The following is a 72,089-nucleotide window of genomic DNA, read 5'->3' as shown; positions in this document are numbered from 1 at the left end:
AAAACATTTTGATTCTAAAAGAGTCATGTAAAAAAGTCTCAATAAAATGCCTCTTAGTGTCACGGTTTGAATTAACAAAAGGCAAAAATGCAAAAACAAAATCTAGAATCCGACAAAAGACAAAACAGAAAACCAAATGGTAGAACAAAAAGTCTCATAGTCAAGGTAAAAGAAAAATCCAAAGGAAAAACATGAAACACACACAACAACGGGGAGCCACGAGGGAACACGGAAAATCCACAAGGATGACAAAAGTCCACAGGTAACACGACAAAGACAATGAACCAGCACAGAGTCTAAATAAACTTAGGAGGTGAGGCTAATCAGACACAGGTGAGACAATCAAGGGGCAGGTGAAAACAATCAGGGCAGGGCACATAATCAAACAAGCGGGAAACACACAAAGACAGGAAGTGAACCAACACGAGAGACAAGGTGACAAAGTAAAACAGGAAATGATCGAACCAAAGAGACACAAGTGAAATACTAAACAAGACTAAATACTGACGAGAACACAGAATAAACTAAATACAAAACTAATCGATGAGAACTCATGACAAGAGACAAAGTGACAAGGTAAAACAATAATAACTGAACACCGAAATACAAGACAAAACCAGAACTAAACTAGAAACTCATGACGCTTAGTAACGACTCCAACCTTCCTTTGTACTGCCTATTTGTTCCTATATGCATTACACATACTGTATCTCTGCCAGCCGCACCTATTCCATATAAATGTACATGCTGTAATGGTTCAGTGGTTATGATCCTCTGCATATCTCAATAAAAAAACGGTGCTCTTTAACTGCTGATGAACCTTAAATGCCCCCACAGGAAACACACTCCGAGAGCCAGACAACTTAATTGGTTTGGCTGCATGTAATTTTAATAGCTGCTGTAATTAGGTTGCTTATTATAAAGAATGTAGTCATAAATCATGTAAAACAGAGTTACATATACATTTCCTGTCATTAAAGAATGTTGTTCTAGTGCTGCGAGTGTGCCACTCTGAGTCACATGCAGGGAGCCCGAGCGTCCTGTTGTTCCAGGTCTGATCGACAAGCAGAGAAAAAAGAGAGAAGTGACGGCGCTGACGTTAACGAGCGCTGACATTTTTATTATCATTATTTATTTGTTCTTTTTAAGCAACAGATTTAAATCAATATGAAGGAGTGAAACAAATTCAAGAGACCGTTTCGATGAATGTGGGGGAGTTTTTAAAAAATGTAATGTTAGTAAATTCAGCCTGTTAACTCGGGACTGACACGCTGGAAGATTGGTGAGATTTCTAATTGCAAGGATATAAACCGACCAACCATTCGTCGTCTCTCATCTGCGGTCCCAGCACATAATGCTTCCCCTTCTTTTTCTCGCTGTCTCTTGTTCTTCACTGATGAGACTTTCTCTGCACATTTTAGACAAGCCTCTTACATGTGCTGCTACAAGAATTAGGTTATGAAACCCCAACGTAGTTTAACCACAAGAACAACCACAAGACAGTTATATGTGCTTATACAAACACTGCTACTATACACGCACACACCGTCCCGCTGCGTTTGCCCTTTTCTCCACAGGTGTTACCCCAGGTGTAGCATCACTATCTCCCCACAACCATCAGAGCCAGTTTGGAAGCCCTGTGCAACCCTCGTCTCTGTCCCCTTAAATTAACTGCTGTGACAAGTGTTCCACTCTGCACGCCATAGGAGCAGAAAGTAAAGTGTGTGTGTGTGTGTGTGTGTGTAGGTGGATGACATCTAGCCAGCAGCAAAGAGCGCCTGCTTTGTCCTTTAAAATAATGGGCCAGGCCCATATTTTTTAAAACACAGCGTGGCCCTCATTAATTTTAATATCTGAAAATGAGTTCCTTCATCAAAGACTATGTCTATTCAGCGGGGCATTTGGAGCGAGTGTGCAGAATCTCCTGTTTGGACACTTTTCACCTCAGCTGGGCAGAGGAGCGGCCGGTTAAATGTGCAGATAATTCCACAGGAACCGTCTCCGGCGCGTTCCGTGTGCGCCGCGAGCCTCCGGAGTCGATCGCGCCCATTCAAGTCAGTGATCGTGATTCCACAGCACGCTCCGCGGTCCGTCTCCGGCACATCCCAGAAGCGTCTCTCCACTCTGCTCCGCTAAAGATACGCGCCAGGTGTATTTTTGACGGAGGCCGCTTCAAACACGCGTCACGCTGAACAGAGCAGACTGTTCCAAACAGGAAGTCACACACGAAAGCAGCATACAGCATCCGGTCATTTCAAAATAAAACACCATGTTCAGACCGGTACAGATGTTTCCCGTTTATTTTAAGATCAACACACTCTATGCGGCTGTGAACATTTATACTTATGCAGGTGTGACTGTGCCATGCAGGGTGGTAGTGTGGTCTCTCTAGCCGCTTTCCCACTGGTCAAAAACCCACTAACACCTGGCCTTTCTGCTTAGTGGGAAAGGTTATAATCGGCATTCAGACCCGGGTCAAATGACTCTGCAGTAGACCCGGGTAATTATCGCCTCGGCTCCGATCGCCATTGATGGGAACCCAAAACCCGGGTGGACACGCTAATCTCCGCCCCCTTTCCGGCGCTATGCTCCATCGGTAACTTCTGCGCTTCTGAGTTTGATAAATAGACTGAATGAGTAATAGATACAATAAAGACCTAACCACGTCATCTGACGTAAGACGGTGACACAGCAGGAAAGAGACTGAAAGGAGTACACTCCACTGGCAATGGAAACGGAGACAATCGGCATTTACAAGTGGGTCAACGCGCTAAATTTAGGTGGGAAAGAGGTATATGACTGTGCAGAGCTTCTCCTGCTTCACTTCAAACAATCATTCCGTGTACTGAACTTACTGCAATGCAGAAAATATGCACATAAAATACACCTATAGCCATTGAGATTGGGCAACCTTTTAAGTTTTATCTTTATGGTTCAGATTCTGATTCACGATGTTCGCAGCAGCTAGCTATAAAAAAACTAGCGCCAATCACAGTTTCCTCCATCGTTTTGGTGCAACACAACCAAGCAGAGCAGTTATAGTCATGTAGTTACATTTCTGGGTGCAGGTCTGGCTCAGGCATAAGCTATGGTTCGTACTGTACATCATACCGACTTTTCGCTTCACACTGAATAAAGTCATTTATTCATTAGGAGTTAATTTCTTCTCTGCAAGGACGGATACTTCAACCGCCTCTCTCCTTCCAAAGTGGCAGCAAAAGTGACGATTTAGTATTAATTGTGTTTTATCTGTTTTCCACTGTAGTTGGTTTTTCTTTCTTGCAATATTCTATTTTCCTTTGGAAACCACACCATCACCCAGCTTATATACCGTCAGGTATTTGACCTTGTATTTGACCTTGACCTCTATTAGAAGCATTAAACTCTGGCCTAGTCAGGGAGCAGAGTAGTGTGAATCTGTGAGATGGAGCGTGAATGCTGATGTTTCTGTCCTGTGCACACTGTGACTGCATGTGGATAAACTCGTGTAGAGCAGTTGTGAGTCTCTTGCCGTCCATGGCGAGGTTTATTTTGCTAACTGTACAGGTTTTTTATGTTATCTGAGGGTGCAGTACAATTTTATGGGAGAGACAGACACGGCGACCTGTGTTTGAAAAGCATTGTGTCTCTGTTCCTGTCTGTGTCTCTGAACAGGCGGAGAATGAGAATGAGAGCAAACAGCAGTGTGCAGCCAAGAGTAGCATAGCCACTCCATCACTGTGATAGGCCTTGTCATCTCTCTCTCTCTCTCTCTCTCCCACTCCTGCACTCTCAGGCTCCCTCCCTTCCACTCCCAGTGCTAAGGGCGGGGTGTAAAGTTCACTCCTGCCTAATTCATCAAGCACCCTCCCTCCACAGCCCCGTACAGTCATTAGCTGCATACACTGACACAGCACCCCGGCCCACACCCTGCTCTCATTTATTGTCTTTTTACAGCGAGGAACCAGCATCAATTAATTAAAGGCTAAATTGCTCCATGTCCCCAGGAAATGCAGAGAGGGCAAGGGTGTGTTAGGTGGGGTTGGACTGGATGCCAGGGGGGCTTAACGATTCTGATTTCTGCAACTCCAAGATCCTAAAGTTGTGAGCTCTCCTTGGGGCGTAAAAAAACGATGTTTGATAGTCCTTTGCGATTAATATAACTATATATAATATATAATCGAATATTTTTTGGGGGCTGAAGATAGACAGGAAATGTTGGGAGGAGAGAGCGGGGGGATGACATGCACCAAATGATCGGCAGACCGGGAGTCGAACCTGCATCAGTGTGACGAGGACTGTAGCCTCTGCATATGGGGCTCCCGCTCTACCAGCTGAGCTAAACCAGCGCCCCAGACCTCAATGGATTTAACATCATCTCGCTGCAGATGTTGAGGTGCACTCTGGGATATGTCTGTATACTGTGACATCACTGTTGGATTGATTATTGGTGTAAGAAAGCATTCTTCCAAACAGGCATGATCAGTACGGCCGAGGTTAAATAGGCTTGAAACATTCCTCAGATAGTCCAGAAAGGATTCACTGAACTTATTTATACTTTTTTTATCAATAGACAATGATTTAAGGTGGGGTTTTTTTTATCATGACATGTTTCGACTGCTCCTGCAGTCTTCCAGAAGAGTCACGTGATCTCGATGTCACAGCACGTCATAGCAGCATCACGTGTCTCTGAGGCAGTCGAAACATGTCACGGTAAAAAACACCTTAAAGATTTAATCTCGAAGTCTTGTCCGAATTTAACCAGACGTCCACGGTTGGCTCCGGTTGTAACTCTTGATTTTGATCGCTGACGGTCGCTTTCCTTTTTAAACTGTTTGCTTCATCTGAGCGTCGAGTTTGTTTCTTTTTCTTTGGATTTTCACTTCTTGTTGAAGTTGTATCTGTAGTCATCCATCTTTTCTTTGTTTGTTCAGCCATAGTAGATTACTGTTTACTCGCAACACTTGCAGAGAGCGGAAAAGCAGCCGCTTAGCTCCGCCTACCCTCTCTGGCAGACCAACCACTGCTGGCTGATGGAAAACGCGACACTAACTGGGCGCCAGACAGCCAGTCTGTAATACTGCAAATGCAAAGGCTTTCATCAGTGGGCCATATGCGGTCATGCGGTGATAGATCGTGACTTAACAGACATTTATTTAAATGAAAATGTTTGAGATTATCACTTTAAATCATTTGTCTACTGATAAGAAAAGTAATAACTAATCAGAGAAAAGTACAGCTGGTGTCATATTACTCTGAAATGTTTCAGCTGTATACTAAATGAATGAATGTCAGTGTGACTTATATTATTTCTTTTTCTGTTTGTACAACCACCAAAAAATCTGTATCCAATATCTAATCTAAAAACATGCACGTACGATATCTTCATAATTAAACTGGTTTCGTAGTTCTATCTGTCCATGCTCGCTCTACAGAGTGCAGCCATCCTGCAGTGGGTGACACAACCTTAATGGAACACATACTCACATATAGTAAGGCTAAATGGATTGCACTTTTATACACTACATGTCACATTCACCCTTTAACTCACATACTACTCATATATAGTATATAACTCATATACTAACTCATACAATGATTGCAGAAGTGCCAATCGGCCCATTCACACAGTCGCACATGATGGCCATGCCTTCAGGAGCGACTTGGGCTTCAGTGTCTTTGACATCAACACTCCAGGAGCCAGGGATCGGACCGCCAACCGTCCACTTAAAATTTGACCTTCTTAATTTTCACTTAAACTGATGAAAGCCTTTAAACTGGTGATATGAAAAGAAGTCTTTAAGTTGCATCCCAATAAAATAAGAATATTATAAAAGAGAGACTGTTTTTAGTCTGGACCAAATAGGTCAGAGTTTGTGTTATTGTAGCCTTGCAGGCCAGGTGACCAATGTCCCCTTAGTGTGTCCTAACAGGTGCTTCAGGCTCAGTGACCTTGTAAGGGCACACGCTGCAGTACGCTGCTGGACTGTTTACTCTCTCAGTCAACCAGCTGCACTGCACGTTTATAATACTCTCATAAGTACGCTACAGATGGATATGGGTCCCCTCGCTGCCGCTCCCTGCCTTATGATTAATGAGCAGCACTTGGAGCCGCATGTGTTGCCGCCTCGCAGCTCCGACATGTCTTTCCGGACCCGACATTTTGTATCCTCCGTGAAAAATGAGCTCCTTGGTGTCGTTCATTACACTGTTCCACTGCCAGAACTCTCCCATGCATATTCCTGTATACTAAGCCTCATGCCATGCTCGCACTGCGTGTGGGTGTCCGTGTCACTTTGCATCTAACTCACTTATCGAGACAGCTATCCAATGAAATGCATGCCGAGGGAAAGACGTAATTTGGGACCGTTTCAAAGGGAGACAAGTCAATAGAGGAGGACCTGACAGCTAAAGAACGAGGGATTTCAGTGTTCCCGTAGAAGACACGCTGCATAAGAAGCCCTGGCACTGCAGGAAAGTAGCCACTTTTCTGCTGTGCAGGCACACTGATATGACAATGGCCAAGTAATCATTGTTCCCCTTCTGAAGTTATAGCTGTAATTTGGTCTGTCGGTGAATGGAATCCATTCGTCTGAATGCTAGTCGACAGACTTGTGCAGGAGCACACACACCAGGAGCGCCACAGCCCACACGGACACACAAGAACTCTCACATGCCTTCATGCAAGCACACGCTGCATTGTCACACACAGTCGCACACACAGATAAACACACTCCCTGCTACTCAGCACTCTCTCAAGGGCACGTTCCAATAAAGCAGCATTGGAAAACAGCCATCTGATGGATTGGACCTGGAGACGGCGGCACAGGCAAATCCCCTAATGTGGCATAAATAAGGCTGCCGTGCTCCAATCGCTCTCTACAGACAATGTAAATTATATTGTCAGGCGCAGTCACTTCCCTGCTCGCTGTGCGGCTAACAAGAGTCACCTGCCAAGGCTCGACAAGGAGAGGAGGAGCTAGCAGTGGGAGGGGATGGGGGAATTAATTAAAGTCGCAACTCACCTACAACACACACACACACAAGCAGATACATACATGCACACACGTTTAAGCAGATGCATTCACTCACAGCGCCACACATACAGGTATATGCATTTGATTTATTTCCCCTGCTCCTGTGTGCTCCCCTCCCTCTCCTGTGGCTATCAGTGAAGGTCGATGCGACAGCTCTGCTGAGGAACAGAGGTGATGCTGCTCAGCCATTTTAGCTCCATCCACGTGTGCCTGCGGCCTGCCGATTCTCAGGGGCTGACAAAGTGATGCATTGACTTCCATCTATTCAGAACTTCCCATAGTCGGCCTCATCGAAAGCCAAGTCTTGGTCAAGGATTTAAAGTCAGCTGGACCCTTCATGGGTTGCTCCTCTTCTTCACACACTGTCTTTTACCAAGAATGTCCTTCCTGTCTTTTGCTTTCCATGCAGCTGTTTTTTGTCAGGTTTGTTAAAAGACTTTGTCAGAGCACAGCTGTTTTATCTTCGCCAATTATGTGTCCTAGGCTTTGTTGTTCTGGTAGACATCAGCAGACATCAATAAGACCTGTCACCGTATTCTGCTCGGGTATTTCTCTACTCCTTGTAAAATGTTGCGACTCCTTGTAAAATGTATTGAATATGCACTGATACGCCGATGATACGCCGCTCTAGCTTCCAATAAATAGCCTGTCCATGGTGACAGCAATAAACAGACTTTACAAGCTTTATTGACAAATAAACAGAACATGTAGTACACCTTTGTTATCATGCTGCCATACGTGGACACATTCATTAGATGCTTAAAAACTAAAACAGCATCCTTCACAAACACTGAAGCCCGTAAGTGTTTCTTCCTTGCAAGCTACCATGCATAGAAACAGCATTGCCCTCTCTCTGTCAAACATTTCCTCCCATAGCCGGCTAAAAAAGTGTTTCCCAACGCTGACAGGGAGAATGGATGGCCTCCATTACGCCTGGCTACAAACACATTCCACCAGGATGAAGGGGCCGTAAATTATCCTGCGAGCGAGCAGCCCGGGCCACAGCCGTGCCAACAGCCCCCCTTCGCCTCTAATGGGGTCGGCTCATCCGCAGCCTGCACCCCACTGAATCACACACCCCGTACCTAAACATACACTGTCACCTGTGTGTGTAGACGGCATGTGTGTGTGTGCTGCTTAAATGGAAGGGGGCCTGTTTGAATCCAACACCCGAGTAAAAAGTCCTCGAACCAATCATCTTAATAAGTCAGATAAACAAGGACATGAACTGTAATCAAGAGCAGCACGGTTACTCTTGGGATTTCTGCAGAATGGGCACAACAGACTTATGTTACCTTACAGCACAATAACTGTGACGGCCTGCACGCTGACACGTCTAATGCTGCGGAGCTGGAGGGCAAACTGTGGAAACATCAGCAGTATGTCTGGTCAAATTCAGTTCACATGACACAAGTGTTGTTTGCAACTGGAAAGCCATCAAATAGGCGGAGACATTGGCCCGTGGCATGGGTTAAATGCTAAGAGTGTGTGCGTAAATCATTACATGCAAATAGTAAAATGTCAGGAAACACTGTGTTCCCACAAGGTAAAGCTTGTTCTTCTTGTGTGACAGCAGAACTGATAGGAATCTATGTCCTCCCTCATGACAGGTAACAACAAACCCCCAAAGGAGAAATGTTCACACTGTAGCTGTCTTCTTTATTGACTTTCCATCCGCATGTCTGTCTCTGTTTCTTTTCTGTTGGGAGACTCGTACGAAGCCTGCTGTTTAATAAACTGGGTCGCATGTTTGGTACATTATTTTTCTAACTCAAAAAGATTCAGAGCTCTGAGTTTGTGTTTGTGTACTCAAAGTTTGTGTAGTACGGATCCAAGGAAAAGCACGGATAATAATAGCACTTTAGTGCATTAGTAACACCTGGACAAATATCTTTACTTTAAATTGGGTGAACCCTTTAAAAGTTCCTGGACTTATCAGACGCTGAGCTCCTACCTGTACCACATACCTTACAGAATGCACCCCCCCTGCTTAAACCACGGGGCAGCCAGCTGCAGGGTCCCGCCTGAGGTGGAATGGGCCTTGGTGACAGGTCACATTATACCTGGGTGCTGACAGGGGGAAAGGGGTCAGCCATGCTGTCAAGGCTGAGGGGGGAACACATCAGGTGATGGGAGTGGGAGGAGTGAGGAGGAATGGAGCTCCTTTCATCAGGCCCTTTCTTGAGTGACAGGCGGCACAGCTGTGACACTGATGGTGCATACCAGCACACGTGGGCTGGAGTCCACACGGACAGGGGTGGAAAGAGAACCACAGGAATGTGGTGGAGGAGAGACCCAGCGGCCAGCGCTCTGTTTGCACATCGTTAGAATTGCAGAGAAGGTTTCACCGCGTGTAATAAATCATTAATCTTAATCAAGAGGTCTGTCACATGGAAAAGTAAAACTTAATAACATATTCTAATAATCTTACATGCATATATTTTCTGATTGGTTATAACTTTAACATCACGTACGTAGAAATGCGTGTTGTGGCTTATAAAAGGTACTCCAACTTAGTTACTGTTAACTAAAGCTAAAAGTCACTGAGAAAGTTGCATAAGGTAACCAACTGCATCACCAAAGTAACATGTTGTTACTTTCTTTATGATTGTATACAAATCACAACAAAAACCCCTTTCCCACCAAAATTAGCAAGTTGACCCGGGTGTTTCAGACCCAGAAAGACCGCTTGGTTACATGGTAACCTTGGTTCTCTGAGTGAAGAGACTATCTCTCCACGCCAAGGCCCCATACATATGAAATATGTCTTCACTCAGAGAACCAAGGTTACGATGTAACCAAGCGTTCTCTATCGTATCGAGACTATCTCTCCACGCCAAGGCCCCATACATATGCAATATGTAAGGTGGAGAGATAGTATCGATACGATAGAGACCTGAGGTGACAAGGAGGCGCAGAAGTTACAGACCGAGCATAGCATCGCGCCGGAGATTAGCGTGTCGTCACAGGTTTTGTGTTCCCATCATTGCCGATCGGAGCTGAGGCGAGAAATACTGCAGAGTCATTTGACCCGGGTCTGAATGCCGATTGCAACCTTTCCCAATGTTAGCGGGTGTTAGCAGGTTTTTTGACCAGTGGGAAAAGGGCTATATTTTAATGGGAAGTGAAGGAAATGAAAAATGCCTCACTATGTCATTATAATATTATAACTACAAATAAATGTCACTCTTTCTCACAAAAGCTTCACTAAAACCAAATGTGTCATTTTCTCGGCTACAAGCTTCTCAACTCTCTAGCAATGCTAGCAAATATAACAAAACGACTATGCTAACGCAAACACTGTAAGTGGATAGCCTTTCAAATCATGTTTTATAAGTAAGGACTGTAAATTTATGGATTTTTAAGACGGAGGAAGTTGGTAAAGACAGATCACCCTCCCCACAAATCTACTAGACAGCATACGCTGACGGGGTTATGCAGATAGGAAGCGAAGAGAGGGAAAATTGTCTCTAAGGGTTTTAAAGAGTCAGAGGCAGGAAACTCTGTGATGGTTCACTACCAGTCAATACATGCAGCACTGTGCTTCTGGTGGCCATCCTTACATCCGTTTCCTATTCCACTGCGACCTTTGGGAAAAACAGCTTGGCTTGGGGAACAGGGTCAGGTCATGCTGGCAGTTTGTTTCAGTCACTGGTCACATGCAGCGCACATACAAAGTGTGGCCTTTTTCCACATTGCAGTAAAACCCCTAAAATTCAAACTTAATGTCTCGTGAGAAAAAGGAGAGGATGTGATTTTCAAAACGCTCTTGTTTATCGTCCTAGCTGGATTTGGCTGCTTTCAGGCTGCTTGGAAGTGAAGCAAAAAGATTTAGCAGATGGTTTAGGATGGGTTCTGACACGACACTGACGTATCCCACAGGGTTGACATCTGGTGAATACAAAGCCTTCAACTAATATTCACATATTTTAACATTAAATCAACGAGTACCTTTTATTCTGTATGAAAGCCTCTGCATTCATTATGGTCTCGGCTTATTTTACAGCTTTTTAAATGGTTTGTCTTGCTGTAGTTGCTGTAACTAATCCAGTACCTGTGTAAAACATGCCTGATTGAACACTAACTGTGTGATGGAATATGACCCAATGCAACAGCCATAACTTCAGCAAGATATAATTCAATTACATCATTAGGTTTTTTTATTCATATATTTAGATTGGAGTGTTGTAAAGGAGGCTTGTGCACAGCTGGTCAAACAACATGACACATTATCACAGTTGTAGTTTTTGTTGAGAGGTGTTCCTAATATTTCTTCCATCCCATCAACAAACATCCGCAGGTAAACTAATGTAGCAGCGGTATTTTCAGGTGCCATATTGGAAAGGTCAACATCAATGAAAATGTTTTGTTATGATGAAATCTTTCACAATCATCATCTTAACAACTTCGTGCTCCACTCTGCACTTCTTTGGTCATCAGCAATAAATCCGGCACGTGATCGGTATCTGCAGATAATGGCTTGAAAATATTGGCATTGGCAGATATGTCATTTTTCTGCAGATATTTTCTGCCGATAAAATGACGCTTTAATTTTGCCTAAATGCTCGATGATTCCCTGACAAAGCTTGGGGTAATGCTACGACATTAACTCGGTGTGAGCGTGCACTCCCACTGCCTGCACCACGCCTCTTCCGTCAAGCGTGAAGAAAGGTGCAAGATGTCTGCGGTACGGCAGTTTATCAAAGTTTCCGAAACAGACGGCAAGGTGGATTTAATGTATTTGTTCTGTGCAATAGGTACAATTTGTCCTAGTTGTGGCTATTGTCTGGACTGTCTCAGGGAGAGCATCATCCAAGCCTGTCTAAGTTGTATTAATATTGCAGTTTTATTTGAAAGAAAATGTTACATACAAAAAAAATATGGCATTTTGTATGTAACCTAAGTTTAAGTAGTTTTCTTATATCGCCCAGTGAATGTGTACGTTTTAAAAAGCACTGTTATTTCTGCATCTGCCAGTGGGCCACTACAATAAGAGTAGGCATGATATCAATTCCACTACAGGGGAGACTTGATGTTCTCTGCAGTTAGGTGGAAAAAAACATGCCTAATATATCGGTATTGAAATTGGCAATCGGCAAAAAGGGTTGGAAAATATCAACATATCGGATATCGGCAAAAACTCCAATACCGTGCATCCCTACAGACAGACATCCCATACTTTACAGTTAGATTAGTCTAAAATAATCAGTTGTTTTAAATCATTTGCCAACATTTTTATTTCATATGCTCGGCAGGATAGATGTAAAATACAATCAAGAACTCTAACCACAGAGTGAAAGAGAGATGAGTGTGTCTGACTCAACACGCTGTAACTCATCATCTCTGGCAGAGGAAAAAGGAACATTTGAAAAATTGTTCTTGCTTTTCCACTCCTAACTTTAACATGTATTTGTGTGTATGTGCGCGTCGGGCTGTCTGGTGTTTGGACTCTGTGTCCTCTCCTTCCCCTGCCCTGGCCGTGGCGTGGACACTGGCCACCACAGTCATCCCTTTCCTGTCAGCAGCGTTGCCCCGTTTACCCTGCACCCATTCATCAGCCTGTTAATGAAGTAGCAGGTTTATTAGGCTGCGGTAAAACAATCCAACCCTCGCACCGTCCGAAGCCAGCGTGTTGAGACAGCCTGCTGGACTCTGCTGACGAAGCTTGTGTGCCTGCATGAGTGTACAGCAGGTGAGTAAACCGTTATGGCCACTTGGCAATCAACCTAGAAAAACAAAGCCCAAGAGTGGTTTATTCTTGAGTCTTGTTTGGAAACTAAAATGGTAAATGCCCTCTAGGTTGCCCTTCAAGTGGAGAAAGCATGATCAAGAGCCCTCCAGGGTCCTGTATGGTGCCCAGAGAGCTGAGGAAACACAATAGGTCCATCTGGGGCTCCCTCCAAGCTAGAAAACATTGTTCGTGCTGGTGCCCCATCGCATGCAGAAGGTGCTCTTCTAATTTTTCTTACTTTCTACAAGCGTCCAAACAACTCTGACATTTTAAAGCCCTAAAAAAGAGACTTTGAAAAATGCTGCTGACCTTGTTTCAGTTTGAAAAGTTTTCATTTTAGTATTTCTGGAGGCAAACTTTTGAAAGACATCCACATTCACTTCCTGAAACCATTTCAACATTTCACCTCAGTCACCAAGTCCACAGCCCAAATAAAGAAATCTTTGTTCTGTCTTTCCCTATTGCTGCTCCTCTTTCAGAGCAATTTATGCAACTTAGCAAGTGATGGATCTCCATAAGACATGCAACTGATGAGCAATGTCAAAGCAATTAAATGCTAAGTTTTAATTAACGCAAGTGATTTTTAGAAGACAATTTACTCACAGATCAAACTCAAAGAACTGTTTGGCAGAAAATATCATTAATTGTTGAAGAAAACATCGTCTGTTTTTTTAAAGACCAGCTGCAGTCGTGTTTTAAGACATAAAATGCTTGAAATCATAAATTGTGTCTGACATGTTTTTTCTGCAAAATACGTTTCATTACCTTGTAAAAATCCTCCCAAGGCATCTCCTCCTTCTCCCTCAGTAAACATTCCTGAATCTACATAGGCCCCGCCCACTATGTGCTACGTTTCTCCTTTAGTAAAATTACAGCCGAAAACAAAACTTGTTTCTGCCATCGTTTAGTGGCAACTTGTTGAAACTTAGCTAGCTTAAAATGTAGTAATTAGTAGCAGTAACGTTAACGTTAGTAGTCAGTAGTGAGTTTGCAAAAATTACGATGACGGTTACAGCTGGCTCGCGCTTTGCCGAAGTGGTTGCCATAGGTTGCACATAATGATATGCATAGCGTCACCCCGTCCATTAACGGGATTGGCTCCTTAGGTTTGTGACGTCTTAAACCTGCCAAACTGAAAACGTGTTGTTCAGCCTGTCCTCGGCACACTGCAGTTTAAAAGCAGACGGGCCCAGCCATGGAGATGACTGCTCATGCTTTCCCATGAACAACACCACGTGGAGAAAACTTGATTTTAACTGGACGGGGTCTTTAAACAAGTTTGCTTTGTGAAAGCTACTCATTAACAGTGTTAATAATGCTAAAGGCAACAAGCAAGAGGTAGGTGAAAGAAATAGCTCTATTAAGCTGCTTTCCCACTGGTCAAAAAACACTCAGCTTTTTTGCTTAATAGGAAAGGTTACAATCAGCATTCGTACCGAAGTCACATGACTCTGCAGTAGACTGCAGTAGTAATTATCGCCTCGGCTCCGATCGGCATTGACGGGAACACAAAACCCATGTCGACACGCTAATCTCCGCCCCCTTTCCGCCGCGATGCTATGCTCCAACAGTAACTTCTGCGACTCCTTGTCATCTCAGCTACAAATTGCACCCGTCTCTGTCCGAGCCAACGCTCGAACATCATTACAAATTTGTCGCTGCCTAGTTTGATACACAGACTGAAACTGTTTACTAACCCTGTCTCCAGCCCGTTTGTGATGTCAGACGGTGACGCAGCAGAAAAGAGACCGACAGGAGGATACTTCACTGGCAATGGGAACAGAGACAATCAGCATCTATAAATGGGTCTTCCCGGGTCTGAATAACCTGCGTCAACGCGTAAAATTAAGGTGAGAAAGGGTTTTTTGTTAGCTTCCAGCAACTCTTTACCACTATGTAACTGTGACTAAGCTACATAGTTAATTTACATTAATAATGGAGGATGGTTGGGGATGTGTGACAAAAATATTCACATATTAAATCAAAATTGTGTCGTATTTTATCGTATCTGCTTTGTTTTGCACTGTATTGTATCTTTTATAACATATTGTATGTATATTGGATCGCACACTGTGTGTTATATGATCGAAAAGGAACCCACACCCTTGGATTAGCTGTCTCTTGTGTTTGTGTGTGTCACCATGTGTGAGTGTCCTGTGGCAGGGTGACATGCAGAGTGGTGCTGATGCTGATGCTCAGTGACTGGCCCGTGTCCACTGGAGCCGCTCTGCTGTCTCTGTACGAGCCTCTCACTGTCAATCAGACCTGAGCCACGCCCGCAGGAGGCACGCTCACGATAAACAACTGAAATCATAGCCAGGATGCAGGTCTCTGCTGGCTCTTCACCCTTTGAATCATCGTACAGAGTCTGACCTCCAACTGTGTTTGAATCTTTGTTGACTGGAGTGTTAATAATCGTTTTTTCTTTCTTTCCTTTAGACTGCAAGCATCACACACACACACACACCTTCCTTGTGCTCATGTTCACTATGATGACAGGCTAGTCAACATCACCCTGCTCACATGACATTTGCACGGCCTCATCTTGCCGGTCTTGTTGGCCCTTCACTAATGACCACACACACGCGCACGCACACACACACACAGTGCAGGGGATAGAAATCGCTGAGCTATTTGGGTATGTCACTCCGATGTGCAGAGCAGTTTGTTGGCTCACCGGGCAGGATTACATCAAACAGACAGGCCTCTTCTATGGAGGTCTGGCCTCTCTCTCTCTCTCTCTCTCTCAGTACCACACAAACACACACACACACAACACATACACACTTTGTCCTGCAGGTAATTAGAAGCTGGAGGCCTTCCATCAAACACAAACTCACCCTTTTGACTCCACAAATATTGATAAAGAGTCCGTCCACAGCGATTCAAGAGCAGCCACGCGGAAAAAATGCCCCCCATTAAGTTTTTTGCGCTATTTGAAATTATATACACACGCAGCCGTGCATCCATGCCCCCCACTGTGTGCGCTCATATGCAGATAAGGGCCTGCAGGTACACTATACCTGTGCATAAGGACATATTCACACACAAACATGCATGTGTGTCTCACAAACAGAGTTCAAAGCAAAGGCAGCCAAGTATTAGGGTGAAGCCAAGCATGAGGCATGAGTGTCAGTCAGGGCAGATCATCCTGTCTTCTTTGTCTGCCTGTCTATCTATCTGTCTGTTCACCTGTGTGTGTGTGTGTGTGTGTGTGTGTGTGTGTGTGTGTGATTGAATCTGGCTGGCTGTTTGCAGCTCAGCCTGGAGTCTATCCAGGCCATCACTCACACTTTACCCAAGGAGAGGGCGTCGGACAGGTTTTATTAAAACTCTGTCAGAGGGTGTGTGTGTGTGTGTGTGTGTGTGTCTGCCTCGGGCTCAGAAGAGATATCATCTCTCCCTTGACATGTTCTTTCATCTTGCCTTTTTTCATCTTGACAGACACCATTTTGGTTGCCAGTCATTTTTTTTACTCAGGCCTTTCCGCAAGGCTGACTTAATCCATTGTATTGTGTGCGGCAGCGCCTGAGATACTCTCTGTGTAATACCTCCTCAGTCATATCATCAGCAAAATGAATATTCAGTGCTATTGAATCAGAAAACTGGGCTCTTAAAAGATAGGCTCAGGTTTCTTCTAGTTGAAGCCTATACGATACTAACATACAGCATGTAGACTACTGAACATTAAGACAATTATAAAGCACTGACACAGTTCCTACAGGCCCAGCTTGCTGCGAAACACGTGGGACTATATCGTCTTACTATGTACAAAACTACATTTTTAGAATGTCTCACATTTTTTGAGCAGCCCGTTAGCTAGCTAGTGCTAACGTCTGTCCTGCTAGCTTCGTTTAGGAGGAAGAAAAGTCTTCAAAACCCTCCAGCAGTCACATTTGGATGCGGCAAGGCTTTAATTCGCTTCTCATTCTGTCAGCGGTGAGCCTGTCACATCAACAGACTCTCAGCACATGCAACTACCAGGAAATATCTGTCAATGTGTCCGGGTATTGCGTAAAAAGACCTACCTAACCAGAAAGCTAGCTTAGTTCTTGTTAGCACTTTGATAGTAAGAAATAATGAATAAACTGTAGCTTTGTAAAACACACACCTCATATGACTGCATGTATGAAGTCATAATAGATCTGGTTAACCTTTAGAATGCCTGTTGTTGTTGTGCTAGCAACCATGACAGGGAAACATTGCAGAAACCATTAACTTTCAACATATGGGTCTTGTATTTTCAGTCAGTAAAGCAAATGGCACTGGAGGGTGAAGAGGTGAGTTTAACTTTTACTTTTCTACCTGGATGGGGGCACAATCATCCATGCAGCGCAGCACATTATAAAAGTAACACATCACCTGCTGTAGGATGTTCTTTCTCCGCAAATGAATAAGTTCTCGTAGCTACACCAAGAAGAGGAGTAAGAGCCACACACGCAGCAGACGCAGTAATTAAAACACTGAGACAAGGCTTTCCCTGTACGGCGGCTCTCTCCCCCCGCCGCTCCCCCTCGAGCTGCTCGCTCCCATCAACAGGCTGTTAGTTTTTAATCATGTTGAAATGATTTATTTAAACGTCAAGCAATGTGTCACCTCACTTCCTTTCATTTTTCAAAATGTTTGTGTTCTTTGCTGCATGATAAATTTATCTTCAGACAACCCCAATATGACTAATTAACTTTGAAATATCAGAACCAGATGTTGAGCTGAAGGAAGTTTTTAACAGGCGGCCAAGAGGGCCGACTCTCCTCCTACCTCTCTCCTCAAGCGACAGCCCTCCTCCTCTTTCTCACCCCTCCTCCTCCTCCCTTCAAACAACACTAGCCTCCTCTAACCTGATCCTGCCCTCCACCACACTCTTGGCTTGACTTTTTTACACACACCTTCCTCAGAAGTTTGAGCCGTCCTGTTGAGAACCAACACGTTGCACCAGGTCATAAATCTGGCAGTGTGAAGTTAACCTGCACATGCCCTGTGTTTACCTCCTCCTCCTTTTCCCCTCTGTGTCACTCAGCACCTCCACCTAATTTATTCTCCTCCCTCGACTCCTGACCAACTGGCTCTCTTTCCTCCATCAGGCTCCAAACATTCAGGTTTTACTGATTTATTGAGCTCATGCCCAGAAAGTGTAACCAGACCCAGAGTTGGTAAATTTATGCTTGCAGACCCTTAAAAGAGTCCAGATACTTTCAAACTTATTCGGCTGGGGGTTTTTTTGCAGCTAATCTCAGACAAATGTACTTTTTCATGATTTATGTCACTCTTTATTTCCGCCTAATGTCAAAAATGTTTGGATCAGGAGACTTAAGTGGGATATGAATTCTGTCCCTCCGTATTCTGGCTCACACAGCGATAATTCTCGAGTTGGAGCGGTGGTGAAAAATCTTCTGTCCCTGTAGAAATGTCTAGAAAAAGCAAAAGGGCCCCTGCAGGAACATTGCAGCGCTGACACTTTGACAGTTTGCCATGAGTGACGTCTGATCTGTACAAATTTCAGGACTAATAAATCTACCTGTCAGAGCTTGGGACTTGAAAGGGCCGCAGCCCTGCGGCACAGCTTTAACACAACTTGTGTTGATGAAATTCTGTAGGCTGGAGAATTATAGCTGTCAGAAAAACGCCCACATCAAACCTGAAGCCTTGGCGTTCCTTCTTTTTTCCCCTCCACTCTCTCAACACTCATATATTGCTCATTCACCTCCTCCCTCCCTCGCTCCCTCCCTCCTCGCTGCCTCTCCCTTCCAGACGTCTCTCTTTTCCTTCCTCCTGTTCTTTCTCACTGCTTGGAAAATGAAACATAGGCCTCCTTTCATGCCTTGGCGACCATCATTACATCATTTTGACACCCTGTAGACAGCCTTCCCCACAACACACACACACACACTCTCTCTCTCTCACACACACACACACACACATTGTGTCCTATTTTTTTAATCATTTGCTCTGCTAATACAAAAAAAGTTTGCTAACAGACAATAAGTTGTCAGGGGTTACGGGTTTGACACGTCGGCCTTCGTGCTCTCAGCTCTCTCCTGGCATTCGGCCACGATTGAGGACAAGAAGGCGAAGCAACCCCATTGGCCGGCCCGGGTTAAAAATGTGGCCCTGTCACCAGAGTATCAGAGTCACCAGCTGGGGGTTAAACGGGCTGAAAGGTGGGAACGCGGCACATGATTTCACAAGAAGGGGTGTTGTATGCGGGTGATTTAAATACCAAAAGGCCCATAAATCAACTACCCACCACTCCCCTCCTGCCACCTCCTCCCATTTCCACATCCTTCCAGGCCCACTGCCCTCTCCTCTCCCTCCCTTTTTCTCTGGATTTATTCCTGTTTATCTTTGATCCCGGACCGGTTTGGCCCTCGCCTCCTTTCAACCCGAGCCGGTGCATCCTGTGAGCGATAAATTATCTATGAGTGTTTAGATACTTTGCTGCAGCCGCTGATTTTTCCTGTAAATGTTTCGTGAGAGGTGGATAATATCTGCATTCTTCAAAGCACCGTCGTCGCCGGCGCTAAAAGTTCGCTGGAGTCCCAGAAGAAGAATGGCAGGCCGAGCATATTGATTAATTTAAATGTCAAAAGGTGTAGCTTTTGCATAAGGTTGCGACCCTCCTGGTGCGGTGTGATCATTCATTGACATTAGAGTCTGTGACGGTGCTCGGCTTTATCATTGAAATCACTCAGTCGACCGTGTGAGCTATAGGTAGCATTACACCTATTGGAAGGCAGTTTGAAGAAGGTGGAATTAAAACGTCTGAGTGGCGAGAAATGCTGTCACATATCCAAAAGTTCAGACGTTGAGTCCTCATAACAGCCACTTTGTGCCTGTCATGCATGAGTCACTCCTTTCACAGTGTCATTTTAAATGCCTAAATTGCAAATCAGATCGCATTCCTCGACTTTAAAGCACTTTGATCCCACCTAAGCTATTTTTCATCAGTCATATCACATAAAAGAGTGACAATAGAAATATCTTAGTTCATTAGCCCCATGCTGAAACAGCAGCAGTCATTTACACTACACACACAGCCACCGCAGCAATCTGTCAATCCACGAGCTTGTCAATCACTCCGTGTCTCTGTGGGATGCCGCCTCTGACTGACAGCCCGTGTGATCTCTCCCAGGGGCTGGCAGGAAGGCAACAAAAGGCCCAGCTACAGTAATTGGCAAGATAAAGACGTCCCGCCAAAGCAGCACTGTCACTCATTGGGCTCCAAAGCGATGAATCAACATGAAACACGCCACACCAGTTAACCGAGGGGAAAGTATGCTTGTCGGCTAACCAGTAACCAATCAGGAGGCCAGCTCGGGGTCACTTCCCCTGGTGACTGGCTGAGAGGTGACCTGTTTAAACAAACACATCAGAGCCCCCCCTCCTCTGGATTCACCTCCCTAACCTTCTCACCTCCACTCTCCCCCTCTCCGTGTACACCCTGACCTCTGACTGACCTGCTGGCCCTTTGCTTAGGTCGGCTTAAAACACGACACACCCAACCCCTCCCCTCCTCTGTCTGCTCGATCTTACCCCCATACTTCACACACCTGGTTTTCATTTCTCACATTTCACTTTCCATCAGTGCTGCAGGAGGGACACGCCATCTGTCTGTCTGTCTGTCTGTGTGGAGGTAGAAGGTGGAGAACCTTCAGCTGGCAACATGAAATCAACCAAAACTGTCTGAGAACGTTTACAGCGAGACGAGTGAGTAGGGTTTAAAAAGAAGATAAGGAATTCTTTGACGGGGAATGCTCTTTGTATCAGAGATAGGAGCTCCTAGATAACGATTCAAATGTCGGGCCTGAGGTCAAACATGACCGATCACCTTACTGAGTGATTTAAGTGCAACTGTGTTTCAGACCCACAACTTAACCCCCATGTGAGCACAACGGTCCTTTGCTGGTGTCCACTCCGAGAGGTCACATAGAGTGTCCATGTCTTCTGAAGAGCCCCTGTCACAGTGTGTGGGTTACTGAGTTTGTCTCCTCCTGCCCCGTGTCTGACCTCCCTCTCTGTCCTCTCTCAATCACCCCTGTCTCCTCAGACACCTCTCCTCCTCCTCCTCCTCTTCTTCTTCTGCTGCAACAGGAGAGCAAACTGAGCAGGGGGGCTCCCTCGCAAAGAAAGCCTCCAAAGAGGGACCCCCTGCGCAGCATGTAAAAGCCCTCTCTCATACATACACACACACATACACGGGGATCCCGTGTCTGCCTGCCCGGCTCTTCACAGGGTAGTCATTAGTCATCAGGCAGATCAAAGGACGACCGCAGGAAGTGAAAGGACCCTGACAAGGAGGAGTCCATCTGGCTGGCAGGCCATCGCTCATCCTCAGCTGACAGGGAGGCACACTCCCCATCTGACTGCTGTTTCCGCTCCAGGCTGGAGCCTGAAATGAGGCTAATTTCAATGTGACAATTTTGTCTTTGAAAAAGGATAAAGTGAATGATTTGACATTTATTATTCTCCACCTCTTTGTACAACATCCTCTACAGAAGCCTCACCTTACTGTGAATCATTCATGTTTCACCCTCTGCCTTTGTTCTAACAGATACTGTGTATGCAACACCACATATGTATTACAAGGAAATACTTTTATAAAACAACATTTGTGGTTTTCAGACAGTCACATGTTATGTGTAATTATTTTCCCAGCACTTCCTGCATCCTCAGAAGCTGTGCTGAACTGCTGTTTGTGAAGAAGTAGCTTTAATGCAATTAATTAGTTAAGTGTATTCTGAAATTTTAAAAGACTGCAGCTGTTTCTCCTGCTTCTTTCTTCCTGCTAAGCTAAGCTAAGCTACGCTAAACTTGGTTCTACCTCCACACATAATGTACAGACAGAACTTGTATTAATCTTCTGATCCAATTCTTGGCAATGAAGTAAACAGACATATTTCCCTACCTGTGTTACACCACTGAAGAGGTCAGTAAAACACAAGTATAACCTGTGTGCCTGAACATCAGTCACCTGTACAAGAAAGAGCAACAGTAGAAAGGTAAATTGACTCGCCTACAGCGACACATCAGCAATCACCCAGACTCAGAGCTGCGATGGCCTTTTGTACTTAATCAAATGAAGTCGGCTCTGCTCTTTGACTAACACATAAATCTGTCCATATACATTTACTGGATGCTGCTGCATCAATCCAGTCTTGTTTATTTACCCTGTCACAAACAACAAACACAGCAACACTGTAAATGTGAGGTTATAACATGTAATGATGCAGCTTCTCTGACTGGAACAAGCAACCTCTAATTAACCATGCCAGCAAAAATAACACATAAAACATCACTTAAACTGATTTTATTCTATCTATGAATCTATTTTGAGACAGAAAATGAAGCTTCTTATCCGTCATCTCTGGAGATTAAGTCACTGAACATCGTTAGGCATCAGCCGACCTTTAAAGACGCACAGAGTTCACATGTTGCTCCTCAGGCAGGCTCCTTTGCCTGTTTTGTAAGACACAAATAACTCATGTCTGTTCTATCACAGCCTCAGACGCTGGCATTTCTCATGTAAGAGAGTAGATATATGTGCTCATTGTTGGAGGGTAAGTTGGAGGTTGTTGTAATTATGATAAACATGAGTATTATTATTGCGTGACACACTCAAACATTAATGCAGCATGTTTAAGCAACAACAACATAAATTAACCGTTGATGGCCACGAGAGCTGATGCCCCCTTACCTCCAGCATCATCCCTCCCACCACCACCCACACTCGCCTGTCTGCAGGGTGACCCTTTCCTTTCGCTGCGTGACTGAGCGCCTCTCCTGCCACACAGGAGGCATCAATTACAGGCCCCGGCTGTCCCGGTGTCACTGCTCTGTAATTAATGGGCTCTCCCGGCGCTGCGCCATGGGGCCTGGCCTCACCGTGAACTCCACAGGAATTCAGAGAGACAAACATACACACACTCAAAAGTCTTACTCACACAACAAAGCTCACACGCCCATGCTGAAACTTAAGTGTTGCTTTTTAGATTTCAGAGGCTGGCTGACACCTGTTTATGTGGTTTTTCACATGTGCAGAAAAACTGGTCATGCTTGAACATGAGCATCAGGTGAGTGCATAGAAGAAGTGACACCTAACGATACACAAATAGCTGCGCACATTCTTTCATATGATTTGAATTTTGGATACACTCGTGTTAAAGCAACTGAGCAAAAGTCACACACACACACACACACACACACACACAGACCCAGCCCCCTGCTGCCTGCCCCGTCATTTGTCAATCAGCCAGACAAACAGAAGCACAAGTTCCCCCAGGTCACAGGGTCATGGGATCCTGTGATTCCCCTGCTACCCTAGATCTCAAGACACACACACACACACACACACAAGATACTCCAGCCACTTAAACCAACCCAAAACAATTCTTTCAGCTCCTTCTCTTCAACACCCTGAGTCCTGATGAATTTCGGTTCCTCTGTTTTGGTTGTTGAGTTGGATATTCTTCCTGCAGCGGACATGCTTGCAATACTTCCCTGAGCTTCTCCTCTCCCCTTCAGTTACTGCTTTCATTTTCTTTCTCACCCTCAATCCCCCCCTGCCCTCTTTCTTTCTTTCTTTCTTTCTTCCCCTCGCTCCCTCCTTCAAACATCACGCCTGGGGCTGACACCGAGCGTGACCCTGCCTTTATTGTTGCAGCGGGGCAGAGGCGCAAACACAGGGCAGAGACTGTCACCCGAGTGATTAAAGAGCGCATGTTTTCAGTCAAACGCCTCAGAGGGGAGTGATCCCAGGGAGAGAAAGAGGGAGGACAGAGAAGGAGGGAGGGAGAGGGTTCGAGTCGAGCAGGGAGATAAAGAGCTTTGAACGTTTTCACAGCTGAAGAATAAAGGCATTTTGGAAAGTCAAAAGGCACAAAAGTGACATTTGCTAAGAGGTTGGACTTGATGTATTGCTGATAGTTGCTTTAAAAACAGAATAAAATCTGTTTTTCCACTGATTAAATGTTAGTGTTTAACGTCCTTCGAGGGTGACAGCCTGAAAAATATGCGTTGAACTTTGCATGCCTTACGGAGCTGCTAGTTAGTGTGGAGTTTTAACATCACATGATGGACTAAGTGTTATTTCAGAGGCTTTTTTTCTCTCAACCTGCCATATTTTAAGATGTTAATAGGCACAAAATATATCGGCATTGTCAGCTAAGCTCCATAAACCCTAATTTGGACCACCACATGTGTGCAGGCAAGACCAACCGAATGCTGCTATAGGGGGATGTTGTCCTTGGTGACTCAGAGCGAAGCAAATAAAAGAGCGGCTTGTTGAGTTATGGCTGCGAGTAGGAAAAAGAGAGAGTCATGGATGTGACATTTTTGACCATTAGGCCTTGCTCTGCAAAATATTATTTTTATTAATGTGAACAGGAATCGGTTTCTCCTACAACACTCACGAGGATTAAAACAAATAGGGCCATGAAAGCGCCAGGCAAGGAAAGAAATAAATAAATAGCACGGCTGCCTCCATATTTCATACAACAGTCACCTCCAAGGGCTGTGGGCCTCTGTGTTAGGCGGCCAAGCTAAACACTTGGAAGTTTGCTCAGTCATAAATTAACGGCTTGACAGTCAAAAGTGTTCAAACTAATTTGTCAAATCTCGCTTGCTTTTTTTTCCACCGTTTAAATTCATTACAGCAGTTTTTCTTTCTTTACACAAGGCTTCCAGAAATATGTTTCCCAGTACCACGCAGCGCTCTGAAAAGATAATTCTGGAAAGTAACAGCCTTCAACTGTACATCACGTGTGATGAGCCCAAAAGCCATCAATTCCCCTGCACAGAAAGAGGCTTGAATTAATTCCCACCCAAGTACAATTTATCTCCACGGGTTGCTGTCAAGGGATTGGGCTGTGAAGAACCTCCAGGCATCAGATCAACATTCATGGCTCATCAGCTCAACAACTTGTATTTCTGTTAATTCAGCAGACGTGTTCTGCTAAAGTGGGATAATTACTATTGACAAGTTTTTGCCAAACATGCCAGTGCAGAGTAAACACAGATGATGCCTTTGGCACAGAGCTTCAGACAAACAAATTTCATGCAGGCCAGACAGAGACAACGCTGCACATGAAGGCAGCGCAGCGCACTACCCATAATGCACTTTAACTTCCCTTTGACATGAGGTACGCTGTAAATCTTCCTTATCTTTCCTGACTGTTTCTCTCTTACACGCTTAATGCAGCAACTCCCAACCAGAGGTCCTTCAGTCAAGAAAAAACTGTTGTTACTTCTACATTTATCTACGGAAGAGGGTTAGGGCCACTGAAAAAAAAAAAAAATTAAGGTCCAATAAATTTTTTTTATTTTTTAACTTTTATTAATTCTGACTTTAATCTCAGAATTCTGACATTGATCTTCTGAGAGAGAGAGAGAGAGAGAGAGAGAGAGAGAGAAAGAGAGAGAGAAAAGAAAAGTCAGAATTCTGAGATTAAAGGCAGAATTCTGACTTTATTCTCAGAATAGAATTTTTTAAAAAATGTATTCGACATTAATTTTTTTTTTTCCAGTGGCCCTAATCCTCCAGAGATATCATACCATTGTGATATATCAAATGACTCCATGAGGCAACAAGGAAGAGCAACTCTTTGCCTCTCTTATAGAACCAGAATAGTCTAATGTGTGCCTACAGTGGCAGAGTCCTTTAGCGGCCGTAAGAATACGACTCTTGTCTGTGACAAATTCTGTCAGGTGCTTGAAACGAAGCCGAACGGGCCAGCAGCACGCTGAGGGCAGCATTAATGTATTTAGTTAGTGTGAGAACAGAACCAAGGACAGGATAGCTGAACTGAGAATAATCTATGCTGTTAATACTCCATATAAAGCACCTGAATGAAGTCAGTGCGAAAAGCTGACTGGAAATTATAAATAGTCCACACAGGCTAGCAGCTAGCCGTAAGCTATCATTACACATTATACTTCCATTGTAGTATTGTTTAGCTGTTCATGAAACAACTCTTTGTGCGTTCTGCCTCCAACTTTTCAGACACAGTGGCCATCGTGACGTTCTTCACTGTGAGGGAAATCAGGTGCAGTTCACTTCCTGTTTCCTGGCGAAAGTCATTGTTGGTTTATTGTCTACTGTCTGTTGTCTATTGTCAGTAAAGGATAAAAAAGGGTTATCCTTACAGGGGGGTTATGTGTGGTGCTTTTTCTTAGCAGGGCGAAGTGAAGTTCTTGAAGTAACAAGACAACACTTGTCGTTTTAACATTACGTGTGTGTACTTGGATAGATAGAGTGTGTTGATTAGCGAGCTTTAGAGGTGCTGGTCGGATTATTATTCTCTACCTTTGAACTGAGTCAGGATGCCTGTTCCCACTTGTTTCCAACTGTCATGCTAAGCTAAGCTAACAAGCTGTTTTTAGCTTTCCAAAAGCATTTTGATGTTTGGATTTCAACCAATAAAGTGATGCATATCTTAACAGTCTCCATTGTGGTCCTTATTAGAATCCAATGTCAGTCACATGCCATCTCTCATCATCACTTACAGAGCTACATACAGATCCCTCCTCACTCTGGTGTGTGTGTGTGTCTGTGTATGAGTGTGTGGTCTGTGTGACAGTGAATACTTATGTGTGCGTGTGTGTGCGTTGTATCCGAAGAGACAGACAGGCACACGAGCATGAAATCCACCAAACCTCCTCTAATTCCCCCTGTAATTTATGGCTCTCAGATACATGTCAGGCTGAGGCTAAACAAACGGTCCTTTGTCACTGACAGCAGCCTTTGATCACGATGAATCGGATTCGCTGTCTCGCTGCGGCAGGAGATCTGCCCTGCACTGCTGCTGCTTCTGCTGCCGCCGCGAGGATTTCTACTCACACACAATCACACACACACACATGTTCAGCCTAATGGTGCTGAAAGTTTTCCTCTCGCACTTCAACTCACACATGTTCTTCCGAAACTCAAAGCATGACTCCCCTCATCAGTTTACTCTGAACTTGTGACCCTAGCTAACACTACCCCAACATCCCCCCTCCCAAACACCCAGGCTCACTGTGGGATATCTATACAGCAGGCCCCTCTGGGTGATTGACAGCCGTGGGGGAATTATCGAGCCAGGGGAGGAGAGAGAGGGAGGCGAAGCTCTGAGGTCAAGAAACAGCAAGCAGAAGAGAGAGCTCAACATCTGTAAAGTCACAGAAGCTGACGTGACCCCTGCGCAAACTGCCACGGCCTCTGCCAGGCAAACATACACTTCCTCACCTGTTGGCGGCCATGTTGGAAACCACTCACCGTGCACTGAATCCAAATGAAAACATAAGGTTTTGGCTGGTATGTTTTGAAATGTGTGGCGTGATGGGATTCTATTTAAACTGTCAGCCGGCGGGACGTGTGTGTCTGTGTGTGTGAAATAGCGGTGTAGAGTGATTAAGCACGTCACTGTTGGCCTGTGGGATTGACAGTAACGTTGGCTGACTCCGGCACACAAGCGGGAGAAAGACTGGGGGCACTTGTGTAACAGAGACTCACAGGCAGGTACTGTTCTCCCGCCGAGCTGGAAACAAACCGCTGTTGACATCCCTGTCACCAACACTCATTTCTAGCGCTCAACCAGATTAGACTCAACTGGCGGTGGTAGAGACAGAGGCATCAAATTAAGCGAAAGCGGCTGACAGCGAGCATGTTCAGCGCGCTAGCTTTCTGCAGGCTGTTTTCTTCCGCTTTGCCTCGCATGAAATGTTATCTTTCAGCCCGCATTCCAAGAGGAGGGATCAAAGATTACATTCAGGGTAGATTTGGGGAGCCGTTTGAAGAGCGTGCACACCAAAAGGGAAAAGTGTAGGTTCAAAAAAGGTGAACTTTGAGGCGGAGATGCATCCGAGACGTGCCGGGTAGACAGATTTCATCATTCGCCTTCAACTTATGCAGACTTTGTTGTGATGACATGAGCATAATTCATTGCATTCTCTATTTCTCTGTCATAAACATGCAGATATTATGTTCCCCACCCATTCACTCGTCCACCCACATACAGCCTGTGACACCTTATCCCTCACACACATGCACACGCAAACAAACACACCATCCCCACCCGCCTACCTACCAACGCGCTCACACGTAGGCTTTTTGACAGAGTGAAGTTGTCAGGGAAATGGAGAGGAAATGACACAGGGCATATTTTCACAAATCTCCCCTGTTGGCATACTCCGCTCTGGCACAGGGCCTGTCAGCAGCCTGTCTCCTCAGTTTAGCCATCAGACACAGTCAGAGTGCCAAACACACTGGGACATGCTTGTCCTTAGACAGGAGGGAAGACAGAGAGAAATGTCAACAGGGAGAGACAGGGAGACGTGTACGTGTGTGTGTGTGTGTGTGTGTGTGTGTGTGTGTGTGTGTGTGTGTGGAGGTTTGAGAAAGAGATGTTGAAGAGGAGACAGAAGCCGATCAGGAGAATAGAAATGCAAAGCGAGAAGCCGATGGAGGAAAGAGTGGCATGCTAAAAGGAAAACGTCAAAAGGAGTTAAACGAGATGAGTGATTTCACATCCTTAGAAAGAGGTTAAGTCTAACCCTAACTCTAACCCTGCAGCTCTCACCGCTCCTCCCCCCAAACAGAAATGTCAAATGCCAGGCTATTATCCCTTTTACCGGTACTGTAACATAAACCGCGGGGCTCGGGGCGCCGTGCGTCACGCCGACTTTGGGAAAGTGACTTTGACGAGGTGGCGGCCGGCCAAGGCAGGAGGTCACACATCTACCTGCTTTACTGGAGGCACTGCATGGGCCCTGATGGCTGTCTCCCACAACCCCCTGCTCTGCCGCTGCTGCTGCCCTAAACACACACACACACACACACACTCCCCAGCTGTGTGTGCCATCCAACTGCTGCAACAGACACTCCACTGTTCCGCCACACACCTCCGGGTTAACACAGCCTCCTGTCACACGGCCCACCTAATTATCTTGGCATGAGGAGGAAAAACACCAACAGGAGATGTTGCACATATTTTAAACAAATGCTCAGACCGTGTATCCTGCGTGACAGTCAGAGCAGAGGCCATAGAAGTTCAAGCTCCGGGTATAAAGCAGGGGTCTCAAACTTGCGGCCTCTGGACCAGATAAGGCCACACAACAATTTTATAGGGCCACTAAGATACTTTTAAGCCTGGAAGGGAGTTAGATATGCTTGTATGAGTGTGTGTATTTGACTGTCAACAGCTACTCTCGCGTAGTATCCCCAGGTTGAATCTTCAAAGACAGACATCTACAACTTCCAAGAAACACAAGGAAACCAAGTTGATAAATCTGTTGCATGCACCGCTGACGGTAAGCAAACACTTCTCAGAAACCCAATTACACATCAAGACGTTAAGTTCAGTTTGGTAGCCATGGTGCAGTATTTTCCCAAACACAACAAAGAGGTATTCATGACATAAAATATATCTCTGAAAAGCACCTCAGCCTGGCTTCGTCTCTGGATAGTGTTGTTAAATTATATGTTTTTATTTTGAACAGAATGTAGAAACACAAATGTATCCAGCAACACCAAACCACTGAGAAAGTCTGTAACAAAAAGTCATTTTCCTGTGTCCGTGTTGTTTCCTGAGATTTCTAAAAGGTAGAAGCACAACAGAAGTTGGTGACATTCATGTTGGAGGGTAAACAGCTGAAGGAGAATGGAGGTCAGCCTGCTGCTGTCGGCCTGTGTGGAAGCCTCGTGGGAAAGACCAGGGGCCAGAGCCACCTTTCACCACCACGCAGTCTGCAACAGGGACACTGCCAGGAGTACAACCAAGGACATGCATGTCTGCCGCTGATTCCTGTGTGTGTGTGTGTGTGTGTTTGTTTACATCATTCTACTGTTTTCTGCCAAAGGACTTTTGATTATCCTGTCCTGAGGGAACTGTCTCCCTGGGGAGCGTGGGTGATTAGCTTGTGGCTATTGCCTGTCACCGTCCCTGCACAAACGCACACACACAAAGTTACGACACACACATATTGCTCTCACTGGGAAGGGAGATACGGCTTGCATGTACTCCCTAGGCAGTGTGAGGTCACCCAGATCTCTATTTCAAAGGAGACAGGGTCGCAGCTGAGCCAGCCGAGGCCCTGTGGAAGCAACCAGTCATGTGTGATTTTCCAGTCCACTGCTCCGTGATGAGCAGGTCTGGCCATGGCTCAGCCCCCAGGGCCCGGCCCGCAGAGAGACTGGCAGGCTTGGAGCTTGTCCACCTTCTGCTCCGGCCTTGTCATATCATTGGGAATGAGAGCTCATCATTGCTTGCCAACCAGCACTGCAGTCATCATTCTCCTCTGCTCGCTCGGTCTCAATGGGGCCCCAGCCCTGGTAAATTATGCTTACCCACACCATTATTAGACTCATTATAGACCCATTTGAGTGGCTTTCAGCCTGTCACAGGCGCTCAACTATGTCTTTGGCTTGACTTGATTTCCTCTGACAGGCTTTTCTTAAACTAAAAGGCTGGGGCGGGGAGTCGCAGAGTTTGAAGACTGGAGAGAAAGAAGAGAATGCATCTTGAAAGAGTCGAGCAACCAACGGGTTGAAAGGGTAACGTAGAATATCAATTTGCTTTTATGATGAGGCACGTACTGCTTGTTTTGGCGTGACTCACCGTATCTAAATTTTTCTTATTTGGAGGCACATGAACATACAAGGTTTGAGGGGCAAGAAAACTGGCAGGTTTAGTCCATCCTGCTGCTTGTTGACACATTTTTAAACACAGTTGAGAAATGACCCTCGTTTCTGGAAACCGAAAGGCCTTTCAATTTACTGTGCTTGGCAAAGCAATGCAGCTCACTTGGATTCCCAATTGCCTGTCAACTGCGGGGTCTGCCATCCATTCATTTCCCAAGTCATGTCCCCACTAAGCCCTTTGCTACATCTTTCATTCTGTCATCACTAACATGATAGGGAATTCCCCGGGAGAATGGGAAACTTCATTGGGAAAGGCTAGCAGGAGTGCGTACCAGCTCCCCTCCATGCTAAACGTGAACGGAGCCAAGATCTCTCAATCTGTGACGGCTCATTTGGAAATGTGGCCCTGGGCTCTTGTTCCCTTGCGCCGAGCCAAATACAATAATTCTGATTCATTTCTGCAGCTCAATTTTATAATTTTGTGATTCTTCACCGTCAGCTACAGTTTTTTTTAAGTCTTTCATTGAATTTCCTGCTGGACTCAGATCTCAAGTCCGTTTCTCGTTTTGTCCGGGCTTAGCTCCCGACTGCTGTTTCGCTCTCTGTCTGTTGCAACACGGTCGACCTGCGAAGCCTCTCCAGTCCACTTTCAGTCTTTAACCCACTTTAAAAAAAAATGACTCTTCTCCTACTGCATCAGTTGTAATCATTATTTCTTCATCTGGATTTCTCATTATTTTCACAGATATTTCTGCATTTCACCTCATGACTCTGTCAAGAGTAGCTGCGGGTGATATCATTGTCATGTCACTCCTCATTTCCATCACATGGATTGACAGGACGGCCCGGGCCAGCTCTGCTTCTGATAATGGCTGATCTAATCCATACCACTGTGTACTTTCTCCCACTCAGCTCCTCTGTTCTTGGCATTGATGCTTTTAAACCCAAAAGCCTCTCTCTCTCTCACCCCCCTACATATGTTTGCAATTCCCCTCCGGGGGGTTATGATTCAACAGCGGCATCATCTCAATTCGTCTCAAAGCATGAAGCATCGCAAGAGAAACTAAAGTGGGAGACAAGACGGCCCATTCTGCCCCCCTTTTGGAGGCAAGAGCTTGAGTGTGTTTGGCGGAGTTGGACGTGAGGCTCGCTCTTTGGGATGTGGGAGTTTAAGAAGAGAGTGCCACGCTGGCCTAATCACATTACGGGTGCCATATTATGTGTCAAGCTGTCACTTTCAATTTGAGCCACCGCTCTGCAGCGGCGGGGCCTGGCTTTTCTTCATATTCCTGTTTTGATTGGGGTTTGATAGTGACTAGGCTGGAACTGGGTGTACATAGCAACATCAGAGGTGGTATTATACTGGGGTGAAGTACGCTGATCATATGTTTACGATTATAATTGGTGGGGGTGTAGATGGAGGGTACGTGTGTGTCTGTGGGGGCTGGGGCAATTGTTCCCATTGACCTCTTCACACTGAATCACACGTCTAATCTAATTCTTGTCTCCTGTTTGAACTGATGTCATGTGTCTCATCGTCCAATCTGTCACACTGGTTGACGTGGAAACCATGTCGAAAGCTGGGGGTCGGGTTTGTGCAGAAAAAGTCTGGTGGTCGCTGGGCTCCATGAGCGGGGCAAATTGAGGAGATACAGACTGACAAGAGGGAAAGAGAGGGTAGGAGGGGTTATTGGGCGGGGGGGAGCAGGGCGTGAGTTCAGTCAAAGCCAATTGTTCTCCAATTGAGTGGAATGACTCAGAGGAATTGGTAGAAGTTGGGTCTTTTTTGTGTGCAAACAGCTGAAACATTTGACAGATCGGGTTGAAATCCCCCGTTTTTATACTCCAGAGTGTCTGTTTTTACAGCCATTCAGAGCCAGCCTCCCCTGAGCAATCACTGTCCTCCCCTCTTTACCTCCCTTCATTTCTCTATCCCTCACTCCATCGGCCTTCATCCAGTGTATCATCAGCTCAGTGGAAAAGCCAGAAAACTTGTGAAGGTTGAGGACTTGGAGCTGCTCCGTTAGACAAAGCTTTAGTACTATTCAGCTGAAGATACAACAGTAAGATAAGAGAGGAGGATGGTGGAGAGAGGGACCTTGAAGAGTTGATATCTGTCAATTCTGGTTGGTTTCTATCTTAATCTCCTCCATAAAGGCTAAAAAGTCCCCTCTCATCATAAGGGCTGTTAAGCTTACATTGTTTAAATTTAGTGCGCACATTTTTACACTGTAAGATTAGACACACAGTTCTGTTACACTAAAACATTTTTCTTTGTCCTTGAGTTACCTGACTGTTGGGGGGATGGCACTTCCTGGTTGGAGCAAAAGGCGTGGCCAAGGGTTGTGAACTCTCTTATGCTGGAGCCAGCTCATTGGAAGAAATCAAATGCTCTGATGTCATGGGGGGAATTTGGGTTTAGTTAGTTTAGCTTTGTATTAAGTTTCACTTAGTGTCCATTTTGTTTACCCCTTGTGTTTGAGTTGGTTTGGCCAAACCCTATATATGTTCCCTGGTTATCTCATTATGGAAGGTCTGTTTGTTATGTTCACACTTTAGTTCTTCTCAGCTTAAGTTGTTATAACTTTAGTTTGTACATTTAATGGGTTTTTTTGGGTCAAATAAAAACCTAAAGTTTTCTCAAAACTCCTGCTGTCTTGTGCCTAACTGCCTGGTCCCTAACAGGTAGCCATTAGCTGATCTAGAGACCAGATCACATCCTTGCAATAGCCAAGATTGAAGCAGCAGAAGTAGCGAGGTGTAAGTGTAACACATATGGTTATCTTTGTTCGCTACAAGCTAACTAATGGGCTATTTAGCTTACCCATGTTATTAACTTATTTAATTGGCTAGCAGTTGAGAAAGCTTAAAAACATAATTACTATGGCTACCACAACTAAGGACATCATAATGTCAGTGAAAGAATAATTCAGAGCAATATGCACAAGGCCCAGGTTGTTTGGCTCAGCACAGTTTTAGCACGTCCATGTCAAAATGTTCTCTGTGTAAGTGTAACAAGCTTGTGGTGCAAGATTTGTCATGTGTCATGCAATAGTGCACTGGGCCACACTTGTTGATCTTTTACAGAGTGCTGGGTCTGAACCAACACCAGCAAACCAACCGTATGATTGACATGTATGTATTTACAATACACAGTAGGAGAAAGCCCCCTGTCCATAACTCATCGCAGCGCAGACCAATGGTTGCGTACCGACAGCTACAACTGTACACAGAGCAACACAAGGCAACATGTTGTCAAAACAACTTACCTGTCAGTGCCACTGGAGTAATTGAAGGAGGATGAAAGGTGATGGATAAATGGCTGGAAGAAGTGCAGAGCATCACAACACAAAAACATTGCAGATAACAGAAAGGGAACCGGAGCAACCACTAAGTATTAAAAACAAATACAGAGGCCGATGAGCCCCCTTACTGCTCAAATATTCGAAGCATTGGCCCCGACTTGTAACTCAGATTTGACCTTGAAATTCAGATACTTATAATTACTAGTAAAGTATATTCAAGACAAACAGTCAACATGCTTGGGCAAAGCTGCCAGGAAAATGCAGAACATGAACTTAAACCACTGATTATATATTCATTATAGACTTGCAATTCTATAACGTGCCTCTATATGTTCCAACATTTGCAAAGATACCACGACGCCATGGGGAATGTTTCCATTGCATGGTACTAATGATGGAGCCTGGCAGTCACATTGCTAAAGCTACGTGTTTTCTTCCCCATCATTACCAAATCCTGAATGTCTCTTGCGTCTGTGAGACACTTTGGACAATTTATTTCTGTCACTTTGTTGTTAATGCAAAGCTAATCCTTTGAAAGGCCACACATCCATCGGTCGTCAACATTATTCATGCCTGTTTCCTGTTTGATGCTGGCCAAGTGATACAGCACAAGGACCTGATTATCCGAATGCAGTTAGCAAAGCATCCATATAGGAGCGAGTAACTTGTCATGCTCAGAGTGTTTCATCTGACTTGATTTATTATGCCTCATTTACATTCCAGCTTCTCACAGAGCTAATGGTCCATAAATCCTGTGTAGATAATGTCCATAGATTAAAGTGAAATAACAGGCAGTATAAATCAATCCCAGAACAGAGTGATCTGTTGTTTCAATAATGCGCACCATTAGTTTGGAAAGCAGACCTCTGACACACATGCATACACAGCACTTTAATCTTCTCTCAGTCTGTTTCTCTCTGTATTAATTTTCAACCATAGAAGATGGAGCGTTAAGTTTGAGAGAGGAGGGAAGTCACTGCTTTTCAGCATTCACACTTTGCTCTCCTTTATGATACGATCTGTGTCAACTCTTTCAGTTAGCTTTGCTGTAAAAGGAAATTGTTTTCCACAGGCTTGACGCACAAACTAGTCACTAGTTGTAGTCAAAGAATGTCCTTACGCAACGGTAACCACTGTTATGTTTACAACTGAAGCTTAGAAAGAATTGAGACAAAGGCCTTTAACAGACCTGGTGTTATCATGTGTCCTCCGATCCAATCACAAGTGGTCAGCTTTAAGCTCAGCACTTCACACCTAGCATCAACGAGCCCCTCAGATGCGTCTTCAGTGACCACTTGTGATCGGATCTCACTTTCCCGCTCTGTATGCAAATGGACACGGAGCCTCATTCACCTTAATGAGACGTCATATAATACAAAAACACTGTGATGCAGACTCGCAGCACAGAGAGGGGGAGAGCCGCTGCGCACAAGCATGAGAGACACACACAGATCTGTGTCTCACTGCGCCGCATGATTAAACTCTGTGGATCACTTGATTTTTCGTCTCTCCCCCTCGTCAGTTCGGGATCGTCCCATATTAAAAACTTAAATGCACTCTCCTGACAGAATATGTACAGATACGATGTCTGTTTTTCCGTGCACACTCAGCTCTAATGCATAAACTACACCGTTAAAGTAACATGAGAAATAAATAAAAATAAGATTCGACCCAGCAGAGAAATGTTAAATTAGACAGGAATGAGAGGCGAGTGGTCTCTCCGTATCCACGTGATCATTGCCGTGGATGCGGGGAGCGTGGGCGGTGCTTAATGTGGCCCAGGAGATGTGCGTACACACTGCCGGACGTATATGGATTAATGCGTCCCACCTCCGTACGTGGCCCGAGTGATCCGATCTGAACGCGCCTTCAATCCGTCCTGGGAGCGTTCACACTTTCACGAAAACCACACGTTGATACCAGGTGTGTTAAGGGCCAAAGAGCTGAGCAGAGAGATCAGAAGAGGAGATGTGAAAACGTCGGGATCATCATTTGTGAAAATGAAGGAGGAAATTTAAACAGCAGAGACAGTGGAAGGAGGTCATCTTTCTGTTGACGATCTTTTTATTTGAGCTCTGTCAGGACGAGCCGATGTTAATGGCCTCCAGCGCTTGCTTACTGTGAGAATGAACGTTGAAGCAGCTTGAGGTTCTGTCCTCACCAGTTGATAGTTTCTTGACCCTCAGAAAGTATTACCCTATGGCAATGTTTCTGAGGCGGCATGGAGCAAAGGCCTGAGCTACATTTCGGCTGATAAAGAGAAAGCAGGAACTATTTCAGGAACTAAAAAGTCCATACAAACCATTCAAATGTGAGACGCTAAGAAATGCTAAGAAACGTTAGCTCGCTGTGTGAATAAATGTACAATTCAGAAGTTATAGCAGCCTGAGGTTTATGCTTCTCAACCCAGGAAAGTTCACTGTTGCGTTCTCTGCCCTGATGGTTCCTGGCTCTTTGGAAACAGCACCTGTTCAATATAAAATATAACTTAGGAATGAAATTTACAGCCTGTTTTCTCCTGTAATGCAGGTCAAGTTCTTGGCTTCCTAACAAGGTAAGGCGCCTGTGGTGGAAAAGGGATTTATATCCTTTTCTCGCTCACACACAACAGACTTGTGTACACACACAACCATGGTCGTTACACTTCTTAGACGAACACACAGATGAAACAACTGTCAAAATCATAATCCCAAACTCAGACACACAAACAAGCCCAGATATTTGAACCCGTAAACAAGCGGGGCCTGAAAAAACAACAAGCTCGCTGGTTTATGAACACACTCAGCAGTTCACAGCACAAGTGGGCTTTAATATTTTATGAGGGAGCCAAAGTTATGGACTCTAATAAATATGTGCACATGTGCAACTCGCACAGAGCTATTGGCACTGGCAGGCCACATTAATGTGTCACATTAAAGTAGACCGCCTGTTGACAAGCCCTGTTTGACCCCGGCGGTGTGCACGCTCCACACACACAGACACACACTTGTATTACACTCTTGTAGCCATTGCGAGGCTTCACCGATCAGTATTTTCAAGTGTTATGCACGTGCGTCCTTTAACTCTTGCAGAATACTTTATGTCTCCTCAGGATCAAACTAAATAATGCAGAGTAGATCTTGATGCGCGTCAGCCACCAACGAGAGGAAGCAGCAGCGCTGAGGGAAAACAAGAGCTCGAAAGAAAATTAGAGAGAGAAAGGGAGAGAGACATCAAAGGCCGAGTGTTTTCCATACAAGAGGGCGAGCGGGGCTTTAGATCAGACAAGCTCCTCTGTAAACAGCCTCCTCAGATCCTGCCAGCAGGAGGTTCCCCTTCAGCACGCTGCTTTGTCTATCAAAGTGCTCCCACAGTATTGAGGGGCCACGGAGCAGTGCTCCTTGCCACCTCCCTCCTCATAGAGAAAGATGGGCCGCTGCACCCCCCCCCCCCCCTCCCACTGAATCACAAAATAAAGGTGATTATCTCCTCCCACCCCCACCAGCACTTCCGCTTCTTCTTCCCCGTTCCTCCCTCCAGCTCCTCATCCTCTGTGTTCTCCTTCATGTGTTTCAAAGGTTGCTCTCTTAAAACTTCCTCTTTCACCCCGTCTCCTCCTGCTTCTCCTCCTCCTCGTCCCACCTCTGCCTCTCTTCAAACGCATGTTTTGTTCTTGTGAAAACACTTTTTACTAAAGGTGTACTTTTACTATATTTTGCCTTGTGGCCGTGGCGTGTGTTCCAGACTAAACTAAAGGAAGAAACAGAAGGAGAGCAGGAAGAGTGCACCATGAAGGCCAGAAGAGAATAAAACCCATGCCACAAATGAGAAGTGTTTCTCCTCTGAGCCTGAGTAGAAAGTAATTGTTGGGCTGATTTCCTTCTTCTTCTTCTTCTTCTTCTTCTTCTTCTTCTCTCCGCTCTTTTCAACGGGCTTCAGGAGGCAGCTTTACAAGCTCTTCCCTGCTCTCATCCTCCACTGATCAAAGCCTGCTCGCACAGATATATTTCCCCTCACAGACAATGCCTCTTCTCAAGGTGCTGTCAGGTTCCCTTCTTTGCTTTAATTTCATCTCTTAAACTTTTTTTTAATCCCCGTACCCCCTGCCTCCCTTCCCTCTCCTTCCTTTGTGCGGGCTGTCAGCCGTGACAGTTTGTTGCCAGGAGGGACTTGTGGGAAGAGAAGGTAGGTGCACTTTTACAAAGAGCCGCCGCCTGGCTGCACCTCACTCACACTGTCACTCAAAACAGGCCGACTCACGCTTGCACACACACGTACACACAGGCAAGGTGACACGCCCGGCTTTCATGCAGCAACGGGGAGCTCACACATTTACACTCAAACCCACACGCTGAAACATGGCAGACACCTTGACCTTGTGTTTGTTGTGTCACGTAAGGTATCAGCGCTGGAGAGAGGGGGGGCCGGGGGGAGGGCGAGTGGTGAGTCGGTGAGCCAGTTGCACTGTCTGGGTGTCTCAGATCATAAGCCAGAAGGAAACTCGGAGCGACAGAGCCGTGATGGAGCGCTGGCAGAGTCGGCGCTGACAGGGCTTAGATGACAGACAGAGGCTGACAGACGCTGACATCTCCCTGTCGCCTCGGGGAGACACGCGGCCCTGAGTGAAACCTGAGGAGTCCTCCCTGCAGCCATAACTACCAGCCAGCCCTCGCAAGCCTAATCCCTTAAAGTTCGCACAAAGACGCCCGGGTGACAGAAGGGCAGGAGCAAAAACGAAGACAAGGGGAGTATCGTTTAATTTCCTGAAAGAGAAAGATGATGAGGAGAGCGTTTGCCTTGAGGGAAAAGGATTGAGTTTGTGAAACATTAATTACACCTCCCTCCTCCTCTCCTCCACCCTTCCTCCCCCTCCTCTCTCCCTGCCTATCTGTCTTCATTTTGGCGGCGCTGGGGCAGCTCAGAGCAGGTGAACGGCTTCATCTGTTCTTGTGAAGGCAGTTGTAGGCAAACTGAAGGGTATTTCTGATGTGTTGCTGAGAGTCAAAGTTCTTTCATCTCGGCTTAAACCGATACGATACGAGCAGAGGATGCCGGTGGCCAAAAGTGTGTGGTGTTATTCAGCATCGTAGCCGTGTCAAAGGTTAGCATTGGGTAAAATAGCCTCAGAGCCAATTGTGTATATATATCCTCCTCCTAAATGAAGCTCAATCTGAGGCCTTTCTTTTAGGCCCTCTACATATCCTCGACTTTAGTCTGGTGCCCCTCTTTGATGATGGTGGTTAGCAGTCACTTGTGATTTGAGCTTTCCCCTTTGATTGCCATGTACCAAAGATGTGCAGTCATATTTTTGTCGGGAAATATTGTTTCCCTTAAAAAAAGGTTATTTAATCAGTTATCAGTTATCAGTCAACATAAAGCAATAGAAAATCAATCAACATCTTCCTCTGCAAAAAGATTCACCAGGCGAGGAGGGACAGACAGTCCTGTTAATTTACTGTGTCAGATGTAACCTTTGTTCTCCTGACTCTATTGTCCCATGAACATAACTTTCCGGTTCTGTTGTTAGACAGCTAAAGGAGCATCAAAGAGTGATTTGATTGTAGCTCATAAACCTGTTAACCGAGGTGAAGAGCGGTTCCTGCACATCAATCAAATCTAACCTGCCTGACAACATAAACTATTGTCTCCTGACAAAGACACATCTGTGACACACAGCGACAGCTTTCCCACGCACCCGATACCATCCTGAAAAATCAAACGTTTATCATGAAATTGAGTCAAGAGATTTAAGTGGGGTTTGTCTTTCCTAATATAGTGTCGGTTTTAACCTCGTGGATGCAGCCCTTCAGTCAGGACGGTGGTTCCGTCAGGGGAGCATCAACAACACTTATATAAGCTGAAACTGGCACGTGGTATTAAGAGGCCTCCTGAGTGCTAACAAAATACTTTCACTCTATTACAGGTCCATTGTTACAGAGCTGTTACAGCACTGTGTCACATCACACGGCTCCCTCATTCATTTCAATGAGACCACAGTGTTGGCACAGCAGGGGTCCTGCACTGCGTCTCAGCTCCGTCGTGAAGCTCCACCGTCATGCAGCCTTTACTGTTTTACATCGGCCTGAGCAACGCTGCCGTTAAGTGTGTTTGTACAAAGTGTTCAGGCGTGTGCGGAAGAAAAAGGTGCGCTGTTCGGCCCTGCTGGCTCCGCCGTTTACACTGTTTCGCCTCTGTTACTACCTCGGAGGCAGAGCGATTTCGCCACATCATTCCGCCTCCGTGCGTTCTACATAGAAGACGGAAGGCAACAGAGGCGTAATAATCCCGCCGTGAACTGGCGGTGTAAAAAGGGCTTCACTTCTGCTGGAACATAATGTATTACGTTGCGGGTAGATTTTGTTATCACATGAATGCTGCCATGAAACCTTGTCAGATTAGTACATTATGAACCAGTGAGGACAGCTTTGGCCCTGACAAGCGTTAAAAAAAAGGATCCATCACTCAAACTGAACTTCAAGGAGCATGTGTGTGTCACCAGCACCTTTACAAACATGCCCACACCAACGCAGCCCCTTGTGTTATTTTTGGTTTTAAAAAATGAGGAATTATTTTTCTTTAAATTGACGCCAACATTAATTTGAAACGATTTCAAATGAGAGGCAGTGACGACGGTGGAATTACTGAGAATTAAGAGGGCCGTACGTGGTGTGTGGTGACATCCAAGTTGAAGAAGAGTTTTTGGAATCATGCGCGATGGTGAAGAGAAAGGATTTCTGTATCATGACGTGTGGATAACTGGGCATGGAAGCTTTACATTTAATAGCTGTAGGATAATGAATACTGCGGTCAGGGGCAATTTAAGCTGAACGACTGTTAGCTTTTAGAGAATTAACTGAACATTTAAATGATTCACACATTTGCAAATGTATCCGCATTACTGTAAATGAATTTCCATCCCACATAAGGCCCCCCGTCGCTCGCCAAGGGGCTCCTCACCTCCCGGACCCCCTCCGTCAGCCGTGCTGAATAGGCAGCCAGCTGGGTGCTATAAAACCACCTCCAGCACTCGGTAACCTTCAGAGCTGAATGTCATGGCTTAAGAGACGCTGGTGCTGTCTTTGATGAGCGAAGGTGCCTCATCTCACACCTCCCTTTAAAACTTCAAGAGACGACCACTCAGCTCCCAGGAATGAGGATATTAGCCTGTCAGCGGGGTGACAAGTTTAGCACAATGGGGGTGTTTTCTTAGAGCGGGTGTATTTGGCGAGTCAAAGGGCTCGGAGAGAAGCAGTCACATGCTATCAGGCTTAGCTGGTTAATTTTTACAGAGGAACTTGTTCAAAGCCTTATTGTCCCCAACAAAGTCGCTCGTACTTGAACTCAACATCCGAAACGAAACAATTTGTGTAAACAACTTGTTTACAGTTCCAGTGTAGAAAGCCTTGGCTCGCACGCAGACCAAAGCCAAACTACATCTCTACATGCTCGGAGAAAGTCGGCCTCAAGATCTCTCGTTCCCCCAAAGGCAAGTAACTCGAGTTAAAGCTGCAAAGTTTCAGATCGTATGTTGGAGTCAAGCGAAGACTCGTACGGCCCTGCATCTATCTCGCCGCCTTCAGAGTCATCGCTTGAGATCTCAGGCGTGAAAGTTGAGTGAGTATCTGAGACATAATGTATTCTCTGCAGTTATAACTCTCTCTTTCTTTCTCTACCTCTTCCAGTTCCTCCAGTGGCAAACAACACATTACTTTGACTGACAGCTCCAATCATTCCACTGTGTTTGCTTGGCAAGTTCAAAATGTGACTGACACTCAGCTCATTGGATGGGGGGGGGGTTGGGGGGTGTCAGGAAGGGGAGGAGGAGGAGGAGGAAAGGGGGCAAGAAATTAAACAGAAAACAAAATCCTCCCTGCGTGACAACTCCCCCCTCCTTCTGCCATCTCCAATCCCCCCCGCCTCCTCTCCTCCCCGTCCTCCTCTCCATCCTTTTCCATCATCTTTCCGTTCCTGTCATTCCCTTTTTTTCCCCAGCAAAATCCGTTTTGATAGCAAATCACCATGGGCCCGCCAAATGACAGATAATCCTTCACAGTTTTATCACTAAAGCCTCTTCTTCTTATTTTGTCTCGCAGCATGTACAGTACGTTCAGCTGCCGTGTTTGCTGATACAATCTGCCAGCCAACGCGAGCTGTGGCAGATCTGACTGCAGAACGGAGAGAGCTCGCCTCCACAGCCGCAGATAAATCAGAATAATACTCCTTATTTTGTATTCAAAGGAGAGCAAACATTTACACGTGTTAAAGAGCTCATGTTCATGGCCTTCGGTTTTTGATAGCACCTCATCGTGACCTCCACTAGATACACACACAGATCACGGATACAGATAAATCTTAGTTTTGGGAACATTTTCAAAGACCTTTCAGGTTGAAGCAGAACTAAAATGTGACATTTTTGTGTAGTTAAGGTCGAATCCCACACAGAAACGGTAAGCTAACAATCCAGGCAAGATTCCATTCGGAAACTGGAGGCTTCTTTTGGAAAGTGGAAGTCAGGGCCTGATTCCCACAGGACGCTACTTTTCACTCATGTTATTTCAACACGTGCTGATCGCCGTTGCTCTTGGGTTCGTCACAGATTTCATTTCAAACCTTTATTCTTTATTATTTATTATAAGGACATTGAGACGAATTAAAACAGCAAAAAGAACAAATACACATAATCAATCACAGAAACAATAGATCAATAAAACAGTTACAATCTGACACACAGTGGCTAGAAATCAAAGTCCTAAACTCTGCAAGAGAGGGAAGAACTTAGCGTGTGTTGAAGGACTTTCCACGAGCGAGGGGCATCAACGGAAAATGCTGATTTGATTTCAGTGCGAGCTCCATGGACTTTAAGAACGAGCCAATCAGTAGAACGAGTTCCAAGAAGTTTGTGATGTAAGGAGGTAGCTTACCAATAAGGGTCTGAAAATGTACAAATACCTTTGTTTGCTGCGCCTCTCTGCAAGAGAAGGCCAACTAGCCTCCACATGAAGGACACAATGATGAGTTCCATATCCGTTATGAATCTTAGAATATAGACAGAGTCCGGGGGCTTAAGAGTTGAAACTGCAGCATGCCTATAAATCGCATCAACATAATCCATAACTGAAAGGAACACTGCTTCAACAATTCTTCCTACTAGACAGAGAAAAGCTGGATTTGTTTCTGTAAAGGAAGCCAACTTTTTCTCACAGCTTGGAGACGAGACTGCTCACATGGGATTGAATGTCAATTCATCATCATAAATAACTTTTCTTTCTCTAAAGGAAATTATATTGTTTTTTAAAACGTGATGTTGGGTAGTTAGAAGATTCCTCTAAAAGTACACACCAAGCGTGGTTGCTATACCTACATATACAGCAGTTTATAGCAATGTATATATGAATTCTGTTCAATCTGTGATGCTTAACAACAACGTCCCCTTTGTTCCTCCCAAGGTCACCTTACAGAGCATAAAAAGATATAAAATAAGACAAGTTAAAACCAGTAAAAAACAACGACAGTCAAAACAGAACAACAGACATGTAGTAGGCAAACACGTGTGGGAGACTGTAAGGATATAAGGGAACACAGAATGCACAGAGCATCAGAGTGAGTATGCCAGTTACAACAGGTGGGTTTTGAGGTTAGATTTGAAAGCCGTTATGGCGCAGCTGAAAGCCCTTGCACCCATGGCGCTGAGGCGTGAGGTGAGGACAGTCAGAAGACCGGCAGAGGATGAGTGCAGGGAGCGAGAGCGGGTGTTCTCCTGGAGCAGCTCAGAGAGAGAGGTGGGGGCTAGGTTTGTGAAGCGCTTTAAAGGTGAGCAGAAGGTTTTAAAAATCAATCCGGTATTTAACAAGGAGCTGTTAGAGTCGGGGTGATGTGGTCAGATTATTCGGTGCGGGTAATTATCCGATTAAACATTCAGACACACCTCCAACTGTCCGCTGAGTCCTCCGAATGACCCAACATAAAACACAATCACTTGTAAGAACAGAAGCTTTAACATATCTGAGACTTTCTTCCATGCAACAACATGAACAGGATGTTCAGTGCAGGCAGTCTGACGTATGAAAGACCTGATTTACGACGCTGTATCTATCTGTAGCTAACATAATCACGGCTAATAATAGGAGAAGCTATTGTGAAAATTTAACAACCTTAAACATGCATTAACATCCCTGACAGCATGAGAACTGCCTGGACAACTCACCTGTTATATATCAATCATCTCTATTAAAATATCTACTTAATAACTGATCATAAGCCAGTGTGATTTATCGTTGTCAGTCTCACAGCAAACGGCTCGACAAGTCGGCGCATCAAAGCGAGCAACGCCTCAAAGCCACTCTTGATGACAAACACGGGCGGTGAGAAAGCAAAGCGAGGAATTAAGCACATGATTTACTCCGGAAAGCTCTGCCTCGATAATGGCTTGGCCTGAGGGATGACTCTGATCCAGCAGAGAGGAAGAAAGAGCGAGAATAAAGACAGTAGATAGCCTCGATCCCTCCTCATTGTTTGGAACATTTACCCTCCGATGCTAAAATCCTCGTCTGATGAAGAGGTAAATCCTGCCAGTCTTTTATTCAGCGCTCGATATAAAGGAGGGCGAGCCTGAGAAATCATTCATACACCTGCACAGGGCGGAGCGCCTTCATCTTTCTCCCTTAGGGTCAAACAGGCTCTAAATCTCTCCGCAAAATAACTTCCTTTCAGCGGCCTCACAGCACATGCACATCCATACTCTTTATACAGATACAGATGATGTGCTCAGAGACAGGGGGTGTCGAGAGGCACAAAACAATAAAGGAAGAGAAACAGAAGCAAAGTGGGACGCAGACAGGATCGATGTGGGGAAATGAAAAGGATGGAAGCAAAGAGTGAAAGCACTGCTGCTATCTGAAACATCATAAAGGTCCTACGTCTTCCACAAACAGAGCTAGAGGGACATTTGTGTTCACCTCTGCTGGAGTGCAAGCACAGTACGTGTGTGCGTGCCAGTGTGCGCATGAGGGCGTGTGCTGCGGTGAGAAGAGGATTTGCAGGAAATGTGATTCACGTTGAGAAACTTTGATCTTCTGAGAGTCTTAGGAATTTCAAACAACAATAATTCTTCTGGGCCTCAGCTTTAATAAATGATGTGTGCGTCCAGGAGAGGTTTTAATAGACTGATCGGTGTTGGACACAGAAAGACAGGAAGTGGGAGAGAAAGACTGCGTCTCCACTTGACATTTCGATGTGGTCCAAAGAGTTAGTGTTATTAGATCATCTTACTTTCTATGAAAACAAGACCTTTGAAACTGCACTGTAGAACTTTTTAGATTCCTTTATTTGTATGTAGCAATATATTTTTACGTACATACATGCCGGCTGTCTACAAGGATTTTATAGAGTGCTCATGATAGTTTTTAACCTATTGTTTACATTGTCTGCAGTAGCAACACCTCTCACCACTCAGCATCAAAATCATAGATTAAAAAGGATCTCTCAGTCGCTCTTCTGTATCTTACTAAGTCACCTGTCTGCATATACAGAGAGCTACACTAATGCCTGTCTTTCACTGCGTACAGCTCGGCTTGACTCAGATTGATGCGCTTCAAAATAGATTTGTTATTTGTATTTAATAGAGCGGTAGCCTCCAAGATCTCAGTTTGTTCTCTTTGGCGGCACCTGTGGCGATAAACGCTAATTGCGGGAGCACACTTCCCAGATATCCACACAGTGTCGCATGTGTGACGTCCACGGTTGGCTCCGGTTGATTTTTCTCGCTGACTGGGGCTTTCCTTTTTAGACTTCATCTGAATGTCAAATTTGTTTCTTTTCTTTGGATAGATTACCGTTTACTCAAAACACACCGTAAAAGCAGCCGCTTAGCTCCGCCTACCCTCTCTGGCAGACCAACCACTACTGGCTGATGGAAAACGTGTCACTAACTGGGCGCCGCTTGTGACACCCAGTCTGTAATACTGCAAATGCAAAGACTTTCTTCAGTGGGCCATAGGCTCAATCACCATTGTGTTACCTCATTCGGTGATAGATAGTGACTTAACAGACATTTGATTAAATGAAAATCTTCGGTCGAGTAAAGGATACTCCCTCCCCAAGTTTTAAGGGCCATCACTATAAAAATCATCTTAGAATCCTGCCCACATTCAGGGGGTACTATGTGCAGTCGTTGTAAACGATGTAGGACAAGTACCAAAAGCAAGTTGAGATGAATCATGCTGGGCCGTATCTTGCATTGGAAGTTTCATCCAAAGAATATGAACCCATCCATCCATCAATCCATTATCTATACCGCTTATCCTGTTCAGGGTGGAGAGGGGGCTGGAGCCGATCCCAGCTAATCTACATTAAAAATACTGTATTCACTTTAATATTTCACATCTTCACATTTCTCTTGGCTTCCCCTCTGTGATGAAAAAGGTCAGAGGTCATGCTCAGGTACAATGCTGCAACCCTGGAGTCACTCTGTGCCTTTGCTCCACAGCTGAGTGCTAACTCCCGGGCCTTGACCTCCTGTCCTCCGGTTAAAGGGCCGACTTTCTGTACTCACCGCACATAAACAGAAACAGGACACCATCTCACGACCACAGAATGAGACACAATGCGAGGCCTTGTCTCAAGAGAACACGGAAGAGATTTTAAAGAATGCCTTAAATGATTTCCAGAGACGTGGGATTTCTGTTTGTGTGTGAGGGAGCGAGGTCTGTGTTTCTCATTAGGGCAGTGATGAAATTGCGGCTGCCTGCTTTCTAGGTGCTTGCATGTGCAAATACACACACGCGCACACATACACAAAGTTTTACAGCTGTGTTATAAGATGAGGTCACCATTAAATGAGCACTAAGTCTCATAAAGGACCTTATAAGGTCAAGACAGCTATCAAAAAATAGATTCACTTCAATGTAACTTTGAACATTGATGAGAGCAGACATAAGAGCAAACACTTTCTTATAAACAAACACACATATCTATAATCTGTATATAGACACATGCACACATGGTGGTCTGAGGTAAAAGATTCAGAGGAAGCTGGAGGACTCGTCTACTTAGCGTCCACGTTAAAACTCGTTTCTTTCTGTCAACCGACCGTTTGAGTTCCACGAGCTTCACCTCCTGTTTCACTCAATTTGCAAGATATCATGTAAAAGCCACACAACATTACCTCCTGGAAGCGCAACTATAAATCTGATGCAAGGACAGGGTGATATATGCTCAAGTATACACTCTAATTTTCTCCTGTCTGTTATTTTCCCTTTTATTGAAAGGACAGGCGGTCTGTCAGGAGAAGAATTCCTCCCCGCAGGCCCGCTGAAATGAACGACCTTGGCCCGGCCGCGGATTTGGTTTTAATAGCAGCTAACAAAAACACAGTAAATTTACAGCTGGGAACGGCTCACTGAAGAGAGGCTCAAATTTGACAAAGCCATAAGTCCAGTCAGCAGTCTCTCGCTCTTACTGTGTATCCATCTATTTCTCTCACTCCTTTAAGAGGTAAGTGTTTCTCACTTTGTCTTCCTCTTTCACAGAAGTGTTCCACCTGCATACAGCGGTCCAGGCCGGGACGGTTTTCGGACATTAATGTCCTGAACAGAGCTTGCCAGTTTAAAGCCATTTTTAGCCGTGATAGTGGCTTGGCTCTAAGATTGGCAAAGTCGGTGTTTCCACAACTGAGTGTTTTTTAATTTTCTGCTCAGGATGAAACAGAATAACTGTAAAACTAAAAACAACCACAGCTGTAGTTTGTGTTTACTGCCCATTAGTAAGGATAGTATGCTAACACAGTGAACTAACACGATGAACATGACATACGTTATACCTTTTAAGCATCACGTTAATCTCTCATTTGGAGCATTCATGCAAGATGGCGGAGATAAACCTTTAAATGTAAGTTTTTGGTTTCGACTCAATCGAATAGCTAGTGATGCACATTTTAAAAAAAAACAACAGAACACAAATTATCTTTAAAATAATAGCTTCATGTTAGTTATGCTAGCTAGTAAGACTGCTAGCTACCGGTTGCTAGGCGACAGGAGCACCATTTGGTGCAGCTGACGAAAACAGGAAATCCTCCGTAGACCAGACCGTCTCTTTACAGTTAAAGGTCTGCGCAGGCTATGATTGACGCGTCCTCCGTAGACCGCCTCCATCCAAGGCTGCAGCCCGTGGGCCAGGACACAGCTATAGATTGACAGAGACAGCATGGCTGTAGTCTTGTTACACTCAGGCAGATACTGTTTATGATCTAGTGTAACCTACGAGATCTTTTGCCTCCTTACGAAAGGTTCAACATTGTGTTAATATTTCTGTTCAGGCAGATTTGGGATTGAAAAGAATTCATGTTAACCTTGATTAATCCTTCAGTCCTAAACAGAAGGATGAACGCCAAACGTTGTCACGAAAGTAAGAGCATGCTTTTTCTCTACCTTGTGACCACACACGGTGAGTAGACAAAAAGTGAACTTTATATTTCAATCACTGTGAAACATTCATTATTTGTAATCAAAGCCTAAAGTCAGAGTTTTTCCATTTTAAACCACAAAAAAACTACCGCTGCATCGAGCGGAGCCAGGAAACTCCACGTGTTTTAGGAGTTTCTCTGTCTTTCCTCGTCTCCGGCAGCTGGAGGTACTCAGCACTGACTCTAACACGGAGCTTTGAAATAGCAATCAATGCCTTTATACTGCAGGGAGGGCTCGTAAAAGTGTCGTTGGGAGGAATATATGATGTCGTATTTCACCCTCCCCTCCCTATTTTTAAACACTGAGTTATGGCTGCAGAAATGTGTACCCATTAAAGGTGATATGATGTATTTTCTGCCTTGTTCAGAAGCTCATTCATCACCATGGACCAAAAAGAAAACTGCACTTACTCTTTCACCCCTTCCTCTCCCACCTTCCCTCCCCTTCTTACCCCGACACCCCCACCCAACCCTGTTCTTGTACGCTGTCGTGGGTAATTTACGATACACCGGTAGTGCAACCTTCTGGCAGGAACTGCAAGAGCAGCTTGCTTTCTCTCCTGGCAACTAAATAACCTTTTATAAAGGACCGAACTTGGCCGAGTCGTCTGCTGCTGCACATTAAGTCAGGCCGCAGACTGCAGAGACAAACAGGAAGAAGAGGAAGGTGAAGAGGTGGCATCCTGAGGACCCTTCACTATATTCTTTATACGGACTTTGTATGGAAGCAGAGAGAGGCCATAATAGTTTGAACTTTTAAAAAAGCAATTTCACAGTCTTTAGGTTTTTCCAGATGTTTATCAAATTCCCAATAAAGTATTTACAGGAGGTTATTTAAAGTTTGGCAAAAATGAAAAATGTTTCCCGTCACTAATCTGAATTTCTCTGTCTTGGACGAAATGGTCGATAGAATGTAACCTGATCGGATCAGTTCCACTCAGACCTAAATGATTATCCTCGGTAGATGTCATTGTGGTCATTTGGTTTTTAACCCACTGAGTAAAACAGTCTGAAATATACTTACACAAAAAAAATCTAAAACTTGACTTTGACTTAGACCTTCGACATTCATAGTTTTAAATGAAAGACATTCCAGTGCTTTAAAGTCACTGGTTTACTTGATTTCACCATTAGGAATGTAGCAGATCGGATATCGTCTGAGATGACAGAGAGAAGAAAGCAACTTTTAAAATGCTCATTCGGAACCATCATTTCTGATGCCTTCGAGGACGTCAGGAAATCTAAACGCTTTCGTGACACAGCGCCAAGGGGATTTATCTCAAGTTGAATTTTTCAATTATTAGCTGAACTCGCATGCAGATGTCATGTTCATACATTTCTATGTAGAATCTGTAAATAGAGATTAGGAATGTAGTCACGTTAAAGTCGAGGTGAAATTAAAAATGTCATGTTAATCCTTTTAGATCACATCTCCGGTAATATTGTGCATCTATTTGACAATATAGGCAAAAAAAACCAATTTCTTCGTATTCTTATATCAAAATCCGATCATTTTTTCTTCCAGTAAAACTAAATTTCACGCGTGCTTACGTAAGTTAGCACCAAACAATTTCAACCAATCAATCTGCAACATTTAGCCGCAGAGCACCAAGAACGCTCGGTCAGTTAGCTAGCTACTGCGCTGTGGAGAACGTCTGTCTACGCCCACTTTTCAACGATCAAATCAAATCCCTCTAATGATATGTCCCGCCTGCTCGTCCTGTTTCACTTGGAAATACGTCACGATACGGAAGCTAGATACTCTCGAAATGCCGTTTCAGCTCGACTTTAACATTTCACAATAGTCATAAAGTTGATTTTAAGGACTTTGTTTGATAAAGTCAGGCCGGCCTGTCGGAGCTCGAAAAGTCTGTGAGGAGACAAAGATTATTAATATATTAAAAACACAATAAAATAGTACGACATTCTTTCTGTATTAGTTGTTGTTGTCTGCGATCTGCTCTCTAGGGTGTGTGCAATATTAGCTGCATGATTGTGGTTCATAACCTTTAGTGGCTGCCATCTCACTCTCTCCCCACCTCTCATGTATCTGGCGCGCTATCAAGTAACGCTGAAATAAATCACCACAAGCTGTAATTATTACTAGAACAGAGTTGTTGCCAGCGCTGTTGCCACTGCTATGTTTTGTAGTCACCACAAGTAGTGTGTGTGTGTGTGTGTGCTGTAGCAGTCTGCTCCCAGTGTCTGCCGACAGAGGATTAATCTCCCCAGCTGAGGCAGTAGCTAAGGTCAGCAAAGGAAATATTTCATAAGTGTCAGCTTGGCCCGTAGCCCTCAACGCAGAGTTCGAAATGAGAATGCACGGCCGCGTAACAAACGGCCGTGTGTGACTTTGCGAGGCTCACACAGAGCACGCGAGGGGGGGGCGCGTGATATATGGCCGTGCTTCACTTTCATGTATTCATCTGAGCCGGTGAATTACTGCCAGGAACAAGCACGGTGCTTTGTCACCACAAGGACCCTGTTGAGACAAATATTTTGGCCACACGAGGTCTGTGTCTGGAATGCCTTTTCCATTACTGCCTGTTTTTTTATTAGAGGAGAATTCATAAAAGTAAATCCCTACTTCACGTTAAGTTCAGTTCAATAAAGCAGGATGGTTTTATGAAACCCAACTGCATGTGTTGTTTCCATCAGGCCTAAAAATGCTCTTATATATTAGCTCTGTCATGCTCACTGCATTTCATACTCTCACAGTTGCAGGTTTTTATGCTCCTGTGGTGACCCAGGGTTGGCAAGCACATGCAGAGAGATTAATGGCATGGGCGGGCCGCTTCAATAACCGTTTGTTTGATGTGTCAAGCCTGAAAGGCGCTGATTTACTTACACATTGATAGGCTTTTAATTGAGCAATGCCATCCATTGTCACGTCAAAGCCGTGGCAGCTGACATGACTCGTCCACGCTGCTGGTTGTGATGACATGCGATGCTTCGACTCGCCCGACCCACCCCTCATCATCACCGTCATCATCCCTGGTTATGTTTGGCAGGAACTTTGCGGCTACTGAAACCTCCAAAAACGTCTGTTGTTTATCGTGTGAACGCCAGAATGAGTCTGTTTTTTTTCAAACAGACTCGAGAGGCTGAGATTGAGAAGCTTGTTTAAGCAACTTTCATTTTCAAAACTAAACTTCATGATTAGAAAATGTTTTCTGACTAAAGAGGAGTGGTTTCAAAGAAAGACAGAATGTTCCCGGCAGCCTCCCCCTCAACAAAGGCTGGATGATGAAGACACAGAGGCGGTGACTCTGACCATGAGTGGAGGAAGCAGCATTGACTTTAACAAGCGTGAGGAATGTGCTGCGAAGATTTCCTTTGCGAGGCCTGTTGTTGTTCTTTTACCAGACCTGTCACGGGTCCAGCTCGTGAATACCTTGATTGTGCTTCTATCAAAATGGCCCCCCTCTGTCGTCAGAGCGATGGGGAAACATCTTTTGATGTCATCTGAAATTTCACACAACAATGTGGGACGATCTGATTTGAGGCAGACACTGTCTGGAAGAGCAGGCCTGTTTTCCCCTCGTCTCCTCCTCCTCCTCCTCCTCCTACTCCTCCTCCTCTCTCCATGCTCTTGATAACTTCTCCGTGTGCAGGACAATAGCTGCTTTTGTTTCCGAGTGTGGAGAGAGAACTTGAGGTTGCACGGGTGTGGGCGGTGTGCAGCCTCCACGCCTGTCTGCGAATGTATTTCAGGTGTAGCGAGTACGGCAGAGTGGAACCCTGCGCGGTGTAGGATTCAGAAATAAAAGTGCCAATCAGCCAACACAGAGGGAAGCCTATTATCCCGGTGTGATTATAATGCAGACAGATAGACGGCAGGTAGGCAGAGTGGATAAGAGCGTTAGCTTGCGAGACGTGAGGAGCTGACAAGAGAGACAATCTTCCTCCTAAACTGGAGAGATAAGGTTGTCAGCTGCAGCTCTGACTCTGACACACATAGATACACAGTGTAGACACTCAGATGGATGATACCTTATACGAACAACAAAATCACACCTTAAAGATGGTATCATGCACAATGTGGCCACTCTGTTTGTGCGTGTGCACAGGCTACATTTTGTCGTACGAGCGCATGCACGATCGAAAGGATTAGTACGTGTGTCACAGACAGAGGGAGAGGTTACCACGGAAAGATAAACGAGGAAGTGTGAATACATTAAGAACACTGCGTAGATATTGTTTGTGGACCTTTCAGCTCAAGGAAATCCTTGTTTCAACATTCTGTCCTGGCTGGAATGTTGCCTGCGAGGCTCTTTTTAAGTGTTTGGGTCTAAATGCCATGTCTGCTACACCCCATGAAACTGTCTTAATCCACTTTTTTTTTCTCCTTTGGTTTTATTACCGCTGGAGAAAACACTACGGGTAGAGCAGAGCCCCAGCCTCAGGCCTCTATTCCCATTCCACACACCCCATAAGTCAGTCACAGATAATTAAATAGGAGTTATTTACACTCGTTTCCCTCCTCAGCCTCTCTGGCGCTTTTATCATTTCTCTCTCCTTCTCTTTGTACAGTACAGCACGCAGCCAGGCCTTGTCAAAGTCTGGCTGACACCAGCGAAGGCCTGTACAAGTATAATAACTCGAAAAGAAAAAAAAGAAACAAGACTCTTATGAGCTCACATCAATGTCAGCCCCTCATTAAACAATCACACAGAGCATCTACATAACGCTAATCCCAGTGTGCGCCACAAAACGCCTCAGCACTTCTAAACACAGAGCGAGAGACAAACGAGCAGACGAGGATTTGCTTGAGCCAGGTTTGAAGAATTCAGCTGCCTAATGTCAGCGTTATGTATTTACTCTGGAGTCAGGCAAACAGCAGCTTCTCAACGCGGGGATGAATTAGAGCTATAGCGTCCATTACAGGCCTCAGCGGCTCTATAAATCACAGGATCACAGGGGCATGTGGGGTCTGCTCCTCCTCACTCCTACTCAGACCCTATCAGGTCCATCCTGGGGGGTTTGTTTGGCTGCTGTTCCAGCCAAACCAACTGCTTTGATACAGCCATGGAAAGGCATGGAAATGCCCCGAGGGCCGGCGGGACCTGGACATGCTGAGAAGCCTCTTTAACGGGAAAGCTGTCCCCTTAAAATATCCACAACAGGAAACAGCCATCAGTCATCGACACGCCAAAACAGCTGTTACCAGCCTACATCAAGGGGACACATGAAAGGAGTTGCTCCCTGTTGTTTGAGCCCTCCCTTGTTTCATTCTCTTGCTGCCTTTGTCTGGCTTTTCCCAATGCCCTCCTCTTTGGTCTCCTTTTTTAAACGCCCCCCTTCCTTATGCAACTCCACCCACACTGCAGCGACTTACCCACTCACCCTTTTAACAAGTGGATGACTGTGGGATAAACAAGAGCACAATCGGAAATCTCACAACTTAACTAGCAGTCTGTGTTGTAAAGAAATGTTTGAAATCTCCTCTGAGCTCTCGGCGTTACCTTTAAATCCCCGAGTGAGAAAGCTGTTGTTACACGTCACCTGTTTATGTGGCTCGGCCCGCGGTGCCGACAGACACTTTTAAACAAACAGACTGATTCAAAAGAAGATTGTCGCGCACTTAGCCCGGCAACTACACGTTGGCGCTCACATATTCTTGGATCTCTGCAGGTCATTGAAGCGTGAGTGGCAGTGTGTGGGTGATGATTGATGGCTAAGCCTAATGATGACAGGTCAAACAGTGACAGTGTTGAGTGAGGATGAAGTGACTTCATCCTCCTCAGACAGCTTTTCCTCTCAGCTGCAGACAAATGGCAGCAGCCATTATAATCAAGTTTGATAAGGCCAGCCTGTGCTGTGAGCTGTCACAAGTTCACCTCGTAGACCTCAGAAGAAAAGCTTGTTCTGCTTTTCTTAAGCCAGTAATCAATGATCCATGACACCACTTAAGACAGACTGAAACATAACAGCGCTATTATATGTTGGATTATGGATCGGAGCCGTTTGGGCCAAGACATCTGATCAGCCGAAGGGGCACTCCAAGCAGGACGGAAATCCCTGTAAAACACAGCTTGTTGTTCTTCGTGGGAAATTAAGTTACTGGTTTTATCAATCTTGCAAACACAGAGCGACTGCTTTGTATTTCACTTTTCTGTGTTTTATGCTCATACACGAGCTGCACGGACTTTTAAAGAGGTCATTATGTAATACTGCAAAAAACAAACACATAAGATCTGAGGGTTTTTGGAGTGTGTGGCTGTAAATGTAAAAACGTCATGTCATTCACTGTCACAGCAAAATACAGGAACACTGAATCATGTCCATTTGTTTTTAATTAAAGTAAGCTTGCTCGCTATAATGCAATAAAGTCATTAACATACCAGAAATATCCAACACCATTGAATTACTATTTTGGATTTATTCCACTATTCAGCAGAAATGGGTGGACACGTTCCAGTGAAATCTGTGATCAAGTATCGATGCTTTGTACGTTTATCTTGCATGTTGTTTATGGAGGTCACTGACACAGATTTCCACCAGTACATCACATCCCGGGTATGAGGGTGAGGCCAGAAGACAAGCCACGCCCCCTCTCACTGTCCCGCCTCTGCTTACGAATGCGGGCACTTGTGATTGGACTTCGGCTCATCGCTTTGAAATCCCTCCCCTCACGTCGTTAGTATGTGGAAGAAGTAAGGTACTGTGAGGCTGCTGCAGAAGGGGAGAGAGACACACGCCGGAGGACTGTCACACACACCGACCTCTGCGGGGATATTCCGTCCACTTGCGCCGTATTTTGATGAGCAGTGACTTGTTGGTGTTTGTGTTTTTCCTCGATTCTTCTTTTTCTGGCACTGGATAAAGGAATATTTAGGAATCGTCAGCGGTTGATACTGAACAGCCCGATAGAGGATGACATTTGAGCGATTTTTTCGTCTTTAGAGACAGATCGGGTCCGACACGGTGGACGCGCACTGCGCACATGCCCTTCTGGATTACCGCACTATTAAATTAATCACCATGAACAGTGCTGGTTAATGATTTTCAATTCTGCGTCCACTCGTTGCCTGCCGCCGTCCCATTTTGTGCCCCGATCCAGATGAGAGATCCCCCCGGTGGAACTGAACCGCTTTTACGCAGCCAGTCCCCGGAGCGCAGTGCCACCAAAGCCAGCGGTGATCTACACCGCACCGGAGCGGAGAGACCGTCCGTTTCCATACCCACATCTTGTCCTTCTCCCAAGGATCCCTTGCGCCAGGCTAGAAGGCTTCCCATCCGGATCATAAAGATGTTGACGGCGCACAGCGGCCACTTGCTGCACCCGGAGTATCTCCAGCCCCTCACGTCCGCGCCAGTCAGCATTGAAGTAAGTAAATAACGAGGATATGACATTTTCGCCAAATTTTCTCTTCCTATCACCAAAGGTCGTTTGTTTTCCTAATATAAACGAGACTATATAACGTTCAGGAAGTAGATTGCTATTAGTATTAATCATAAAACGAAATATGCCAACATATGCGCCATTTTACGCACAGCAATTTAGTGGCAAGTTCGCGAGACACCGTGAGTTCGGAAATGTAAAAGTACAGCAAATAGTGTAGTACCTTAAAGGTATTGTATTTAACAGCGCGTTTATTTTAAACATTTAATATAGTTTAATTTGTAGCTCTAAATGTTTTAGGGCTCTTCCTTTCTTTCTTTCTTTGTCGTTAAACTTTGCTTTAACTTTGGGTCCTGACTTCCTCTGTATATGTTAGATTTTCAGCTTATGTCGACAAGATTGTTTTTAAACTTTATATAGAAATTGTTTTGAAAAGAAATTGTTGTTATTACATATACGTTTTATAGTTATAAAACAGTGTGTATGACTGTTTAGGTTTAAATTGAATCACCTCAAAAACAATTTGTTCACCTCCTGCTCTCTTTTTTTCCTCCTCAGCTGGATGCCAAGAAGAGTCCTTTGGCTCTGCTGGCCCAGACCTGCTCTCAAATTGGCAAACCTGACCCGTCCTCCTCTTCCAAGCTGGCCTCCCTCTCCTCTGGCAGTCTGGGAGACAAGGACTCATCCAGCCGATCATCCAAGACCGGAGAGCAGCACCACTCCCTGGAGGACAAGTCCAGCTTCAAGCCTTACTCCAAATCACCGGGCGACTGCCGCAAGGATGTTCCAGCGACAAAGGGGCCTTCAGATAAAGCTTTCAGAGTGCCAAATGGCAGCTCCAGCAGTGGCACTGCTTCATGTCCACCCTTTCCTCCCCATTCCCGGTCACCCAGCTCCAGCTCTCCCCCCCTGCACACTCAGAGTCAGCCCCACAGACAAAGCCATTCCCCCTCCACGCAACCCCCGCCACAATCCCAGGCCCCGCACACGGACAACAAGCCCGGGAGCTCAGAGCAGGCCGGCTCGGACAGTAACAGCAACAGCGCTGGCAAAAAAGACTCAGATGCAGCTAAGTCAGGGATGGACGGGGCTCAGTTAGCAAACTCCAGCCACATACGGGCCAGTGCCAACTCCAGCAACGCCAGCTCTGCCAGCAGCCCGCGGCCGGAGAGCAAGTCCGACCCGCAGGCATCCTCTCAGCCGGGCCTGGGCTCCGGGCACATCGCCCCCGTCTCCCCTTTTAAACCAGGACACCAGGTCTTCCCCTTGCCTCCTGCTACCATGGGCTACCACGGCTCCATAGTGGGGGCCTATGCTGGCTACCCCTCCCAGTTTGTTCCCGGCTTGGATCCCACCAAGTCTAGTTTGGGGTTAGGACTTCAAGGAAAGCACCCCAGCTCCAGCCCGCTCACAGGGGCTTCACCTCCATCCCTGATGCAAGGTTTATGTCGTGACCCCTACTGTCTGACTTACCCCAATGCACACCACCTTGGAGGAAGTAACTGCTCCACCTGCGTCCATGATCCCACCTCCCTCAAGTCTGGTTTCCCCCTGGTTTACCCATCCCACCATCTCCATTCCCTGCACTCCAGCGCCTTGTCTTCCAGCACCACCCCCACCCTGTCCCACCCCCTCTACACCTACGGTTTCATGGTCCCCAATGAGCCACTGCCTCATGCCTGTAACTGGGTATCTGTTGGAGGTCCCTGTGACAAACGGTTTTCCACATCAGAGGAGCTACTAGCCCACCTGCGTACCCACACTGCCCTGCACGGGATGGTGGACAGTAAGCTGTTGTCAGCCTACCCTTCATCAGTTTCATCCACAGCCTCCTGCCACCTCCACCTGCCGCCACCAAGCAGCCCAGGTGCCCTGCCCAGCTCCTTCTCCCTCAGAGGCTCTCCTGGCTTGGGTCTGGCTCGCTACCACCCCTACAGCAAGTCCCACCTGCCCGGAGCCCCAGGACTTCCCATGACATCCCTCCCCTCCTCCACAGCCTATTACTCCCCTTATGCCCTCTACAGTCAGAGACTGGGCTCCGCGTCAGCACTGGGATACCAGTGATATTAGAAATAGTGTTGACGCCACCGACAGCAGGCAGCAGCTTGGACGCTCCACAGCGGTCCTGACGATGGATTCTTGAAACCGGGGTCATCACCAGTACAGGGCATCATGCTTGCTGGCCTGCCTGCCAGGAGTACCACCTGTCAGCCTCGGGATGGTGACTGGCACTGCAAAACCTAAGAGCCTGTGATGGATTGTCTGCAGCACAGAACCAACAGACTTTGGCGATTAAAGATGGCGGGACACAGAGCTTAAAAATGATGGAATTTTGGGATTATAACAACAGTTTTGATTTTGTTTTATTTTTCTGTCTCCCAGAACTGAAAGTCTGTATTTATTTTTCACTCAAGCGCTTGGTATTCAACTCTGGGGGAAAATATTTTGCTGTCCAAATACATTGCTCTGCAGTATTCTAAGTGAAAAAGAATGATTTAAGTATAGTACCATTATGCCTATCATACTCTAAAAATAAAAATCTTGCACCACAAAGAAGATGGACAATGAGGCTTTATTCTGGGGACCTCTTTTAATCTCCTTTTTTTCTCTGCTGTTGTTTTCTTTATCTTGTTCAGACTCGGGAGAACTGCATGTCCACGAGGATGATTTTGAACGATGCCATTATTTTTATTTGTAAATATGCAAAGATGTAATATTTTTTCAAGCTTGCTTGGGGTCAGCAAGTTGGGGTCGCCCCTGCAAATGGTACAAAGATAAGAAAAGATGACATAAATAAAAACAATTAATGATGGCTGTGCTATCCAACCAACAAGAAAAGGTCTTATTTTGTTAAATAAATGATACATGATTGCATTTAACTTGTTTTTTCCTTACTTATTTATATAAAGGAGCATGAAATAGCTTTTTGTCACGAGCATTAGAGGATGAAATAAATCATGCAGAACCGCAGTAGCTCTATCTATCATTACGTTACAGCGGGGCTGTATGATGCTATGTGTAATATTTCATGGCTCATATCAGTTGACAGGGCTGTCCCAGAGAGGGCAGGCCGGGTCACATTAGCCCTGTTAGCTAGTCTCTGAGGACTTCCATCTCTCCGCCTCTCTCCATCACCCACATTGCTTTTGTTGTTGCGAGTGCAGCTTTTAATTGCTGATTCGTGTTTGTGAGGCCTGAAAACAGCCTCCTCAGCAGAGTGGATGGCTGTGTGGAGTGGCCGCTGGGTCACTGGGACTTCAATAATGACCTGAGGGAGGCGTCGACCCAGGATCTCCTCACGGTCTGACGGATTGGCCTGCAACACAAAGGCCAGAGCTGACAATGGGAGGCGGTTAATAGAGAAATATTCATCAAAGTGCTGACACCTCCCCTGAGGAGCGTGGGCTCTCTTACAGGAACCACAAACACGGAGGCCTTCGTCCTGATGAGGAGCTATTTTCTCGCCGCTCTCTGCTGCGCTGTGGTTTAAGTGAAGTCAGCGTTCTCGACTCAGAGCGGTTAGATACTAATTCAAAGAGAAGGAGTCGGTTTATCTTAAAGCCGCACCGCTGCCATTAGAGTGTTTCGGCCCTGGTAATGTCGCTGCGTCTCCACTCTATTTAGCTGACAGGGTGTAGGTGGCACAAAGCGAAGAGGCTGTAGTCTCCGAGGCGGCTATTGACCCCGACTCCCAGACTCCTCTACTCTCGCGGTTCATTAGCACTCCAGACAGGGGAAAGGCGAGCACAGGTGTCACTTGACAGGACCATTAACAAAATGGATGACCCTCCCAAACCACATCCAGCCCCTGCCACACCAGCAAGGTCACGGCGCCCTGATCACCGCTCTGGGCAGCTCTTGGGACGCTACACTTATTTTTCTTCCTTAGAAACTGGAGCCACGCTCTTCTCTGGAACAGAACAAACTTCATTGTGGGTTGCTGCTTTTTTTTCTTCAAAGTTTTAAAGTAGTTTAGACAAAATAGGTCATGGATATTTTCTATTAAATGATGCATTTCACGTATATATTCAGGTGCAACACACTTCTTTGTGACTTGCAGCTGTTCCACGAGAGATACACTGGATTGTGTTGCCCTCTAAAGTTGTGTTGGTGAAGTGCAGGTGAAATCTGTGGAAGAAGGGCAGGTACTCACACATTTACAGTGCTGTCTCGCCTCTCATATCAGTGCTGGGTGCTGTTTTACAAACAGTAGATAAAGAACTGGTTACATTGGCTTGAGTGTGAGGATGATTCACGCTGGAGGTCACGCAGAGGGGAGGACTTTCAATCTTGTCGGGGAGGTGGAATTAATTCCACTGTTGCCAGTTTACACTCGTTCATCAAATGCCTCACTATTCTCCCTATCCCCGCACTCATCAATCTCGTCCATCCGTCTTCTTCCCCCACACACTCTCGCAGCTGAGTCAACACCCACACACTCCATTTATGTCGCCAGTGTGAGGCTGTTTGTGTGTGTGTGTGTGTATTCAGCCCCCAGTCCTTTGTCCACAGAGGGTTACACATGTGAGGCTGAATTCTTCTTATTCTTGTTATTTAATAATTTGTCCCAAAAAGACGAGAGTCTGTTGAAACGTGGCGTGACGTCGTCCTGGTTTAACATTTCAGTCTTGGAATTACGACAATTCTTCAAATGTGATTTTTTAGAAGCCGTTAACATCAAAGAAATATTGTTTAGTTGTGTAAAAAATAAGTTAAATTTAATTATCAGGCTATATCATAAGCACCTTATACTAATGGTACACAGGGATTTGTCCAGTTTTTTTAGGTTCTAAAAATCTGTTTTTTTTAATTATTATGAAGGAAGCAAAGTACAAAACATTTAAAATTATTTAAAGTTGAACATTTTTAGAAAATGTCTGCTTGCTTATAAAAAGCTGTAATGTAGCTTTAAGTTGCGTTCTTCTCAGCGCACACCCAAAGTGTCGCTTTAACAACAGCAACAACTTTGTTTACGTCTGTTGGTCTCTAACACAGAATCACCTCATATTTTTACTATTCATTTTACTTTCAAATCTTTTGGCTGCTCGTTCTATTAAAAGGATGGATACCTTTTTTGTATTTGTCTGTTAAATATGAAGCTACAGCCAAGAGCTGTTTAGCCTAGCTTAGCATAAAGACAGAAAAAGGGGGCTGGCTCTATCCAGTGTTTCACATTATCTCACTATTGAATTCATACTAATTTCTCTTTTGTTAAAAGAACATGCAAAGATGCCAGGTAGCTTACACGTGTTTCCCAAAATGCTGCAAATGTTGCATTATGGGGAATTTTCACCATATTTTATGTGTGCCTCCAATCATTGTTGATACAGGGGCTGAACTGTATATGGTTAATAATAAAAACAATCCTCAGTGGCTGCTCTCATGAGAAAGCTTAGTCGTGGAGCCAAACCAGCAGTGCCTACATGTACCAGGATGCATTGTGGACAACCTTCGCACTGTGCTTTTCTTCAATTGTGTACTTTACCTCAATTATTACATCTGAATATAAAGTAAGCATTCCCGAATTTCTACTCTGGGGATCAATAAAGTATACTTTATCTTAAAATACTGTAAAAAGTAGCTTCCACAACATCCTCTGCATTTATATGTCTGGATAACATTTAAAGTTTTGGAAGCGGAAGGTATTTTGCTAAACAAGCAAAGGTCACCAACTACGTCACACAACATTACCGGTGATAATCAAAGAAGTAATAGTATATATCAGCAGGAATAGTGATGGTGATGGAGGGGACTAATATTTTCCCCTGTGTGCGTCAGTGCTGAGACGGTGCAGAGTGTCACTGTGAGGTCCTGAGCAGCCGGCTGACAGGCCCGGTGATTAATGACGACAGGGTGTGGAGCTGCTCTTCAATTAGACGCCAGCTCTACCCCCCCTCGCCATCCCTGCTGACAGCTAGGACAGAGAGCGAGCGAGCAAGAGAGAGAGAGAGAGGAGGGTACTCAGGCTCACTCTCTCTCGCTCTCACTCACTCACTCTCTGCGTCTACAGAACAAAACATTAACCTCAACTCCATGACTACCACCTCTGTGTTTAACATCAGGACACAATACAGAGCCCTCGGCATCCAACAGTGACCGCAGTGTTAAAGCAACCCAGATGGCGTGAACACATCGCTCATCAGGGCCTGTCACACGCGTTCTGCTTTATTTCTCCACATAAACCCTGTGACTGACTATTTTACATGCCTGCTACAGCTCCCCTGTCTGCAGTCAGCCGTGCTGTAATGCTCACTGTGAGAACAATGACAGCCGCGTTAAAGACTTCCAGGTTGTTTAGCAGGTCGTGCGCTAGTTTTAAGCAACTTCCTCCCACAATTTCAAGTACAGTAATGTTCTCTCAATCACAGCAGTTGGAAGATATGATGAGAGGTTAACTTCCCTCTCAGTAAAGGGCAAACTCGTTCCAGATATTGGTTTTTAAAATGTGCAAACTTTGCTTTGAAATGCTGGTTAATGCGTTCTGTCAGGGGTGGAATTAAAGCCGGGCTGTGCTGTCTTCTGAAACAAGTGAGAAAAAAACAAAATCAACCAGCAACAACAACAACACAAAAGGCCAGAACGTAATAAATTGCACACTTTGCTTACTGCTAACTTTACCAACCAAAACGTCACATGTAGATATTACAGTATAATCAAGTTAGCAGTTAACCTGCCCACAAGAATCTAACTTAAGGTCACAAAGGACACACATTAGATCTATAGTTCTTATTGATACGTTGGTTTCCCCTTACTTACTTGTAACTAATGCTAGCATCATTTTTCTGCAGGACTTTTTGTCAGTGAATCAACGATTTCCCTGTCACCGCCTGAACAGATGTGCAAGTGCATCGTCTGTTGTGGAACAAAGCGTACTGGAACACACACACTGTCTCCGGAACGACCTCTCATTGGCCAAACTCTCCTGTCAGGGGCTAGCTCTTGTGAAGCCTGAGCCAACAAGAGTCGCAGCAGTCTCGATGGAGACCAGTTGAATTACAATTTTCCAGTTATAGTCAATTCAGCTCGTCGTCGACCGCCAAAATACCAGACTCAAGGCTTCAAAACTGTCGTCCACGAGCCAAAGGTGGATGTACCGTGGCTGCGTCCGCTTCTTTCAAACCGTCTATAGTCTTTGTTAGCATTGCTGTAACTATGTGATTTGAAAAGAGCAGTGCAGCTAGAGTAAGAGAGAAACAGTCTTTGTTTTATATTTTCAGGGGCAACTACAGTGACGCAACACAGCTAGGTTAATAAGTTTAATATATGTTATATTATAATAAGTTTAAATATACAACATTCAAAACATTACTCTGACACGTTGGGAGAAACAGTTAATCATTTTCTTGCTGAACGTTTGCTTAAAAGATTGATTCCACTCTAAGATTTGTCTATTTAATATCAAGCTAGCCAGTTTGTTTAGCTTAGCATAGAGACTGGAAGTAGGGGAAGACAGCCGGCTTGTATTCATGTATTTCAGTCTTGTATGCTTATTCAGCTTTCTCACTTAATAATGAAAAGACATGAAGAGATGGAAGATGTTTTTGAGAAGAGGTGGCATCGTTAGAAGGGAAATTATAACTACATCCTCTCTTTTTTTTCTCCATTTAATTTTTACCGTTATCTATTCTTGTACATTTGCTGATTTTTATTATTATTATGTGTTTTGTTTGTTCGTTTATTCTGTTTTGCTTAGTTCAGATTTATTAGTTTAAGATTTTTGTGTAAATAATGAAAAGAAAAAAAGAAGAGTGATAGATTTTTTAGTAAGTAAGTGCCTTTCCTAAAAGTTGAACTATTTTTCTAACTTATAAGTGATCAGTGAATAGTGACATCTTAATAAAATACAAATCTGCCCTGTTTGTTAAAGGTCTGTTAATATTGAAGAGGCATATTGTTATCAACTTTAAAGCATCAGATGAGGAGTTGTACTTTTTTCTTCAGGGCTAAAATGTGTTTTAAATAAAGCCTTGAACAAGTTCATAACTGAACTAAACAACTCTTGATTCTAAAATCCTGAATATTGAAGGCTATACATATTTTGTACACACATTTTAAACATGCATATTTAAACTTTCTACTACTTATTGTAATATGAATTGTCAGTTACTGGTTTAACAAGACATCAGTGTGCAACTGATCTAAATGACTGCTAAATTCTTGCTATTGACTAATTCATTGATTGGTAAGGTAGAAGGCTGTCAGCTCAGCTGAGTTTCAGACAGAGGAATAGTGCTTTTGATTTAATTTTCAGCCAGCCCTGACCTTGGCAAACCTCAGCTGGCCTCGACATGGAAAGCTGCCCGGAGCTGCTGTGGTCTTTCCAAAGTTCCAGTGGTGTGAGTGAGCCCTGTTAATAGACATACCCTCCCTAACCACCGGTGGTGAAATGAACGTTTCAATTACAGTACGCTGCACTGCTAATAGCACTTGGACCGAGTGTCCAGCTGGATTCCATTTGTTGCCGCGCTGGGAGATCGCCGGGGAAGATGTCACGAGTGTTTGCCAGTGAACGTGTCTTGGCGGGGAACGAGGGGCAGCTGTGATGGTCGTGAGTCATGCTCTGATTGACACCTCGGTTTCTTCTTCTACTTTAGGACGGCCTGTGGTCATAGTGTACACACTGTGAGCATCATGGGCCCGATGTCAGTTTTATGTCTCTCCTGGACAGGAATCCAGACTCTGAGGTCGCAATTATGATGATTGCACTCATATTATCCACGGCACTGCTGGCCAGGATACACAGTTAATGCCCACTTATATATTAGCTGCTTAACCTGACAGGATTATTGCAGCCACATAAAGCACATACCTTTCTGAGAACAGACGGATGGATGGGAATGCAACATAGAAAACCAGGTAAATCCGAGAGTGACATTGGGTTTTATTTGTCACATGCAATCATATAATATACTACGCCGGAGTTTTAGGGCCACATTAAAGAAGAAAAAAAAATTAAGATTTCGAGAATAATAAAAAAAAAAAAATTAGATTTCAAGAATAAAGTAGTAATTTTACGAGAATAAAGTCATAATTTTATGAGAAAAAAAGTAATAATATTACGAGAATAAAGTAGTAATATTACGAGAATAAAGTAGTAATTTAACGAGAATAAAGTAGTAATTTAACGAGAATAAAGTTGTAATTTTACAAGAATAAAGTCATAATATTACGAAAATAAAGTCGTAATTTTACGAGAATAAAGTCATAATATTACGAGAATAAAGTAGTAATTTAACGAGAATAAAGTAGTAATTTAACGAGAATAAAGTCGTAATTTTACGAGAATAAAGTCATAATATTTCGAGAATAAAGTAGTAATTTTACGAGAATAAAGTAGTAATTTTATGAGAAAAAAAGTAATAATATTACGAGAATAAAGTAGTAATTTAACGAGAATAAAGTAGTAATTTTACGAGAATAAAGTCGTAATTTTACGAGAATAAAGTCATAATATTACGAGAATAAAGTCGTAATTTTACGAAAATAAAGTCGTAATTTTACGAGAATAAAGTCATAATATTACGAGAATAAAGTAGTAATTTTACGAGAATAAAGTAGTAATTTTATGAGAAAAAAAGTAATAATATTACGAGAATAAAGTAGTAATTTAATGAGAATAAAGTAGTAATTTTACGAGAATAAAGTCGTAATTTTACGAGAATAAAGTCATAATTTTACGAGAATAAAGTCATAATATTACGAGAATAAAGTCGTAATTTTACGAAAATAAAGTCGTAATTTTACGAGAATAAAGTCATAATATTACGAGAATAAAGTCGTAATTTTACGAAAATAAAGACGTAATTTTCCGAGAAAAAAAGTCATAATATTACGAGAATAAAGTCGTAATTTTACGAGAATAAATATGACTTTATTCTCAAAATATTAAAACTTTTTTTCTCGTTATATTACGACTTTATTCTCATAATATTATGACTTTATTCTCGAAATCTTAATTTTTTAAATTTTTTTATGTGGCCCTAATACAAGTCGTATTATACAACACACATCAAAAATAATGTAACTGTAATTCCTCCCCAAGGATTTAAGATAATACACAGATATCACTCTTTTTATTGTAGTCCAGTGTGTATGTGTGTGTGTGTGTGTGTGTGTGTGTGTGTGTGTGTGTGTGTGGTATGCGTGCCACCATCGCTCAGCTGTGGGGTATTCAGACATAGTTGAGTCACAACTGTTCAAACAGATACTTTATTCCACTTGTCAACACATAGCAGGAGCCCAGGCCATACACACACACACACACACACACACACACACACTTGCTGTATACATTTGGACTCATCTGAACACATTGCACACACACTCAATAAGCATGTGAGCCGTGTTTGTCAGCATGTGTAACGGAGCATTAAAGCTGTGAGTAACTGGGTAAACTGGATGTGTACAACAATAATGCTTTTTTCAACTCTGAGCAGTGATTCATTTTATTTGCTAACTAATACTGTCTGTTCGACTACTGACAACAAAAATAATACAGATTTTATACAATGATAAAATATGTGTTAAAGGGAGAGTTTGGTTTGTTTGAAGTGGGGTTGTATGAGATACTTATCAATAGCAGGTGTACTACATACAGTGGATGCCGGTCAGCACGGCCCCGGTGTTTAGGAACCGGCCGCAGTGCCGGCACTGAAGCTACGTAGTACGCTTACTATAAGTATCTCATCCAACCCCACTTCAAACAAATTGTCCTTCATAGCCATCATGTGTACAGCAGGAACAGTTCTCCTGTCTTTAATCATTAGTGTGATTAATGATGACCGTGTTCTTATTCTTGTTTTTCAGTGAATGCTATTTTGAATGTCGCCAACATCATATCATTAAATGGGACCCACAAGTGAGACTCACAGGTGACAGGTAACGAAACAAATCAGCGCAGCATTGGGCATGATGTCTTCATACCCTAGTAGTGCAGGTCAAGCTAGAAAAGTAATGCAACTTCATAACATCTTAATATTTGGGCTCCTTGCCGAATACCAAAATACTTTGACCCCAGCTAGATTTGTTCTCGGACTAAAGCCAACATGTCCCAGATGTCGTCGTCCGGGGTTATTCTAATAATAACTTTATACCACGTCTTTGACAGGATGAATAGTACTACCCATGGATAGTTTAGAGGATTGTAAATCATAGCAATGCCACTATAAGTATGTCCCACTGACAAACAGTTTCATATCGATCAGTTCAACAGTACAAATTGTGTAATTAGTTCACCGGCTTAGAATGAATCATATTGCAGATGGACAGTCAGTATTTTAAGATAAACAATAGATCACATGACTCGGGTGTTAAACTCCAGGTGCTCATGAGGGCTGAAAAGTAAACTGTCGAGGGAGGGATGCCACTGGGCTTTCTTCAGGCACACTCGCACCGAGCCAAGGATTTAGTTTAAAAGAGTCAGAGATGATTCTTCCGAGCCACGCCTTGAGAAAGACCCGATGAGAGACGACAGGTCGGCGGCTATTTCTTTTATATTGATGTTTTTTATGAGAGATGCCCCGAGTCAATAAAGGCATTCTAAACTAAATCCTTGGCTCGGTGCGAGTGTGCCTGAAGAAAGCCCATGGCATCCCTCCCCCCGACAGATCACATGACTGCTTTAATGCGGTAGGTCTCTCCTTCTCACAAACCCACAGATAATTATCACCCAGTAGTTCTTCTCTGCTTTACGGAGTAATTTAGTGCCATTAAGCTCATTGTTTTGGTTAACCAGCCTGAGACTTTACTGTTTTGGTTTCACATAACCTCTTAGCATTACTGTTAGCCACAGCAGGCAGATGTTTACAGCAAGCACAGCTGATAAACCCACTGTGAGCTTCCTCCCTCGCACCAACTGGCAGAGAAGCAAAGTTAACAATGGAGAAAACAGTGGAGCAAATTTTCCCTCCGGAGTTTACAAAGAGTCATTCTTATTATGAGACCAGAAGCAGTAAGCACTCTAAAAATGCTAATAATTCTCCTTGTCTGCAAGATGTGAGAACAACTGACATATTCTTCAAACATCAATGTGAACAGAGCAACACAAACTACAGCTCAGTTTGCACATCCGAGGTTGATTATCTGCTCATCTGGAGATCATTCCGTGATTTTTGTGCTTCTACCATGGAGGAGTACACTACTTAATTAAAAGTGTTCTTTTTTCGAGATTTCAGTGTGTTGATCTTAAAATAAATGGGAAAAAACGTGAGTCTGTACCGGTCTAAACATGGTGTTTTATTTTGAAATGACCGGATGCTGTATGCTGCTTTCGTGTGTGACTTCCTGTTTGGAACGATCTGCTCTGTTGAGCTTGACGCGTGTTTGAAGCGGCCTCCGTCAAAAATAGACCCGGCGCGTATCTTTAGCGGAGCAGAGTGGAGCAGAGCGGAGAGACGCTTCTGGGACGCGCTGGAGACGGACCGCACTGCGTGCTGTGGAATCACTATCATCGACTTGAATGGGCGCGATCGACTCCGGAGGTCGCAGCGTACACGGAACGCGCCAGAGACGGATCCCGCAAAGCCTGCAAAAACTGCAAATACTGAAAAGCCTCTGTAGCCTGTTTTGGAATCACCTGGTCATAGAACAAACATGTTTCAGTGCTTACATAGCCTCACAAAAATCTTTCTGAAAAAAGATAAATACTTTTATGTTACAATTAAATGTACTGCACAATTAAAGCAGTTAAATAACAAAAACATCGGCTGCTGCCACCTTATTTGCCGATGGGCCGACGTCTGTCAACACGGCCGATATCTGCCGATAACGATGTTCAGTCGATGCATCGGTGCTTCCCTAGTAATGACAGCTGTAAACAAAAGGCAAATTTCAAAGTTGTTTGTAATCCTTGCAATTTGCCAATCTGGAACACAAATGAAAGGCTGTTAAACTGAGGAGATCTCTCTCTCCTGTCAGCTATGAATCAAATCAATCAAAGTTTATTTGTATAGCGCCAAATCATAACCAGAGTTATCTCGAGACACTTTAGAGAAAGAGCAGGTTTAGACCGAACTCTTGTTGTTCTTTAAAGAGAGGCCCAACATGAATCACCATGAGTAGCACTTAGCAACATTCGGCACATTGGCAGAAAAACTTCCTTTTAAAGTCGAGGTGAAATGAAAAATGTCATTTTAATCCTTTTAGATCACATCCCCGGTAATATTGTGCATCTGTTTGACAATATAGGCCAAAAAAAATACAGAAAATTTCTTCATATTCTTATATCAAAATCCGATTTTTTCTTCCTGTAAAACAAAATATCACGTGTGCCTACATAAGCTAGGACCAACCAATTTCAACCAATCAATCTGCAGCATTTAGCCGCAGAGCACCAAGAACGCTCGGTCAGTTAGCTAGCTACTGCGCTGTGGAGAACGTCTGTCTACGCCCACTTCTCAACGATCAAATCAAATCCCTCTAATGATATGTCCCGCCTGCACGTCCTGTTTCAATCGGAAATACGTCACGATACGGAAGCTAGATACTCTGGAAATGCCGTTTCAGCTCGACTTTAACAGGCAGAAACCTCGAGCAGAACCAGGCTCATGTTGAACAGCCGTCTGCCTCGACTGGATGGGCCGAAAATGGGACGGAAGGAGATGCAGGATAGAGACAGGCAAAGACTAGCTATACCTCCCTTGTCGCCTTAAGGTGCTGCGCTGCACTGTTGGTCCAGTGGACTGATTCCCTTACAGCGAAGTACTGACTGAAAATTAGACGCCATAATGTTACCTACTATCGTAAAAGTCTAAGATTACTTTGACTGTCTTTTACTGAAACACCTTCAGACGGAGTTCTGCTCATAAATTGCTTTTATGTATCAATTAAGTTCTATTTTAGAAAATTGAAAATAAACTCTTTCAGCTCCTCGTCAAATCAGCTATTCTTCTCCCAACACATACATTCACACATTCCTGACACCCTTTCCACATTAAGCTCATGGTTCATGTTAGTGGTCGTGCTCCCTGCATGAGTTCTCTGTGTTTAAATAAGCAGGACTGTGTCAGTGTCAGAGTGTGCACTCACATACACCAGTTTATATTAGCAGAGGCCTTGCGGTTTGTTGAGTGAGGCTGAAAGAACTTTTTTCCACAGGCAGCGCGTGATTATTTTTACTTTTTCGGAGAACCCTTTTAGACGCTGAGAGACCCCTCCCTCACCTCGCCCGTCCCTCCTCCCCTAATAGCGAGCTACCCGCATGCCTATCACGGTGCTCGGGGCAAAAAAAGGAAAGAACGGGGAGGGGATGTGAGGGAGAGCCAGGGAGAGGGCGGGAAGGGAAACAGAGCTGATTATCCAAATACAGTCATTAAAGGGGAAATGTGTTTTTCAAGCTGTCAAGATGATTAATGGGCGAGAGCAAATCCTCACAAATGCTCTTGTTTAGTCTAACTGGCAGACACGATCCTGCCCATTGATTTATGGCAGGCCTGCTGTGTGAGACCATAGTGAGGTTACAGGGTGTGTGTGTATGCATGTGTATGTATGCCTGCTTGTGTGCGTGCATGTTTGTGTGTACACGCATGTCTGCATGTGTGTGGTGGCGCAGACGGAGGAAGGAGCGTGTCGGGTCCACATGACCAGAGGAGCCGAGGAGGGATCGGGCAACAAAGGAGAGCAGTGAGAAAACTCTCCTCATCAGCTTTCACCCTGTGCTCCGACGCTCAGCTACACAAACCCGAGAAGGATGGCCGAGCTTTTTTTTACTTTATGGCTCCATGATTGAACATCAACAACACGATCGATGATTCATCCGGAATGAATCAAACAGCTGTCCAGAAGTACTTAGGCTTTCATTTGTCACTCGCCAATATCCCTCCTCGCAGATGAGATTGGAACAGAATGAGCAATATTTCTCTCATTGCTCAACTGTAGTGAAGTTTATCTGGCCTGTGTTGTAGATGAAATTACCTAACAGAACCTTTTCATAGGACGAGGCAATCATCGGTGAGAGTTTAAATAGAGAGAATAGTTACATGACATGTTTTTAAATGAACACGATGCCTTAAAGGATAACTTCGGGATTTTTCAGCTTAGACCCTATTTTCCCATGTGTTTATGTGTAAGTGACGAGTGGAGACAACAATTATTGATTGATTATTATTCAGGGAGGGAGCACCGGCCGGCAGCCGGGAAATGAGATACAATGTAACTAAACAGGGCACCGGGCATACGCCAATATACAGCCACTAAAAGCGCTTGTTTTTGCTACTGACAGGCTCAGATCGTTATAATAAGTGTCTGACAACACTGTGGTAGCCACGCTACTTTTGATCTCTGTTGATGTCTGTAACCAAGTCTCGCTCACGGAGAAGTCTCGCGCGAGACCGTCGCTGTTGCAGGAAGAAGGAGAGAGGAGTGAGAGGAGAGGGAGACGAAGAGGGAGAAGTGCCTTTTGTTGAGTTGGAGTACAGAAAGCGTTGCTCAGTGCGATCTAAAAGATTGTCATGGCTGAAGATTTATCTGATTTCTATGATTCGCTCCTCTCTCCTTCTTCCTGCAACAGCTACGGTCGCGCTCGAGATTTCAGCTCACAGAGTAACTTTTCGGACCATAAAAGAAATGGAAAGTTTATTGAGCGGCATCATGAAGAACTGATGTTCTTTCCAGCTCTGATTTTAGTTCATGTTTCTAATTCTGTCAAATTTCATGAACTTAAACCAAAAACATTCCTTTTAACCACAACAGAAGTTCCCTCACTCATCAAACCCTGTTAGAGAAGACACACCACGTGTCTAAGTGCTTTCATGTTACAAAATCAATTTGCTGTTGGAGCTACAGTCTTCACATGATTCTGTATAATTTATAATCCACAATTTGTGTCAGAGGGAACATTTCTTTTAGAAAGGCCTCAGAGACTTTGTTGCAGTATGTTGTTGCTATTTCATGCCCACAAACGTGTGTTATACGTGTGTTAACTTGGTCGAAAAACCCGCTAACACCCGGCTTTTTTGCTGAGTGGGAAAGGCTACAATCGGCATTCAGACCCGGGTTAAATGACTCTGCAGCAGACCCGGGTAATTATTGCCTCAGCTCCGATGTCAACGTGCTAATCTCCGCCCCCTTTCTATTTCTATGCTCTGTCGGTAACTTCTGCGACTCCTCGTCATCTCAGCTACAAATTCCGCCCGTCTCGGTCCGAGCAGCGCTCGAACATTGTTACAAATTTGTTGCTGCCGAGTTTGATACACAGACTGAATGAGTGATAGATACAATAAAGACCTAACCTGCGTAACATCTTCACTGTTTACTAACCCTGTCTCCAGTGTGTTTGTGACGTCAGACGGTGACGCAGCAGAAAAGAGACAGGAGTATACTTCACTGGCAATGGGAAAAGAGACAATCGGCATCTATAAGTGGGTCACACCTCTGAACAATTTATGAAAAACTATAGATTAGCTATTCTGAATTCATATTTTTGTTGGTAAAACTTCTTGGGAAACAAACATTTTGTTGAATGATTTCTCGGATCAAAGTCTGTTCTGGAATTTATACTTGTACTTCTTGGGAAAATTACACCAGGAATGAAACCGCAGATAAAAATAACAGCAAGACATGAAACTTAATCAACAAGAACACTTAAGAAAAAAACAGACGCTCCCAGACTGACAGAAGATCTCAGAGAAATGTAGCACAATGAGCGCC

The 72,089-nt window shown here is 44.6% G+C and overlaps 1 protein-coding gene across 1 annotated transcript; it reads left to right on the top strand.

Moving 5' to 3' along the window:
* The first annotated feature begins 54,792 nt into the window (after positions 1–54,792).
* znf703 (zinc finger protein 703) lies at positions 54,793–58,309 on the top strand. The gene is made up of 2 exons (XM_069682883.1): positions 54,793–55,430; positions 56,004–58,309. The coding sequence occupies exons 1-2, from the start codon at positions 55,164–55,166 to the stop codon at positions 57,507–57,509; spliced, it is 1,773 nt and encodes a 590-aa protein (XP_069538984.1). The 5' UTR covers positions 54,793–55,163; the 3' UTR covers positions 57,510–58,309.
* The last annotated feature ends 13,780 nt before the right edge of the window (positions 58,310–72,089 follow it).

The sequence above is a fragment of the Semicossyphus pulcher genome, unplaced genomic scaffold, assembly GCF_022749685.1.
Source record: "Semicossyphus pulcher isolate SPU_LCO1_2020_fin unplaced genomic scaffold, fSemPul1.0.p SCAF_6, whole genome shotgun sequence".
Taxonomy (NCBI): domain Eukaryota; kingdom Metazoa; phylum Chordata; class Actinopteri; order Labriformes; family Labridae; genus Semicossyphus; species Semicossyphus pulcher.
Note: the sequence above shows the minus strand (reverse complement) of the source record. Positions and strands in the feature narration are given on the sequence as shown.

Excerpts from the sequence above, each read along its gene's own strand:
- znf703 (XM_069682883.1), top strand. The coding sequence starts at position 55,164 with ATGAGAGATCCCCCCGGTGGAACTGAACCGCTTTTACGCAGCCAGTCC. Across the intron at positions 55,431-56,003 it reads CCGCGCCAGTCAGCATTGAA|CTGGATGCCAAGAAGAGTCC; the intron begins GTAAGTAAATAA and ends TTTCCTCCTCAG.